Source organism: Ranitomeya imitator, chromosome 2, assembly GCF_032444005.1.
Source record: "Ranitomeya imitator isolate aRanImi1 chromosome 2, aRanImi1.pri, whole genome shotgun sequence".
Lineage (NCBI taxonomy): Eukaryota > Metazoa > Chordata > Amphibia > Anura > Dendrobatidae > Ranitomeya > Ranitomeya imitator.
In genome coordinates, this window is record NC_091283.1 from 236,743,720 (window position 1) to 236,815,808 (window position 72,089).

Sequence of the window (72,089 nt, forward strand, 5' to 3'; positions counted from 1 at the left end):
TAGGCCTTCGATGCCTGTCTGCGGTCACTCCTTCCACTAGGCCTCCACTGACCACACCACTGCTGCCCGTGTACCCCTGGAACCAATTTAAAATTGCCTACAGCCAGCCCAATTTTTTTATTTTAGGCCTTTGATGCCTGTCTGCGGTCCGTTCTTTCTACTACTACTACACTGACCAGGCCACTGCTGCCCGTGTACCCCTGGAACCAATTTAAAATTGCCTACAGCCATGTGTTATTATTTTAGGCCTTCGATGCCTGTCTGCGGTCACTCCTTCCACTAGGCCTCCACTGACCACACCACTGCTGCCCGTGTACCCCTGGAACCATTTTAAAATTGCCTACAGCCATGTGTTATTATTTTAGGCCTTCGATGCCTGACTGCGGTCACTCCTTCCACTAGGCCTCCACTGACCACACCACTGCTGCCCGTGTACCCCTGGAACCAATTTAAAATTGCCTACAGCCATGTGTTATTATTTTAGGCCTTCGATGCCTGTCTGCGGTCACTCCTTCCACTAGGCCTCCACTGACCACACCACTGCTGCCCGTGTACCCCTGGAACCAATTTAAAATTGCCTACAGCCATGTGTTATTATTTTAGGCCTTCGATGCCTGTCTGCGGTCACTCCTTCCACTAGGCCTCCACTGACCACACCACTGCTGCCCATGTACCCCTGGAACCAATTTAAAATTGCCTACAGCCATGTGTTATTATTTTAGGCCTTCGATGCCTGTCTGCGGTCACTCCTTCCACTAGGCCTCCACTGACCACACCACTGCTGCCCGTGTACCCCTGGAACCAATTTAAAATTGCCTACAGCCAGCCCAATTTTTTTATTTTAGGCCTTTGATGCCTGTCTGCGGTCCGTTCTTTCTACTACTACTACACTGACCAGGCCACTGCTGCCCGTGTACCCCTGGAACCAATTTAAAATTGCCTACAGCCATGTGTTATTATTTTAGGCCTTCGATGCCTGTCTGCGGTCACTCCTTCCACTAGGCCTCCACTGACCACACCACTGCTGCCCGTGTACCCCTGGAACCATTTTAAAATTGCCTACAGCCATGTGTTATTATTTTAGGCCTTCGATGCCTGTCTGCGGTCACTCCTTCCACTAGGCCTCCACTGACCACACCACTGCTGCCCGTGTACCCCTGGAACCAATTTAAAATTGCCTACAGCCATGTGTTATTATTTTAGGCCTTCGATGCCTGTCTGCGGTCACTCCTTCCATTAGGCCTCCAATGACCACACCACTGCTGCCCGTGTACCCCTGGAACCAATTTAAAATTGCCTACAGCCATGTGTTATTATTTTAGGCCTTCGATGCCTGTCTGCGGTCACTCCTTCCACTAGGCCTCCACTGACCACACCACTGCTGCCCGTGTACCCCTGGAACCAATTTAAAATTGCCTACAGCCATGTGTTATTATTTTAGGCCTTCGATGCCTGTCTGCGGTCACTCCTTCCACTAGGCCTCCACTGACCACACCACTGCTGCCCGTGTACCCCTGGAACCAATTTAAAATTGCCTACAGCCATGTGTTATTATTTTAGGCCTTCGATGCCTGTCTGCGGTCACTCCTTCCACTAGGCCTCCACTGACCACACCACTGCTGCCCGTGTACCCCTGGAACCAATTTAAAATTGCCTACAGCCATGTGTTATTATTTTAGGCCTTCGATGCCTGTCTGCGGTCACTCCTTCCACTAGGCCTCCACTGACCACACCACTGCTGCCCGTGTACCCCTGGAACCAATTTAAAATTGCCTACAGCCAGCCCAATTTTTTTATTTTAGGCCTTCGATGCCTGTCTGTGGTCACTCCTTCCACTAGGCCTCCACTGACCACACCACTGCTGCCCGTGTACCCCTGGAACCAATTTAAAATTGCCTACAGCCATGTGTTATTATTTTAGGCCTTCGATGCCTGTCTGCGGTCACTCCTTCCACTAGGCCTCCACTGACCACACCACTGCTGCCCGTGTACCCCTGGAACCATTTTAAAATTGCCTACAGCCATGTGTTATTATTTTAGGCCTTCGATGCCTGTCTGCGGTCACTCCTTCCACTAGGCCTCCACTGACCACACCACTGCTGCCCGTGTACCCCTGGAACCAATTTAAAATTGCCTACAGCCATGTGTTATTATTTTAGGCCTTCGATGCCTGTCTGCGGTCACTCCTTCCACTAGGCCTCCACTGACCACACCACTGCTGCCCGTGTACCCCTGGAACCAATTTAAAATTGCCTATAGCCATGTGTTATTATTTTAGGCCTTCGATGCCTGTCTGCGGTCACTCCTTCCACTAGGCCTCCACTGACCACACCACTGCTGCCCGTGTACCCCTGGAACCAATTTAAAATTGCCTACAGCCATGTGTTATTATTTTAGGCCTTCGATGCCTGTCTGCGGTCACTCCTTCCACTAGGCCTCCACTGACCACACCACTGCTGCCCGTGTACCCCTGGAACCAATTTAAAATTGCCTACAGCCATGTGTTATTATTTTAGGCCTTCGATGCCTGTCTGCGGTCACTCCTTCCACTAGGCCTCCACTGACCACACCACTGCTGCCCGTGTACCCCTGGAACCAATTTAAAATTGCCTACAGCCATGTGTTATTATTTTAGGCCTTCGATGCCTGTCTGCGGTCACTCCTTCCACTAGGCCTCCACTGACCACACCACTGCTGCCCGTGTACCCCTGGAACCATTTTAAAATTGCCTACAGCCAGCCCAATTTTTTTATTTTAGGCCTTTGATGCCTGTCTGCGGTCCGTTCTTTCTACTACTACTACACTGACCAGGCCACTGCTGCCCGTGTACCCCTGGAACCAATTTAAAATTGCCTACAGCCATGTGTTATTATTTTAGGCCTTCGATGCCTGTCTGCGGTCACTCCTTCCACTAGGCCTCCACTGACCACACCACTGCTGCCCGTGTACCCCTGGAACCATTTTAAAATTGCCTACAGCCATGTGTTATTATTTTAGGCCTTCGATGCCTGTCTGCGGTCACTCCTTCCACTAGGCCTCCACTGACCACACCACTGCTGCCCGTGTACCCCTGGAACCAATTTAAAATTGCCTACAGCCATGTGTTATTATTTTAGGCCTTCGATGCCTGTCTGCGGTCACTCCTTCCACTAGGCCTCCACTGACCACACCACTGCTGCCCGTGTACCCCTGGAACCAATTTAAAATTGCCTACAGCCATGTGTTATTATTTTAGGCCTTCGATGCCTGTCTGCGGTCACTCCTTCCACTAGGCCTCCACTGACCACACCACTGCTGCCCGTGTACCCCTGGAACCAATTTAAAATTGCCTACAGCCATGTGTTATTATTTTAGGCCTTCGATGCCTGTCTGCGGTCACTCCTTCCACTAGGCCTCCACTGACCACACCACTGCTGCCCGTGTACCCCTGGAACCAATTTAAAATTGCCTACAGCCAGCCCAATTTTTTTATTTTAGGCCTTTGATGCCTGTCTGCGGTCCGTTCTTTCTACTACTACTACACTGACCAGGCCACTGCTGCCCGTGTACCCCTGGAACCAATTTAAAATTGCCTACAGCCATGTGTTATTATTTTAGGCCTTCGATGCCTGTCTGCGGTCACTCCTTCCACTAGGCCTCCACTGACCACACCACTGCTGCCCGTGTACCCCTGGAACCATTTTAAAATTCCCTACAGCCATGTGTTATTATTTTAGGCCTTCGATGCCTGTCTGCGGTCACTCCTTCCACTAGGCCTCCACTGACCACACCACTGCTGCCCGTGTACCCCTGGAACCAATTTAAAATTGCCTACAGCCATGTGTTATTATTTTAGGCCTTCGATGCCTGTCTGCGGTCACTCCTTCCACTAGGCCTCCAATGACCACACCACTGCTGCCCGTGTACCCCTGGAACCAATTTAAAATTGCCTACAGCCATGTGTTATTATTTTAGGCCTTCGATGCCTGTCTGCGGTCACTCCTTCCACTAGGCCTCCACTGACCACACCACTGCTGCCCGTGTACCCCTGGAACCAATTTAAAATTGCCTACAGCCATGTGTTATTATTTTAGGCCTTCGATGCCTGTCTGCGGTCACTCCTTCCACTAGGCCTCCACTGACCACACCACTGCTGCCCGTGTACCCCTGGAACCAATTTAAAATTGCCTACAGCCATGTGTTATTATTTTAGGCCTTCGATGCCTGTCTGCGGTCACTCCTTCCACTAGGCCTCCACTGACCACACCACTGCTGCCCGTGTACCCCTGGAACCAATTTAAAATTGCCTACAGCCATGTGTTATTATTTTAGGCCTTCGATGCCTGTCTGCGGTCACTCCTTACAATATGCCTCCACTGACCACACCACTGCTGCCCGTGTACCCCTGGAACCAATTTAAAATTGCCTACAGCCAGCCCAATTTTTTTATTTTAGGCCTTTGATGCCTGTCTGCGGTCCGTTCTTTCTACTACTACTACACTGACCAGGCCACTGCTGCCCGTGTACCCCTGGAACAAATTTAAAATTGCCTACAGCCATGTGTTATTATTTTAGGCCTTCGATGCCTGTCTGCGGTCACTCCTTCCACTAGGCCTCCACTGACCACACCACTGCTGCCCGTGTACCCCTGGAACCAATTTAAAATTGCCTACAGCCAGCCCAATTTCTTTATATTAGGCCTTCGATGCCTGTCTGCGGTCACTCCTTCCACTAGGCCTCCACTGACCACACCACTGCTGCCCGTGTACCCCTGGAACCAATTTAAAATTGCCTACAGCCATGTGTTATTATTTTAGGCCTTCGATGCCTGTCTGTGGTCACTCCTTCCACTAGGCCTCCACTGACCACACCACTGCTGCCCGTGTACCCCTGGAACCAATTTAAAATTGCCTACAGCCAGCCCAATTTTTTTATTTTAGGCCTTCGATGCCTGTCTGCGGTCCGTTCTTTCTACTACTACTACACTGACCAGGCCACTGCTGCCCGTGTACCCCTGGAACCAATTTAAAATTGCCTACAGCCATGTGTTATTATTTTAGGCCTTCGATGCCTGTCTGCGGTCACTCCTTCCACTAGGCCTCCACTGACCACACCACTGCTGCCCGTGTACCCCTGGAACCAATTTAAAATTGCCTACAGCCATGTGTTATTATTTTAGGCCTTCGATGCCTGTCTGCGGTCACTCCTTCCACTAGGCCTCCACTGACCACACCACAGCTGCCCGTGTACCCCTGGAACCAATTTAAAATTGCTTACAGCCATGTGTTATTATTTTAGGCCTTCGATGCTTGTCTGCGGTCACTCCTTCCACTAGGCCTCCACTGACCACACCACTGCTCCCCGTGTACCCCTGGAACCAATTTAAAATTGCCTACAGCCAGCCCAATTTTTTTATTTTAGGCCTTCGATGCCTGTCTGCGGTCCGTTCTTTCTACTACTACTACACTGACCAGGCCACTGCTGCCCGTGTACCCCTGGAACCAATTTAAAATTGCCTCCAGCCATGTGTTATTATTTTAGGCCTTCGATGCCTGTCTGCGGTCACTCCTTCCACTAGGCCTCCACTGACCACACCACTGCTGCCCGTGTACCCCTGGAACCAATTTAAAATTGCCTACAGCCATGTGTTATTATTTTAGGCCTTCGATGCCTGTCTGCGGTCACTCCTTCCACTAGGCCTCCACTGACCACACCACTGCTGCCCGTGTACCCCTGGAACCAATTTAAAATTGCCTACAGCCATGTGTTATTATTTTAGGCCTTCGATGCCTGTCTGCGGTCACTCCTTCCACTAGGCCTCCACTGACCACACCACTGCTGCCCGTGTACCCCTGGAACCAATTTAAAATTGCCTACAGCCATGTGTTATTATTTTAGGCCTTCGATGCCTGTCTGCGGTCACTCCTTCCACTAGGCCTCCACTGACCACACCACTGCTGCCCGTGTACCCCTGGAACCAATTTAAAATTGCCTACAGCCATGTGTTATTATTTTAGGCCTTCGATGCCTGTCTGCGGTCACTCCTTCCACTAGGCCTCCACTGACCACACCACTGCTGCCCGTGTACCCCTGGAACCAATTTAAAATTGCCTACAGCCATGTGTTATTATTTTAGGCCTTCGATGCCTGTCTGCGGTCACTCCTTCCACTAGGCCTCCACTGACCACACCACTGCTGCCCGTGTACCCCTGGAACCAATTTAAAATTGCCTACAGCCAGCCCAATTTTTTTATTTTAGGCCTTCGATGCCTGTCTGTGGTCACTCCTTCCACTAGGCCTCCACTGACCACACCACTGCTGCCCGTGTACCCCTGGAACCAATTTAAAATTGCCTACAGTCATGTGTTATTATTTTAGGCCTTCGATGCCTGTCTGCGGTCACTCCTTCCACTAGGCCTCCACTGACCACACCACTGCTGCCCGTGTACCCCTGGAACCAATTTAAAATTGCCTACAGCCATGTGTTATTATTTTAGGCCTTCGATGCCTGTCTGCGGTCACTCCTTCCACTAGGCCTCCACTGACCACACCACTGCTGCCCGTGTACCCCTGGAACCAATTTAAAATTGCTTACAGCCATGTGTTATTATTTTAGGCCTTCGATGCCTGTCTGCGGTCACTCCTTCCACTAGGCCTCCACTGACCACACCACTGCTGCCCGTGTACCCCTGGAACCAATTTAAAATTGCCTACAGCCATGTGTTATTATTTTAGGCCTTCGATGCCTGTCTGCGGTCACTCCTTCCACTAGGCCTCCACTGACCACACCACTGCTGCCCGTGTACCCCTGGAACCAATTTAAAATTACCTACAGCCATGTGTTATTATTTTAGGCCTTCGATGCCTGTCTGCGGTCACTCCTTCCACTAGGCCTCCACTGACCACACCACTGCTGCCCGTGTACCCCTGGAACCAATTTAAAATTGCCTACAGCCATGTGTTATTATTTTTGGCCTTCGATGCCTGTCTGCGGTCACTCCTTCCACTAGGCCTCCACTGACCACACCACTGCTGCCCGTGTACCCCTGGAACCAATTTAAAATTGCCTACAGCCATGTGTTATTATTTTAGGCCTTCGATGCCTGTCTGCGGTCACTCCTTCCACTAGGCCTCCACTGACCACACCACTGCTGCCCGTGTACCCCTGGAACCAATTTAAAATTACCTACAGCCATGTGTTATTATTTTAGGCCTTCGATGCCTGTCTGCGGTCACTCCTTCCACTAGGCCTCCACTGACCACACCACTGCTGCCCGTGTACCCCTGGAACCAATTTAAAATTGCCTACAGCCATGTGTTATTATTTTAGGCCTTCGATGCCTGTCTGCGGTCACTCCTTCCACTAGGCCTCCACTGACCACACCACTGCTGCCCGTGTACCCCTGGAACCAATTTAAAATTGCCTACAGCCATGTGTTATTATTTTAGGCCTTCGATGCCTGTCTGCGGTCACTCCTTCCACTAGGCCTCCACTGACCACACCACTGCTGCCCGTGTACCCCTGGAACCAATTTAAAATTGCCTACAGCCATGTGTTATTATTTTAGGCCTTCGATGCCTGTCTGCGGTCACTCCTTCCACTAGGCCTCCACTGACCACACCACTGCTGCCCGTGTACCCCTGGAACCAATTTAAAATTGCCTACAGCCAGCCCAATTTTTTTATTTTAGGCCTTCGATGCCTGTCTGCGGTCCGTTCTTTCTACTACTACTACACTGACCAGGCCACTGCTGCCCGTGTACCCCTGGAACCAATTTAAAATTGCCTACAGCCAGCCCAATTTTTTTATTTTAGGCCTTCGATGCCTGTCTGCGGTCACTCCTTCCACTAGGCCTCCACTGACCACACCACTGCTGCCCGTGTACCCCTGGAACCTATTTATAATTGCACAGAGCATCCTTTTTTTAATAGTAGGCGTACAAAGTCTGTCTGCGGTTCACTATTGAAATTGTCCTCCACTGCCCAGAGCACTGCAGCTTGTGTACCCCTGTAACTTTTTTCTGCTGCAGTGAGCCACATTTTTGGTTTGAGTCCTACTACCTGTGTCTGTCTGCGCCCAGGGCCGTATTTAGAGTTTCTGCTGCCCTAGGCACTTTTAGTGCTGCCTCCCCCTTTGGTGAGTATAACACTATCGGCAGTGACTTTGGCAAAAATCGCTGATGTGAAAGTCGCCTTTTGCAGCAGATCCGACAGTTTTTCCGCATCTGCCGCGTAATGGATCACTTAGGGCAACACTGCGTTCGGCCTCATTCATTCCCTATGGGACTTACAGACATGTGCGGCACTTGCGGTTTTGCCGCCATCCGGCAAATGCGGTACTTGCAGCAATGAGAAAAAACACTACTAGCAGTGTTTTATGTATCATCGTAAGTGCAAAACCGCAATTGCCGCACATGTTCGCAAGTAGCCATCACTACCTGTCCCTGCACCTTGCTAGCTCATCCCTATCCAACCCTCCCTGACCTATAACTACACTATAAAGCTTCAGAAAAGCAATTTATTAACTGACATATTCCTATGATAATGAGGGCTCTAGGCTACGGCGTAGACTGGGACGGGCAGTGTCCGGGTCTCCATCCTCTCTGTGCACACCCCAGTGGCGTATCCAGGGGGGGGCAGCCGGGGCATGTGCCCCGGGCGCAGCCGACAGGGGGGCGCCAGCGGGCCGCCTGATGATGCGGCGGTCCAAGGAGGCTCGGGTGGGACTGCACTTGTCCCGCAGCTGAGCAGAGCCCCTCCACCGCAGAGAGCCGCACACCACAGCTATTGCTTGTGCAGCTCTGTGCTCACAGGACCTGTGATGAGGTCACGGGGGGGGAGGAGTCAGGAGTCACATGATGAAGGGCTTCTGTGTAGTGCAGGGCTCTGCTGATTGTCATGGTGTTCGGTGCTGGACGAGGGTAAGGGTCAGGAGTGGTTTGTGTGGATGTAGCAGAGCCATGTGTGTACTAGGTGTACAGAGCGGAAGCCGTGTCTGCAAGGCGTACGGAGCGGAGCCGTGTCTGTGTACGGAGCGGAGCCGTGTGTGTGTACGGAGCGGAGTTGTGTGTGTGTGTACGGAGCGGAGCCGTGTGTGTACGGAGCGGAGCCATGTTTGTACGGAGCGGAGCCGTGTGTGTTTACGGAGCGGAGCCGTGTGTGTGTACGGAGCGGAGCCGTGTGTGTGTACGGAGCGGAGCCATGTGTGTACGGAGCGGGGCCATGTGTGTACGGAGCAGAGCTGTGTGTGTGTACGGAGCAGAGCCGTGTGTGTGTGTGTGTACGGAGCGGAGCCATGTGTGTACGGAGCGGAGCCATATGTGTACGGAGCAGAGCTGTGTGTGTGTACGGAGCGGAGCCGTGTGTGTGTGTACGGAGCGGAGCCGTGTGTGTACAGAGCGGAGCCGTGTGTGTGTGTACGGAGCGGAGCCGTGTGTGTGTGTACGGAGCGGAGCCGTGTGTGTGTGTACGGAGCGGAGCCGTGTGTGTGTGTACGGAGCGGAGCCGTGTGTGTGTGTACGGAGCGGAGCCGTGTGTGTGTGTACGGAGCGGAGCCGTGTGTGTGTGTGTACGGAGCGGAGCCGTGTGTGTGTGTACGGAGCGGAGCCGTGTGTGTGTGTACGAGGTGTACAGAGCTGAACTGCGTGTGTGCAAGGTGTACATAGCGGAGCCGTGTGTGTACGAGGTGTACATAGCGGAGTCGTGTGTGTACGAGGTGTACGGAGCGGAGCCGTGTGTGCAAGGTGTACGGAGCTGAGCCGTGTGTATACGAGGTGTATGGAGTGGAGCCACGTGTGTACGGAGCGGAGCCGTGTGTGCAAGGTGTACGGAGCTCAGCCACGTGTGTAGGAGTAACTAGGTGTGGCCATTACATTACTGTACTCAGTGTGTGTGTGTGTGTTTGTGCGTGCATGCGTAGCGCTGCGGGTGAATGTGCAGAGACGTAAATGGTTTTGTGTGTGTACGGAGAGGAGAGGCGAGGGCAATGATGGGACTGACGGGGAGAGGGCAATAATTGGGATGGAGGGGGAGGAGGAAATGATGGATGTGGTGGAATGGGCAATAATGAGGGGGGGAAGAAATGATGGAGGTGGTAGAATGGACAAGGATGGTGGTGGTGGAAAGCACACTGATGATATTGGAGGGGGAGAAAATGATGGAGGTGGTGGAATGGGCAAGTATGGTGATGGTGGAAAGGACAATGATGATGGTGGTGGAAAGGGCAAAGATGGAGATGGTGGGGGAAAAGAAAATGATGGATATGGTAGAAAAGGCAAAGGAGGAAATGATGGAGGTGGTGGAATGGGAAATTATGGGGTGGTGGGGGAGAAAGCAATTATAGTGGTGGTGGAGAAAGTAAAGATGGAGGTGGTGAAGAGAGCAATGATGGGGTGGGGTAGAGGAAAATAATTGGCATATATGAGGAAACAGTTCAGGAGAATGGGGGGCATATCTGAGGAAACAGTATGGGGGATGGGTGCAGACAGTATGAGGAGCGAACGGGGGAATGTATGTGGACACAGTATGAGTAGCAATGTGAAAAATGTATGTGGACAGAGTACGGGGAGTGAGGGTGATGGGATGTGTGCAGACACAATATAGGGAGTCAGGTGAGCAGGCAGTATAGAAAGCGAGGGGGTAAATATATGAGGAGACAGTTTGGTGAACAGGAGGGATGTGAGAGGAGACAGTATGAGGAGGGAAGGGAATAGTGTGAGGAGACAGTATGCGGGAGAAAAGTGAGTGGGCACAGAATAGAAACTGAGCAGTAGGGGTGTAGAATGAGGGGACAGTGTAAGGGCACAGCCAGCAGAGGACGGTATACCAAGGAGGGGGGAGTGTAATCAGAGTACAGTACAAATACTGGGCCCTATAGAGGGGGACACAGTGTGAGAGGACAGTGTGAAGAGGGGACCGGTATGGAAAGGAGAGGTTAGAGTGAAGAGTATGTACCATAAGAGGGACAGTGTGGGGGTCATATTTTGGGCAGACAATATAGTGAGGGGCAATTTTTTATTCAGGAGCATTATAATGACACTTGTATCTTTAACCCCTATCTGACCTCGGACGGGATAGTACGTCCGAGGTCAGATCCCCTGCTTTGATGCAGGGCTCCGTGGTGAGCCCGCATCAAAGCCGGGACATGTCAGCTGTTTTGAACAGCTGACATGTGCCCATAATAGGCGCGGGCAGAATCGCGATCTGCCCACACCTATTAACTAGTTAAATGCCGCTGTCAAACGCAGACAGCGGCATTTAACTACCGCTTCCGGCCGGGCGGCCGGAAATGACGTCATCGCCGACCCCCGTCGCATGATCGGGGGTCAGCGATGCGTCTGAATGGTAACCATAGAGGTCCTAGAGACCTCTATGGTTACTGATGACCGGTGGCTGTGAGCGCCATCCTGTGGTCGGCGCTCACAGCACACCTCCATTTCTGCTACATAGCAGCGATCAGCAGATCGCTGCTATGTAGCAGAGCCGATCGCGTTGTGCCTGCTTCTAGCCTCCCATGGAGGCTATTGAAGCATGGCAAAAGTAAAAAAAAAAAGTTAAAAAAAATGTGAAAAAAATAAAAAAAATATAAAAGTTTAAATCACCCCCCTTTCGCCCCAATCAAAATAAATCAATAAAAAAAAAAATCAAATCTACACATATTTGGTATCGCCGCGCTCAGAATCGCCCGATCTATCAATTAAAAAAAAGCAGCAACCTGATCGCTAAACGGCGTAGCGAGAAAAAAATTCAAAACGCCAGAATTACGTTTTTTAGGTCGCCGCGACATTGCATTAAAATGCAATAACGGGCGATCAAAAGAATGTATCTGCACCAAAATGCTATCATTAAAAACGCCAGCATGGCATGCAAAAAATAAGCCCTCAACCGACCCCAGATCACGAAAAATGGAGACGCTACCAGTATCAGAAAATGGCGCAATTTTTTTTTTTTTTTTTTAGCAAAGTTTGGAATTTTTTTTCACCACTTAGATAAAAAATAACCGAGTCATGTTAGGTGTCTATGAACTCGTACTGACCTGGAGAATCATAGTTTCAGGTCAGTTTTAGCATTCAGTGAACCTAGCAAAAAAGCCAAACAAAAAAGAAGTGTGGGATTGCACTTTTTTTGCAATTTTACCGCACTTGGAATTTTTTTCCCGTTTTCTAGTACACGACATGCTAAAACCAATGATGTCGTTCAAAAGTACAACTCGTCCCGCAAAAAATAAGCCCTCACATGGCCAAATTGACAGAAAAATAAATAAGTTATGGCTCTGGGAAGGAGGGGAGTGAAAAACAAACACGGAAAAACGAAAAATCCCAAGGTCATGAAGGGGTTAAGGGCGTCATGTGGAGATTTTCTGCAAAAGAGCGGACAAGATGGAAGTCTGCAGAGACGGCTGTGGATGAGAAAACTCATCATGGGGTCTGGACAAGATGAAGAAAAGAAGTAGAACGACTCCAGAGATGACGACATCTATAAGGTACCTGGATGTAAATGTTATTTGTGTGTTGTGAATTCTGTGGCAGAGCTCCCTCCTGTGGTCACAAGTGGTACTGCGGCTTCTGAGTTTCCTTCCTCAGGTGATGTGGTGAAGTCGTAAGGTGTTGCTCTATTTAACTCCACCTAGTGCTTTGCTCCTGGCCTCCAGTCAATGTTCTAGTGTTGGTCTTGCTTCCTCCTGGATCTTTCCTGTGGCCTGTCTGCTCAGCATAAGCTAAGTCTGCTTGTGTTTATTTTGTTGCTATATTTTCTGTCCAGCTTGCTTTTTGGGTTTTGCTTGCTTGCTGGAAGCTCTGAGACGCAGAGGGAGCACCTCCGTACCGTTAGTCGGTGCGGAGGGTCTTTTTGCCCCTCTGCGTGGTTGTTTGCAGGTTTTTGTGTTGACCGCAAAGCTATCTTTCCTGTCCTCGATCTATTCAGTAAGTCGGGCCTCACTTTGCTAAACCTATTTCATCTCTGTGTTTGTATTTTCATCTTACTCACAGTCATTATATGTGGGGGGCTGCCTTTTCCTTTGGGGAATTTCTCTGAGGCAAGGTAGGCTTATTTTTCTACCTTCAGGGCTAGCTAGTTTCTCAGGCTGTGCCCGAGGCGCCTAGGTCTGTCAGGAGCGCTCCACGGCTACCTTTAGTGTGGTATTATAGGATTAGGGATTGCGGTCAGCAGAGTTCCCACGTCTCAGAGCTCGTCCTATGTTTTGTGGGTTTTGTCAGGTCACTTGTGTGCTCTGAACTTCAAGGTCCATTGTGGTTCTGAATTACCTAATCATAACATTGTGATACTGACTAACTCATGTTTTTATTTATGTTAGGAGCATTAAAGGGGTTGTCCAGGTTTGTAATGAGTCTGCAGTCATTCTTTGTGACTGCAGACTTCTGAATTCTCACAGTGCGCCCTGCACGCTGTCAGGATTCTCTCGTGCTGGTGATTTACATACATGCGGTCACGTGCTGACTAGACATGTGTGGCCTCACTCAATGAAAATGAACTGAGCGAGGCCGGCACGTCTAGTCGGAATGTGGTCAGAAGTATACTAATCACATGCTTTTGCTGACATGACCGTCCACCGGCAAGGGAGAATCCTAAAAGAATTCAGAAGCTGCGATGTCAGGATTCAGCTCTGCAGGTTCCAGTAGTCGTCACATGGACACTTCACTCATATGCGACTTTCAGACTTGTGGTCCTGTGACAACGAGCTTCTCTTCTGCTTCTCTCAGTTTTTCACTGAATATTGAGAGCATTAGGGAGAGGAGCTCGTGGGTACATGACTAAGTGTGAAAATCACATATGTCCTGGGGGAGGCGCCGAAATGAATTCTTGCCCCGGGTGCCAGAAACCCTAGATACGCCTCTGGCACACCCTCAGTCCCTGCCTCACTGCCTGTGCACAGACCTCCCTCCACCGGACCCGGTAATCGCCGCTCGCAGTAGCATACCGGCCGAGGTGTATCTAGGGTTTCTGGCACCCGGGGAAAGAATTCATTTTGGTGCCCCCCCTCCGCCAAGGACATATGTGATTTGCACACTCAGTCATGTGCCCACGAGCTCCTCTCCCTAATGCTCTCAATGTTCAGTGAAAAACTAAGAGAAGCAGAAGAGAAGCTCGTTGTCACAGGACCATAAGAGTATGTGTCCACGTTCAGGATTGCATCAGGATTTGGTCAGGATTTTTCATCAGTATTTGTAAGCCAAAACCAGGAGTGGAACAATTAGGGTCTGTTTCCACGTGCAGGAAACGCTGCGTGTCTGACGCTGCATAGAGCCGCAACGTCAAACACGCAGCGTCCAGATGTTACAGCATAGTGGAGGGGATTTAATGAAATCCCGTCTCCACTATGCGTGGTAACACGCACGCGGCGGCCCTGCGACTCCGGACATGCTGCGCGTCTTTTCAGATCGCAGCATGTCCGTATATCTTGCGGCGACGCTGCGTCGCCGCAAGATATAGCACAGGGCGCTATGGTGGGGAGCGATGATGCCGGATGTGTGCTGTGAACACATCCGGCATCATCGCGTCCCAGAAAGGGGGCGGGGCTTACCGCAGAGTGGTTAAGCCGCTCCGGCGATACCGCCGGCCATCCTGAAAGTGGACACATAGCCTTAGAGGAAAACTATAATAGAAACATATGCACCACTTCTGTATTTATCACCCACTCCTGGTTTTGGCTACAAATACTGATGTAAAATACTGACCAAATCCTGATGCAATCCTGAACGTGGACACATACTCTAAGTCTGAAAATCGCATATGAGTGACGTGTCCATGTGACGACTACTGGAACTTGCAGAGCTGAATCCTGACATCGCAGCTTCTGAATTCTCACAACGCATGCACTGCACACTTTTAGGATTCTCCCTTGCCGGTGGACAGTCATGTCAGCACAAGTATGTGATTTGTATACTTCTGACCACATTCCGACTAGATGTGCCCGGCCTCGCTCAGTTCATTTTCATTGACGGAGGTCACGCATGTCTAGTCAGCACGTGATCGCATTAATGTAAATCCCCAGCATGAGAGAATCCTGACAGCGTGCAGTGTGCACTGTGAGAATTCAGAAGTCTGCAGTCACAAAGAATGACTGCAGACTCATCACAAGCCTGGACATCCCCTTTAAAAGGGACTCTGTCACCTGAATTTGGAGGGAACAATTTTCAGCCATAGGGGCGGGGTTTTCGGGTGTTTGATTCACCCTTTCCTTACCCGCTGGCTGCATGCTGGCTGCAATATTGGATTGAAGCTCATTCTCTGTCCTCCATAGTACACGCCTGCACAAGGCAAGATTGCAGATTGTGCAGGTACAGTATGTACTACGGAGGACAGAGAATGAGCTTCAATCCAATATTGCAGCCAGCATGCAGCCAGCGGGTATGGAAAGGGTGAATCAAACACCCGAAAACCCCACCCCTATGGCTGAAAATTTTTCCCTCCAAATTCAGGTGACAGTGTCCCTTTAAATCTCCTAACATATATAAAAACATGAGAGTTAGCATCACAAATAACATTTACATCCAGGTACCTGATAGATGACGTCGCCTCTGGAGCCGTTCTCCTTTTCTTCATCTTGTCCAGATCCCATGATGAGTTTTTTCTCATCCACAGCCGTCTCTGCAGACTTCCATCTTCGCCGCTCTTTTGCAGAAAGTCTCCACATGACGCCCTTAAAGATACAAGTGTCATTATAATGCTCCCAAATAAAAAATTGCCCCTCACTATATTGTCTGCACAAAGTATGACCCCCACACTGTCCCTCTTATGGTACATCCTCTTCACACTGACCTCTCCTTTCTATACCGGTCCCCTCTTCACACTGTCCTCTCACACTGTGTCCCCCTTATAGGGCCCAGTATTTATACTCCATATTTATACTCCATCCTCCCACACTGCGTTCATGCCTCCCCCATCCTCCCACCCTGCGTTCATGGCTCCCCCATCCTTCTCCCCTGCAAGCATGGCTCCCCCATCCTCCCACTCTGCGTTCATGGCTCCCCATCCTTCTCCCCTGCGTTCATGGCTCCCCCATCCTTCTCCCCTGCGTTCATGGCTCCCCCATCCTCCCACTCTGCGTTCATGGCTCCCCCATCCTCCCACTCTGCGTTCATGGCTCCCCATCCTTCTCCCCTGCGTTCACGGCTCCCCCATCCTTCTCCCCTGCGTTCACGGCTCCCCATCCTTCTCCCCTGCGTTCACGGCTCCCCATCCTTCTCCCCTGCGTGCACGGCTCCCCATCCTTCTCCCCTGCGTGCACGGCTCCCCATCCTTCTCCCCTGTATGCATGGCTCCCCATCCTTCTCCCCTGTAAGCACGGCTCCCCATCCTTCTCCCCTGTGTGCACGGCTCCCCATCCTTCTCCCCTGTGTGCACGGCTCCCCATCCTTCTCCCCTGTGTGCACGGCTCCCCATCCTTCTCCCCTGTGTGCACGGCTCCCCATCCTTCTCCCCTGTGTGCACGGCTCCCCATCCTTCTCCCCTGTGTGCACGGCTCCCCATCCTTCTCCCCTGTGTGCACGGCTCCCCATCCTTCTCCCCTGTGTGCACGGCTCCCCATCCTTCTCCCCTGTGTGCACGGCTCCCCATCCTTCTCCCCTGTGTGCACGGCTCCCCATCCTTCTCCCCAGTGTGCACGGCTCCCCATCCTTCTCCCCTGTATGCACGGCTCCCCATCCTTCTCCCCTGTATGCACGGCTCCCCATCCTTCCCCCCTGTGTGCACGGCACCCCACTTTTTTTCCCTGTCATACTTACCTCTCACCGGCGCGCAGCACAGAACTTCCTGGCATCTCAGCGTCTTCCTTCCTGTCTTCAGCGGTCACATGGTAGCGCTAATTAAGGGTGATGAATATGCGCATATTCATCACCCTTAATGATCGGTACCATGTGACCGCTGAAGACAGGACGCGCTGCAGGCGCTGAGACGCAGTTGCAGCCACCGCTGGAGGAAGGTGAGTATTACGTCTTCAGGGAGGGAGGGAGGGGGGCGGGAAGGAGGGAGGAGGGGGGGGGCGGGAAGGAGGGAGGGAGGAGGGGGGGCGGAAACTTGACCCCGGAGTTTTATAAAAAAAAAAAAAAAAAAAGAAAAAACCTAGCTCAAGGGCGCCCCCCCGCATCCCGCCGCCCTAGGCACGTGCCCTCAAGTGCCTAGTGGCAAATACGGCCCTGTCTGCGCCACTCAATTCAGCTGTGTTCCTTTGAAAAAAGCTGAGAGTCAATAGTCTTGTTTTCAGCCTCTAGGAATTTTAAAACTGCATTGGGTGTACAACTTTGGTAGGGCCTACTAACGGTGTCTGCCTCCCCAAGGTGTTCCCCAGGTTTCCTCTCCATTGCTTCAATCTTCATGCTCTCGTTTAGTAGTTGTTGGAAACTACGCTGCATTAGGCCTACAAATTGGGTATGGGGTGTAGAGAGATGGTGTGTTCCACTCCAAGGTGTTCCCCAGGTTTCCTCTCCATTGCTTCGATCTTCATGCTCTCGTTTAGTAGTTGTTGGAAACTACGCTGCATTAGGCCTACAAATTGGGTATGGGGTGTAGAGAGATGGTGTGTTCCACTCCAAGGTGTTCTCCAGGTTGCCTTTCCTGAACTTCTATCTTCAGGCTCTCATTAAATTGTAGTTAAATGGAATAACTGCATTTGGCGTACTAGTTGGTTTGGGGCCTACTATCGGTGTCTGCCACTCCTTGCTGTTCTCCTGGTTTCCTGTCCTGAAATTCCATTTTCAGGCTCTTGTTAAGTAGTTGTTAATGTTAGACTGCATTTGGCCTACTAGTTGGGTTGGGGCCTACTATCGGTGTCTGCCACTCCTTGCTGTTCTCCTCAACTGAACAAAGCTGGGCCGCCTGTTTACTACGGTTGCCAATTTTGAACTGCATGTCGACTACTTACTGATTTGGGCCTACTCTCTGTGTCAGCCTCTCATTCCAGTTGTCCTCCACTGCAATGCCCCCTGGTTAGTCCTGTGTTACCAATTTTGAACTGCATTTAGCCCACTTTATTCTTTGGGCCTATATCTGTGTTTCCTCCTCATCCTGCCCATTGCCCAGCCAGTGATAGATGAGTCTGCTGGTACATTGACCCATAACGCAAAATTCCCCGTGCACGCTACACAGCAAGATTGTGACCCTGCTGAAAGTCAGGTTCCTCTTCCCGCATACCATACCACCTTACACGGGGACAAAGAGGAAGGTGCAGATGAAAGTGCAGGTTCCTTCATCAGGTGGGGGGAGGAATACTAGTTGGCGACGTCACTGGCACAGGGCCTCTCATAGTATGCAAAAGTGTTGCTGCCGGTGGGAGGCGCCCCCGCGGTGCAAACACACCGCTGTACTTTGAGGGGCCCTGTGCCAGTGCCAATGCCAACGAGTGGGCCCCCCCTGCTTGCTCAGGATCACAGCACTTGCAAAGTTTAAATACTTACCTCTCCCTGCTCCACTGCCGTGACGTGGTCCAGATTTACTGGGCCCACTAATTACTTGAACCAGCCCTACCCCCCACAACTTTAGCCAAATGACCCCCAATTTCAAATGCCTTCCAATTATTATAAGGTAAATTACGATTGACAAGCTTCTTTAACAAGAATGGATGTTTTTGCCATTAAAATGGGCAGTGTAGGTGTTTTCCTGGCCTCCACTCACTGCCGACTATGCTCCCCCATTGACTTGCATTGGGTTTCGTGTTTCGGGCGATACCCGACTTTTCGCGATAATCGGCCGATTCCACTTGACTCGACTTCTAAGATAGTCGGGTTTCGCGAAACACGGCTCGACTCTAAAAAGGTCAAGGTCGCTCAACCCTAGTGTGGGGACCTGGACTCACTTTTATCCTTCTACCAGTCTATTAATACGTCTGTTGATAAATTGACCTTTTCAATACAACATGACCAAAAATCCATTTCCTTTTTAGATACCCTGGTCACTATTAATGATGATAGGTCTTTATCTACTGACCTTTTTGTAAAATCCACGGATAAAAACAGCCTACTTTTTTTCACTAGCTGCCACCCTCGTCACATCAAGCGATCTCTTCCGAGATCACAATATAGCAGTATCAATAGGATCGTGTCAGATCCTTCTTTACGGGCTGTGAGATTGAATGAGATGGCATTGAAGTTCCGGAATCGTGGGTATCCTGACTCATTTTTGGATTTTCCATTGGATAATCCACCTTCAACTACACCACAATCACGAGTTAACAGGATGGCTTTTGTTAATACCTATCACCCATTTATGCCATGTTTCATGGTTTAATTCGTAAACACTGGCCTCTTTTAGGCTTATCTTATCCAGGTATTCCCGAGTTCCAGGTAGCCCCACTTATGTGCCATAAGAAACCTCCCAATCTCCGTAACCTCTTGGTTTCAGCCGATATTGGTAGTTCTAAACTTGTCACAAGACAAACATTTTTAGCTACAGCACGAAAGGGTACATTCCCATGCCTTCATTGCCTTCAATGTTCTAACATTACGAGGGGCGATACGTTCACCCATCCTAGATCTGGTAAGAGGTTTTCAGTCCGCGGCTTTTTTAGCTGCGATTCTACTTATGTGAATTATCTCATTAAGTGTCCGTGCGGTCTCGGATGTGTTGGTGAGACTACCCAACATATCCGAGACCGCATCTCACAACACAAGTCAACTATCCGATGCAAAAAATTGCTCTTACCAATACCAGCCCATTTCATTTCGCATATCCATAGCATTGCACAGCTCCGATACCATTGACAGTATCCCCATAGCCAGAAGAGGCGGTAATATAATCCTTAAACTAAAACAGAGGGAGGCATATTGGATTCATGTGCTCCAGACATTGGAACCACATGGCTTTAATAGAGAGTATGAGACCTTTTATTAATATCATATCATTTTGTGTTATGAAGTAGGTCTGTGAGATCCAACACGGGATCTCTTATTTTTCCATTTATTTTTCCTATTGTCTTTTATTGATATATATTTTTTACGATTGTTATATACTGTGGTTTATCACATGTCCTTTATATTATTGTATTGTACTATACCAGAATTATGTATCTTACTTTAATATTTGCTTTTTGTTCTTTTTTTTTTAGATGTAATCCAGTGGTCCATCACCCTTGGGTGCTATATCATTTTCTACAGGTTTGTGGTGCTATACTTTCTGCTTTTTCATACTGATCTCATCTCGTTTCTTTTTTTGGGGCTCTGCCTCCGTTGTGCTGGCAACACTATTCCAGCTCTATTTAGCGCTTGTTGACTTTATAGCACTTCTGGCGCTCTTGGCAGCGTTTCTTTATCAGTGTTTCTGCAGTTTTCCTCCCTTGCTATGCCTGGCCCTTTTAGTTCTATTCTGTTGCGCAAGCGCATATTATCTTCTTCTTTTCTCTTTATGACATTCAGCGTCATTTTTTTCCCTCCCCGTTTTTTGACCGGCGCCTGCGCTCTTACATGTTTCTCTATCTTCTGCCCCACTTCCGTCGACTAGTCTCTTCTGCGCCTGCGGCTTCACTCTGTTGATATTGGCGCCCTCTTTTTCCGGTGTTCTTGATCCATCTCTGCCCCACTTCCGTCGGCTGTATGCATTTACGCATGCGGCTGTGTGGCTGTTAGTGTCGCCGCTTGGCTCCTCTATTTCCGGGTCATAGGTTAGTCTGTACTTAAATAGAGCGCCTTCCCCTCTCTCCCTCACCTCACTCCCTCAGCGGCAGCGCATAGCGTTCTTTTCCTGTTTATCTCACTTCACATGGTATGTATATGCGGCCCCTGGGTCCTTCCTTTTTCCTTTTGTTTTACTCCTGGCATGTTGTTCATGGCTCCTTTTTGTTTATTGCATCCCCTATAGCTTTGTCCTTTACCATCATACAGGTAACCTCCTTTTCTCTACCTCCATGGGTAGATGGTATTCCACTATTTTGTATGTTCTATACTGATGCGATCACTAGGGGTGTTGGATCTTCTGGCATTTTTGTTTCCTTTTCTTTTCCTTTTTCCCTTGGGATCACTGCAGCAGACGTTGTGCTATGGCACTTTATCCGATATGTACACATATGTTGTAAATTCTATGCGGTGTTTGTACACAGTTTTCCTTTCCCCTCCCCCCCCCCTTTTTTTTCATTTAGGACATGTTCTTACTCCACGGCTACATAGGACTTATGTGATTTAATATGTCCATTCGGCTATGGATTCCCTTTCTGTTATATGCACAACCTGTCTTTATGTTGATTTATATATGTATATATATATGTAATTATTTGTACTCATTTTGGTTTATTAACTTTTAGATAAATGCCTTGATAAAGGCTTTGGCCGAAACGTTGGCGGCATTTTGTATGACTGGTTGTGACTTCAATAAATCTATTTTGTTTCCACTACTCTTGTAGTCCTCGGATTGATCTACATATATATATTATATATTTTCTGAAAACTCTGCTATAATTGGATTACCATCCCCCTGATCTTTTTGTGTGATATATTTTAATCACTGTGATAAAACCTACCTGGAACTGGCACTGCGCCCACCAATTTGGAAGATGGCGGCGCCCATGGAGAAGACGGACGGACACCGGGAGGCTCGGTAAGTATGAGGGGGGGGGAGATCGGAGCACGGGGGGAGCGGACAGGACGACGGAGGTGAGCAGACAGGACGGAGGGGAGCAGAGCACAGGATGGAGGACTAGGGAGATCGGTGGCGGTGGGGCAGATCAGGGTGTCCAGCCATGGCCGATGATATTGCAGCATCGGCCATGGCTGGATTGTAATATTTTACCAGTTGTGAAATATTACAAATCGCTCTGATTTGCAGTTTTACTTTCAACAGCCAATCAGAGCGATTGAAGCCACCCCCTCCCTGAGCTGAAGTACCACTCCCCCTGTCCCTGCAGATCGGGTGAAATTTGAGTTAACCCTTTCACCCGGTCCGCAGGGACGTGATCCCTCCATGACACCACATAGGCGTCACAGGTCAGATTGGCACCGACCTTCATGACGCCTACGTGGTGTCACAGGTCGGGAAGGGGTTAAGAAAGATTTGCACCACTAAACTTGACACATGTGCCAGGCAAGGGATGTGGTCAAACCAGCTAGGCCTAGAGCTGCTACCAGATTTCGCCCATTATCGCACACCACCAGGCCTGGATTTAGGTCCAGCAGCACCAACCACTCATCAGTCTTGTTTATTCCTTGTCCACAGCTCTTGTGCAGTATGGAACTTGTCCCCCAAAATGATGAGTTTGAGAACAGCCTTCTGTCTTTTCCCCCTGGCTGTGTTGGAGTTGCTGGAACGCCTTCCTCCTCTGTCCCAGCTGCCACATTTACCCAGTGTGCAGATAGGGAGATGTAACATCCCTGCCCGTGCTTACTGGTCTACGTATTGGTAGTTATCTGGACCGTGCCACTGATGGCGTTGCACAGCACACACCTGATTTTGGTTGCAACATGTGTGTGCTGGGCAGGGATGGCCAACTTGAAACATTAGTGGTGGATGGGAACCACATACTTTGCAACAGCCACCACCATCAGTTTTTTTAAAATGTTTTTTCTCCATCAGCTGGAATGGCAGCGTTCCAAAGGCCAGGAATTGGTAAATGCTGTTATTGGAGGCGCTCTCAGCCATCCAATCTAACACCGTCTGCACATGTTCTTGCCTCACTATCTATCCAGCGGTGCTCGTGTCTAGGATATGGTGCACAACATCCAGTGGACAGCATGCACCAGAGGAACGCGTTTCATGTAGACACGTAACGGGCACAGATCAACCATGTCACCTCCACCACGACCTTCATTTGATGCTCTCCTCATGTTCCCCCCCCCAACAATAATTCCCAGGACAGAAGAGGCTGAATTAGGGCACACTGAACCATGCTTCATTACTGGCAGCGTGCATCAGGTTGTTACGGCATGCTGCACAAGGGTGGTAAATAAACAGGATACGGTATTTGTCTAAATTTTTCTTTAAAAAAAAAAAAAAGAATTCGTAAAATATTAAAATTTGAGAATCATTAGTGGTTGATACCCTTTTAAAGGAGAAGTGTAACAATGATTGTAGCCGGCGTCTCCTCCGGTCTCTATCAGGCTCGGTATAGGCGGATGCTGATAGCAGTGGATACAGAAAGCGCTGCCACTCATCCAGGAGAACGGGTGATTTGTTCTCGCTTCTCATTGCTGTGCTCGCCCAGGTTTTATTCATCTTACAGGACCATTTCCAGTTTTCCATATTACAGAATTGTATCTTTATAAATGTCGCACTGATGGGCCGTATGGCGTCCAATGTTTTCTGCTCACACCCATCTGATCTCAGTCACATCGCAGCTGAATACAGATCTGCCCGGCCTGATAGAAGAACATTGCTCCGAGGGCAGCCGACATTTACAGGATTGCCCTCAACTGATCGTTATGCTTACAAAAGCGAGATAAAATGTGAAGAGTCACATATTATACAGAACTGGCCATAAATAAGACAAGTGATGCAGAACTATCAATGTGGGAGGGGGAAACAGTTGTGGCCAGAAATATTGCAGCAGTTCATAGATGAGGAGGGTGAGGTTTTATTGTCCTGTGATTTAGGTCTGATCCAGAAGGTCTGAGGGGAACATTCCTTAACTGATGGAGCAAGAAAAATCCATACGACACATTCTTTCCAGCTGTGTCACAGGTCGTCAGAATTTTGTAAACCATTAGTACAAAAAAATAAAAGTGTGAATATTGCCGAACATTCCAGAGATACATTATTCCTCTGGAAAATATGTCACAGCCTGTCCCATCAGTGGTGGCAGCAGAAGTCAGACCCTCCGCAAAAAGCAGCTTATGCCTTTTTAAGAAAAAAAACAAATGGATTTAAAACAAACAAAAAAAAAACACAGCTAGTCCGGCTGTAAGGGCTACATGGCAGTGCGGGTCCGGTCTACTGGTGAGGACGTCCCTACAAATAGTTTCCCCAATAACCTGCAATGTGTGAACTCAGCCTGATACAGATCCACCTGCGTTACCCTCCACTAATACCACCCAGCGCTTAAGAATTATAGAAATGAAAAGTCAACTCATAGCTGTCAAACAAGTTTATTACAAGTCAAATAGTTAGAAATAAAAAAGAGAAATATATAAATATATGCATACATACAACTGAATAATAAAGAGTTTTAGAAATCAAAACAATTAAGACAAGCGCGGGAGACAATATAAATCGAGAAAATGGAGGTTTTGTTTTTTTGTTTTTTAAGTAATTCTACTCATCTATGACATTATCAGACGCCCGCAGTGTCGTCCCTTTGGGTCCTCACATGGATTGTGGGGGCACCGCCATGCCACTTGGTGAAGAGAAGTCCAGTGATGAGATGACATCTGCAGGGAGGTCTCTGCTCCGGGGACACAGGATGGGGAAAAGCCACAATACCAAGAATAAAAAAGAAAAAAATCATGCAGAAAAGTGGATACAAGTAGTGGCTGACACCAGTGGCCACCGGGCTAATACTGACAGCACAGAATAAAGCCCGGGATCTGGAGACATTGTTGTCACGCAGTGTCGCTCCCGGAGGTCATAGGTCAGTCATCAACCTGAGTTCATGTGTGCCCAATAATATTAATGAGAAAATGTTTTATGTAAAAAAAAAAAAAAAAAAACACATAAGTAGTACTATACATCCCTGCACCCCCCACCGCAAGTGACATCACACACTGACCTGCACAGTACGTGACATCAGCCCCCCACACCATGCAGACCCATGCGAGTAACATCAGCCCCACTCTGCAGGTAGACCCCCCTGCACACTGATCCCCCACGCATGCAACATGACCCCCTTCCCAACAGACACCCAGCCCCACTCACAAGAAACATGACCCCCTTCCCACAGAGACCCCCAGCATGCAGTCACCCTTCCCCAGGCAGGCCCCTCCAGCACGCAGTCCCACGCAAGCAACATCTCCCCCTTCTCCCCAGGCAGATCCCCCCCAGCATGCACATGCAGTCCCATGCAAGCCTCACCACCCTTCTCCCCAGGCACCCCCCTCCAGCATGCAGCCCCATGCAAGCAACATCACCCTATTCTCCCAGGCAGACCCCCCTCCAGCATGCACATGCAGCCCCATGCAAGCATCACCCCATTCTCCCCAGGCAGACTCCCACTTACCTGATCTGTGACTATGGAGAATGACCCAAAAATACCCCAAATCCGCCCTGACATCCACAGCTTCCTCCTGTCTGCTCTATGGAGGAAGAAGCGCCGCCCTCTCCGGTCACATGGGCATGACGTCAGCACAGGTCCTGTGCGCACAGAGCAGCCATATATGTGGAGTGCGGCTCTGCAGGTGGAGGTATGTGGAGATTCCCCATTACTGAGCGCGGGGACATTAACCCCTTCTGCACTGAGACTCTTTATAAGAATCATAACGTTGTTGTTCTGTTTCCTGTAATAGATACATACGAGCCAACTATGGAGGACAGGAAGTGAGGGAGCGGATTGTTCTCCTAGTACAGGGACCCTTTCTTGGCCCCACACAGTGTAATGCCCCCATTATGCCCCTGTAAGCAGGGTTCTGCCCCACACCCAGCTGCCTCGGGCACTTTACCATGAGCTGGTACCTCAGATTCTTCCCCGCACCCCTTTCCTTTGTTGGCGCCAAATCTGTTCTGCCTTTGGGGCTCCGGCCTTTATAATATCAGTAACTGCGTCATCAAGGTCTCCTGACCAGGTGCACCCTCTAGACTCTTCCCTCCGGAAACCCTCCCTCTTCCCATTGATGTCACATGGTCCCGTCTGGACGGCAGATAGCAGTCTGTACAAATGCAGCACAGCCCTGAGGAGTCTTTTTATGACTCTCCTTTTTACACCCCTTATGTAATATATATGATGCCGCTCACACAGTATAATGTTCCTACTGTACCGCCATACCCCCACACACAGTGTAATGTTCTCATAGTACCGCCATACCCCCACACAGTATAATGTTCTCATAGTACCGCCATACCCCCACACAGTATAATGTTCTCATAGTACCGCCATACCCCCACACAGTATAATGTTCTCATAGTACCGCCATACCGCCAGACACAATATAATGTTCTCATAGTACCGCCATACCCCCACACAGTATAATGTTCCTACAGTACCGCCATACCCCCACACACTGTATAATGTTCTCATAGTACTGCCATACCCCCACACAGTATAATGTTCTCATAGTACCGCCATACCCCCCCACACAGTATAATGTTCCTACAGTACCGCCATACCCCCACACACAGTATAATGTTCTCATAGTACCGCCATACCCCCACACACAGTATAATGTTCATACAGTACCGTCACACCTCGACACAGTATAATGTTTCCACAGTACTGGCATCTCTCGTAAAAAAGGGATTTTCACACTACCGCCATATCCCCACACAGTATAATGTTCACATAGTACCGCCGTACCCCCCACACAGTATAATGTTCCTACAGTTCCGCCATACCCCCACACAGTATAATGTTCCTACAGTACCGCCATACCCCCACACACAGTATAATGTTCCTACAGTACCGCCATACCCCCACACAGTATAATGTTCTCATAGCACCGCCATACCCCCACACAGTGTAATGTTCTCATAGTACCGCCATACCCCCCCACACAGTATAATGTTCTCATAGTACCGCCATACCCCCACACAGTATAATGTTCTCATAGTACCGCCATACCCCCACACACAGTATAATGTTCTCATAGTACCGCCATACCCCCACACACAGTATAATGTTCTCATAGTACCGTCATACCCCCACACAGTATAATGTTCTCATAGTACCACCATACCCCCACACACAGTATAATGTTCTCATAGTACCGTCATATCCCCCCACACAGTATAATGTTCTCATAGTACCGCCATACCCCCACACACAGTATAATGTTCTCATAGTACCGCCATACCCCCACACACAGTATAATGTTCTCACAGTACCGCCATACCCCCACACACAGTATAATGTTCTCATAGTACTGCCATACACCCACACACAGTATAATGTTCTCATACTACCGCCATACCCCCACACACAGTATAATATTCTCACAGTACCGCCATACCCCCACACACAGTATAATGTTCCTACAGTACCGCCATCCCACCACACAGTATAATGTTCCTACAGTACCGCCATACCCCCACACAGTATAATGTTCTCATAGTACCGCCATACCCCCACACACAGGATAATGTTCCCACAGTACTGGCATCTCTCGTAAAAAAGGTATTTTCACACTCCTGCCATACCCCCACACACAGTATAATGTTCCTACAGTACCGCCATATCCCCACACACAGTATAATGTTCTCATAATACCGCCATACCCCCACACACAGTATAATGTTCCTACAGTACCTTCATCCCACCACACACAGTATAATGTTCTCATAGTACCGCCATACCCCCACACACAGCATAATTTCATAGCACCGCCATACCCCCACACACAGTATAATGTTCTCATAATACCGCCATACCCCCACACACAGTATAATGTTCCTACAGTACCACCATACCCCCACACACAGTGTAATGTTCTCATAGTACCGCCATACCCCCACACACAGTATAATGTTCTCATAGTACCGCCATACCCCCCACATAGTATAATGTTCCTACAGTACCACCATACCCCCACACACAGTATAATGTTCTCATAGTACCGCCATACCCCCACACACAGTATAATGTTCTCATAGTACCGCCATACCCCCACACACAGTATAATGTTCTCATAGTACCGCCATACCCCCCACATAGTATAATGTTGCTACAGTACCGCCAAACCCCCACACACAGTATAATGTTCCTACAGTACTGCCATACCCCCACACAGTATAATGTTCCTACAGTACCGCCATACCCCCACACACAGTATAATGTTCCTACAATACTGCCATACCCCCTACACAGTATAATGTTCTCATAGTACCGCCATACCCCCCACACAGTATAATGTTCTCATAGTACCGCCATACCCCCACAGTATAATGTTCCTACAGTACCGCCATACCCCCACACACATAATGTTATCACAGTACCGCCATACCCCCACACACAGTATAATGTTCCTACAGTACTGCCATACCCCCTACACAGTATAATGTTCTCATAATACCGCCATACCCCCACACAGTATAATGTTCTCATAGTACCGCCATACCCCCACAGTATAATGTTCCTACAGTACCGCCATACCCCCACACACACAATGTTATCACAGTACCGCCATACCCCCACACACAGTATAATGTTCACACAGTACCTCCATCCCACCACACACAGTATAATGTTCTCATAGTACCGCCATACCCCCACACACAGTATAATGTTCTCATAGTACCGCCATACCCCCCATACTGTATAATGTTCTCACTGCACCGCTATACTCCCAAACACAGTATAATGTTCTCACAGTACCGCCATACCCCCACACACAGTATAATGTTCCTCCTTCAGTACCTCTATCACACCACACACAGTATAATCTTCTCATAGTACCGCCATACCCCCACACACAGTATAAAGTTCACACAATACCTTCATCCCACCAGACAGTATTTTGTTCCCACAATAGTGGCTTCCCACAGACACAGGACAATGTTTCCACAGGACTGGCATCCCCCTCACACACATTATAATGTCCCCACAGTACTGCCATCCCCCCACTTTCTAATCTTCCCACAGTACTGCCCCCTACATGCACAATATGGTACCATCCACCTCACTGACTACCTCCGACCACCGACATTTAATTAATAAATACTCACTTAGCCTCATTCTTGGTGCAAATACTAATGAACCCAGGATCTGTGAGATATTTTCCATACAATAGTTGGATAGGCAGGAGTGTATCATCCATAAAGGTAGCCCACTCGGTTGCTATGATGCCTATGAATTGACAGGGCTCGGTGGGGTGTGGTATTGGTCACCCTCTCCTTCCCATCATCACAATTTCAGCGATATCCACATTCCCATGACGGTGATACCGCTGAATAGATTAGTGAATCAGGGAGTGGAAAGCTCCTGATCCACCATTCAGCCTTCACTTCTGAGTCTGAGACTCCGTGCACTGCAGGCACAATGACGTCACTACATCACACCTGTAGTACGAAGCCTCAGTACTCACACCGCACAGACCAGAGCAGCGCTCCTCAGGAACCGGGTTGGCTGAGTAGTGTGTTTTTTTTTTAAATATCAGGAATTGTGGGGGCATCATATTAAGGCTAGTTTCACATTTGCGTTAGAATCCACAGCGTTTAATCTGCATCCGCAAGTGCTGGAAAAAACGCATATAAACGCGGCGTGTTTTAGATGCATGCGGGAACGCATGCGGTTAAAAAAACACCGCGTTTGTACGCGTTTATATGCATTTTTTTCTGCGTTTGCTTTTTTGGTGCGCATGGTGACAAATTTTACAGGAGAAAAATGTAGATAAACAGACACCGCCAATGTGACTACAGAGGGTGTGTATTATGGGATCTCTGAATATAGACTATAGGACTGCTGAAATCTTAACAGTGTGCTACTGTTTCCTGTGTCATGATGGATCTTCGCATGGAGGGCTTTTATTTCAACCTGGATTTAAGCATCAAGCTGTTTCTTGCCTGTGCATTTGCTTGGGAGCAAGACAGAAATCGCGAAAGATGGAGAAGGAGACGGCGTAGGCATTTTTGGAGACACCCCATTATTGAATTACGTGAGAGACGTGGGGCCTATCACACGCTGTAAGGCGAGCTTAATGCCTACCCGGACAAATTCCCGGAATACACAAGGATGTCGCAAGACTCGTTCCGGGATTTGCTTGCTCGTGTTCAAGGAGCCATATGGAGACAGGACACCCAGCTCCGTAGAGCGATTCCACCTGAGGAACATCTGCTGGTTACATTAAGGTACGTAAGAAATGTAAACCAATGTCAGTGCTAATTTTGGGTGTACTAACATGTTTTTTTTTTTGTTTGGTATTTTCCTTTATGTTTTTAGCATAACCACACATTAAATAGAACTGATTGTAATTTTTCTAAATTAATCATTTTCTTCCAGATTTCTGGCAACCGGAGAGAGTTTATCATCCCTCCATTTCCAATACCGGCTTGGAATATCCACCCTCTCGGGAATAGTTGCGGACACCTGCCGGGCTTTGTGGAATGTACTCCGGGATGAGTTTATACCCCTACCCACCTTGGACACGTGGATTGGAATTGCGGAAAAATTCTGGAGTGTGTGTGATTTCCCCAACTGTTTGGGAACGGTGGATGGAAAGCACATCCGCATTATCAAACCAGCCAGAACAGGATCGGAATACTTCAACTATCAAAAAAAAAAATTTCTGTTGTGCTCATGGCAATAGCCGATGCGGACTGTCGCTTCATCGCCGTGGACATTGGAGCTTTTGTCCGTGGCAACGATTCCCAGACTTTCAAGAACTCGGATATGGGCCGCCGTGTGTATGGCAAAAATTTTAATTTTCCACGGCCACAACCTCTCCCCAACACTCAAGGTCCACCGATGCCATTTGTTATGGTTGGGGATGAGGCCTTTCCGATGTGCGAAATCCTACTGAAGCCATATTCCAGTCGTGACTTGAACCACACTAAAAGGATCTTTAACTACAGACTGACCAGGGCACGAAGAACTGTAGAGTGTACCTTTGGGATTCTAGTCTCAAAATGGCGCATTCTTGCATCAGCCATAAATCTAAAAATGGAGACAGTTGATGAGGTGGTCAAAGCCTGTGTGGTTCTGCACAATTACATTATGGCTAAGGAGCGGCCCAACATTGAACTGGATGAACCAGTTGCACACCCACTGCCCGATTACCAGCATCACCCGCTTCGGTCAACAGCTGAAGTTGGCCACATGCGGGACCAATTTGCTACCTTTTTTTATTCGGATTTTGGACATGTGTCATGGCAGGACAATGTTGTGTAAATGTCCTGTTGTTATTTTATCTGTACCAGTTATTTTCTTACATGTTACTAATGTTTCTCGTTAATAAACTTTTTTTGGTTGTCTTGACCGTGTCTCATATGTATTTCCTCTGTAAACCGAGGTTGTCCTCACTCTAGCAGTATTTGGTCTGTATTTATTATCAGTATTTGCAATCCAAAACCAGGAGTGGGTGATGAAGGCTGAAGTGCTAGATATGCTAATATTATACTTTTCCTCTAAGGCCGGCATCACACTCGGCGTCAGACAATACGGTCCGTATTTTACGGCCGTAATACACAGAAATGTTCCCAAAATAGTGATTCGTATCTCCTCCGTAGGCAGGGTGTGGCAGCGTATTTTGCGCATGGCATCCTCCTTATGTAATCCGTATGGCATCCGTACTGCGATATTTTCTCGCAGGCTTGCAAAACCGACATCTAATGGATTTATGGGCTCAAATGTTCGTTAAAACATATATACAGTGTATATATACAGTGGGGCAAAAAAGTATTTAGTCAGTCAGCAATAGTGCAAGTTCCACCACTTAAAAAGATGAGAGGCGTCTGTAATTTACATCATAGGTAGACCTCAACTATAGGAGACAAACTGAGAAAAAAAAAATCCAGAAAATCACATTGTCTGTTTTTTTATCATTTTATTTGCATATTATGGTGGAAAATAAGTATTTGGTCAGAAACAAAATTTCATCTCAATACTTTGTAATATATCATTTGTTGGCAATGACAGAGGTCAAACGTTTTCTGTAAGTCTTCACAAGGTTGCCACACACTGTTGTTGGTATGTTGGCCCATTCCTCCATGCAGATCTCCTCTAGAGCAGTGATGTTTTTGGCTTTTCGCTTGGCAACACGGACTTTCAACTCCCTCCAAAGGTTTTCTATAGGGTTGAGATCTGGAGACTGGCTAGGCCACTCCAGGACCTTGAAATGCTTCTTACGAAGCCACTCCTTCGTTGCGCTGGCGGTGTGCTTTGGATCATTGTCATGTTGAAAGACCCAGCCACGTTTCATCTTCAATGCCCTTGCTGATGGAAGGAGGTTTGCACTCAAAATCTCACGATACATGGCCCCATTCATTCTTTCATGTACCCGGATCAGTCGTCCTGGCCCCTTTGCAGAGAAACAGCCCCAAAGCATGATGTTTCCACCACCATGCTTTACAGTAGGTATGGTGTTTGATGGATGCAACTCAGTATTCTTTTTCCTCCAAACACGACAAGTTGTGTTTCTACCAAACAGTTCCAGTTTGGTTTCATCAGACCATAGGACATTCTCCCAAAACTCCTCTGGATCATCCAAATGCTCTCTAGCAAACTTCAGATGGGCCCGGACATGTACTGGCTTAAGCAGTGGGACACGTCTGGCACTGCAGGATCTGAGTCCATGGTGGCGTAGTGTGTTACTTATGGTAGGCCTTGTTACATTGGTCCCAGCTCTCTGCAGTTCATTCACTAGGTCCCTCCGCGTGGTTCTGGGATTTTTGCTCACCGTTCTTGTGATCATTCTGACCCCACGGGGTGGGATTTTGCGTGGAGCCCCAGATCGAGGGAGATTATCAGTGGTCTTGTATGTCTTCCATTTTCTAATTATTGCTTCCACTGTTGATTTCTTCACTCCAAGCTGGTTGGCTATTGCAGTTTCAGTCTTCCCAGCCTGGTGCAGGGCTACAATTTTGTTTCTGGTGTCCTTTGACAGCTCTTTGGTCTTCACCATAGTGGAGTTTGGAGTCAGACTGTTTGAGGGTGTGCACAGGTGTCTTTTTATACTGATAACAAGTTTAAACAGGTGCCATTACTACAGGTAATGAGTGGAGGAAAGAGGAGACTCTTAAAGAAGAAGTTACAGGTCCGTGAGAGCCAGAAATCTTGATTGTTTGTTTCTGACCAAATACTATATAATATGCAAATAAAATGATAAAAAAACAGACAATGTGATTTTCTGGATTTTTTTTTCTCAGTTTGTCTCCCATAGTTGAGGTCTACCTATGATGTAAATTACAGACGCCTCTCATCTTTTTAAGTGGTGGAACTTGCACTATTGCTGACTGACTAAATACTTTTTTGCCCCACTGTATATATATATATAAATATATATGTCATTGAGACACATATATATATATATATATATATATATATATATATATATATATATATATACACTGTATTTATATTTCATTCAGCGCGAGATATGTGAAAAGCCGGTAATTCAATTGCCGGCTTTTACTTTCTCCTTCACAAACCCGACATGTTATGAGACATGGTTTACATACAGTAAACCATCTCATATCCCCATTTTTTTTTGCATATTCCACACTACTAATGTCTGTAGTGTGTATGTGCAAAATTTGGCCGTTCTAGCTATTAAATTAAAGGGTTAAATGGCGTAAAAAATTGGTGTGGGCTCCCGCGCAATTTTCTCCGCCAGAGTAGTAAAGCCAGTGACTGAGGGCAGATATTAATAGCCTGGAGAGGGTCCACTGTTATTGCCCCCCCCCCTTCCCCGGCTAAAAACATCTGCCCCCCCCCCTTCCCCGGCTAAAAACATCTGCCCCCAGCCACCCCAGAAAAGGCACATCTGGAAGATGCGCCTATTCTGGCACTTGGCCACTCTCTTCCCATTCCCGTGTAGCGGTGGGATATGGGGTAATGAAGGGTTAATGTCACCTTGCTATTGTAAGGTGACATTAAGCCAGATTAATAATGGAGAGGCGTCAATTATGACACCTATCTATTATTAATGCAATAGTAGTAAAGGGTTAAAAAAAACACAAACACATTATTAAAAAGTATTTTAATGAAATAAATGTAGCAATATGTTATATGTTCGTGTGGCCTCTAGGGGTCTCACTACTTTTATGTGTGTTCTATATTCTTTGTTTGGAACTTGTTGGATGTTGTTGTACTCGGAATTCATGTAATGGAGGTTGAGACATGATGTGAATAAAGAGCCTGGAGATACTCACAGAGTGTGATTTATGACAGGATTCATCAAACAGAACATGGTGGCAGCCGGGCACAGAACCTGCAAATTCTTAGAGCTTATATGAGGCTGGAACTGCACAGATCACTGCAACTGTAAGTACAGATTCCCTGACAGTACAGAAAAATGGAGACTGGTCTGAAGCCCCCTCAGAGACTGGATGTCACTTCATGTAATCTGTCCCAGACTTGGATACATTGGAAGGAAGAGTTTACACTGTATGTGGATCTGACTGTGGGCCCCACTGATGACAAACGGAAAGTAAAGCTGTTTTATTACCTAATTGGGGAAAATGGCAGAGAATTAGCCCACACCTTGCTCCCAGACACAGACAACCTCCTCCTAGCAGACATTGTGCAGGCATTTGATAAACACTGTGACCCAAGACAGTGGAAATATATAAGTTTTTCACAAGACATCAGGAGGATGGTGAAAATGTGGACAGATATCTGACAGAGCTGAGGAGACTTGCAGAAACGTGGCTTTGGAGAGATCAGGGACAGTCTAATCAAGGACAGAATGGTGTGTGGCATAAAGGACAGTCATCTCAAAGAAAGATTACTGAGAGAGGAAGGCATGACTTTAGAGAAATGTATGCAAATCTGCAGGGCTGCTGAGCTCACAAAGCACAGCCTGAAGATGATGGCAGGCACCAGTGAGAATGATGATGACAAGGTACATGCAGTATCTATGAAAGGAAAGACAGGACCAGACTACCCTATAAACACTGTCCACTGCAAGTATTGTGGGAAAAGACATGAGAGAGACAAAACCAAGTGTCCAGCATATGGGGAAACCTGCAGGTCATGTGGCAAGAAGAATCATTCCTCTGCTGTCTGCAGGCAAGGAAGAGGCAAACAGTACAGACAGCTCCACACTGTGACACCAGACACTGACAGTGCAGAGGACATTACATGGCTACAAATGCAGTCTACAACAGAGAAAGTCAATGTAGTCGGGCAGTCAGTAGTGAAGGATGCCAAGCAGCTTTATGCAACATTCTTGTTGGATGAGAAGCCCATTAGATTTCAGCTGGATTGTGGAGCAAGCTGCAATGTAATTTCATTTGATCTGCTAAACAAACAGGTTTCTATTGAGCCAACTGACAAGGTACTGGTGATGTACAACAAAAGTGTTCTGAAACCAATGGGGACATGTAAGCTAAAAATACGAAACCCATGTAACAGAAAGAGTTATAGAGTTGAATTTACCGTGTTACGGGGTGGTAACCATGTACCATTACTGGGAGTAAAAGCAGTTCAGGCAATGGACTTAATAAAAGTACAGTCTCAGAACATTATGTCTGTTGAAGTTGCTTAGGATATACAAAATCCAAAACTAAATGCAGAGCACAACTTGGACATGCAGAAAATAAAAGCAGAGTATGCTGATGTATTTGAAGGTGATGGATGCTTTGAAGGTAAATATAGGCTAGAAATTGACAAAGTGCAGCCCACCAGATTACCTACAAGAAGAGTGCCTGTAGCTTTAATGCAACCGCTGAAAGTAGAACTGCAAGATCTACAGAGAAGAGGCATGATAGCACCAGTCCATAAGAGCACAGATTGGATCAGCAGTTTGGTCATAGTGCAGAAACCATCGGGCAAGTTAAGAATATGTATTGATCCTAAGCCACTCAACAAGGCGCTGAAACGAAATTATTACCCAATGCCAACATTAGATGATGTTCTACCAGATTTATCAAAGGCTAAAATATTTTCTGTATGTGATGTAAAAAATGGATTCTGGCATGTGGCCCTGACTGAAGATTCAAGTTTATTGACAACATTTTCTTCACCATTTGGACGCTTTAAATGGCTGAAAATGCCCATGGGACTAAAACCTGCTCCAGAGATATTCCAGCAGAAATTGATGCAGGCTTTGGAAGGACTTACTGGAGTGAAGACAATAGAGGATGATATCCTAGTAGTGGGAGAAGGTGAAAATATGGAATCTGCAATCAAGGATCACGATCAGAAGATGATACAATTTTTGGACAGATGCAGAGAAAAAAACATAAAGCTGAATTTGGACAAATTCAAATTGAAAATGACAGAAGTGGCCTATATTGGTCATCGACTGACTTCAACTGGGGTCAAAGTGGATCCTGAAAAGGTGAGAGCAATACAAGATTTGCCTACCCCTACTGATGTTTCTGGAGTACAACGATTTTTGGGCATGGTGAATTATCTCTCAAAATTTTGCAGACATCTGTCAGACATGTGTGAGCCACTGAGACAGCTAACCCACAAAGATGTGCGCTGGGAATGGACAGAAAGCCAGGAGACTGCTTTCCGAGCAGTAAAAAATGCCATTGCAGATACAGCAACCCTAAAGTATTTCGATCCAGATCGAGAACTGGTGGTACAATGTGATGCTTCGGAAAAAGGCCTTGGAGCCACATTAATGCAGAACAAACAGCCAATTACATTTGCAAGCAGAGCCCTTACAACAACAGAGCAGGGATATGCGCAGATTGAGAAGGAACTACTGGCTGTGGTATTTGGGATGGAGAAGTTTCACCAGTACACCTATGGTCGACGGGTAACAGTGCAGTCGGATCACAAACCATTGGAGAGCATTACAAAGAAACCATTACTAAATGCCCCAAAGAGACTACAGCGCATGCTGTTGCGACTTCAGAAATATGATGTTGACATCGGGTACTGTCCAGGAAGAGACTTACTGATTGCAGATACGCTAAGCAGAGCTTACCTTCCTATCACAAATGATGAGGAGGAAGACATTGAAACCATCAATATGTGTAACTACCTTGCAGTGTCAAAAGAAAAGGTCAAGCAAATCCAGACTTTTACAGAGAAGGATAAAAGTCTCCAGAGTTTAAAGACTGTCATCTTGCAGGGCTGGCCAAAATACAAGCAGCATGCTCCGAGGGAAGTCTCACCATTCTTCCACATAAGAGATGAATTGTCAGTGCAGCAAGGAATCATCTTTAAAGGAGACAGGGCTGTTATACCTGAAGTTCTCAGAGGAGGCATATTGAAGACATTGCACTCTTCTCACTTAGGCATGGAAGGATGCCTACGTCGTGCACGAGAATCAGTTTATTGGCCAGGAATGAATTACCACATAAAAAATTACATAGCACAATGTGAAATATGTGCATCCTGCAATGATAAGCAACCAAAGGAGACATTGCAACCTCATGAAATTCCACATAGGCCTTGGTCAAAAATAGGAACAGACTTGTTCACATGGAATGACAAAGAATATCTGATTACAGTGGACTATTTCTCTAACTTCTGAGAGGTTGATTTGGTGCAGGACACAAGGGCGAGAACAGTGATTAAAAAAACTCAAGGCCCATTTTGCCAGGTATGGCATTCCAGATATCGTTTTCTCTGACAATGCGGCACAGTTTACGTCGGAAGAATTCAAAACTTTCAGTAAGAAATGGGAATTTGAACACCAGACATCTTCTCCAAGATATCCTCAGAGTAATGGGAAAGCAGAGTCAGCAGTAAAAACAGCCAAAAGACTCATGCAGAAAGCAAACCAGGCGGGTGCTGATGTATATCTGTCTATACTGGATCATAGAAACACACCCACCCAAGGCCTAGACAGCAGTCCGGCACAGAGGCTCATGAGTAGGCGTACAAAGACACTAGTACCAACTGCGTGTCATCTGTTAGAGCCAAAGCTGCTGGGAAACATCGAAGCTAAATTACAGAAGAATCAAGCTAGGCAAGCTTTCTATTACAATAAATCTGCAAAGGATCTGCCTGAGCTCCAGAGAAATGACAACATTCGGCTGCAGCCAAGCACCACATTTGACAAACACTGGCAAAAGGCAAAGGTTGTCCAGAAACTGTGACCTCGGTCTTACGAAATTCTAACAGACGACGGAAGAAGACTAAGGAGGAATCGAAGATATTTGAGGAAAACGCAAGAAAGAGATGATTCATGGCCTTTTGAACAGTATCCACACACCCAAGACAACTAGGCAGCAAGTACAAGTCAGGCACCAACAGTGACAGCTGACCATCAGGGTGAGGACTCTGGCCAGAGACAGACAATATCAGAAGAACTACCAGATGTACCAGATGTAGAAAGTGACACATCTTATATTACCAGAGCTGGACGTACTAGGTTAATTTCTAACTTTGTCATAGTATACATTAGTTTAGTATCTTTTATTGTTCCTCTAGTTAAAAGAGAAAGGATGTAGCAATATGTTATATGTTCATGTGGCCTCTAGGGGTCTCACTACTTTTATGTGTGTTCTATATTCTTTGTTTGGAACTTGTTGGATGTTGTTGTACTCGGAATTCATGTAATGGAGGTTGAGACATGATGTGAATAAAGAGCCTGGAGATACTCACAGAGTGTGATTTATGACAGGATTCATCAAACAGAACAATAAACACAAAGGTTGTTGTAATATTTTATTGTACTCTCAATCCACCTGAAGACCCTCGCTCTGTAACAAAGAAAAAATAATAAACCAACATATACATACCTTCCGAAGATCTGTAACGTCCCACGATGTAAATCCATCTGAAGGGGTTAAAATATTTTACAGCCAGGAGCTCTGTTAATGCAGCGGTGCTCGTGGCTGTAAAACCCCGGGGAATGAAGGTAAAGTAGGTCAATGACCTATATTTACCTTCGTTTGCGGTGATGCGCCCTCTGCTGGATGTCCCTCGAGCGTGGGAACTTTCCTGGAAAGCTCCCAGGCTCGAGTTCATATGAGGACAACCAGCAGAGGGCGCATCACCGCGAATGAAGGTAAATATAGGTCATTGACCTACTTTACCTTCATTCCCCAGGGTTTTACAGCCACGAGCACCGCTGCATTAGCAGAGCTCCTGGCTGTAAAATATTTTAACCCCTTCAGATGGATTTACATCGTGGGACGTTACAGATCTTCGGAAGGTATGTATATTGTTGGTTTATTATTTTTTCTTTGTTACAGAGCAAGGGTCTTCAGGTGGATTGAGAGTACAATAAAATATTACATCAACCTTTCTGTTTATTTCATTAAAATACTTTTTAATAATGTGTTTGTGTTTCTTTAACCCTTTACTACTATTGGATTAATAATGGATAGGTGTCATAATTGACGCCTCTCCATTATTAATCTGGCTTACAATAGCAAGGTGACATTAACCATTCATTACCCCATATCCCACCGCTACACGGGAGTGGGAAGAGAGTGGCCAAGTGCCAGAATAGGCGCATCTTCCAGATGTGCCTTTTCTGGGGTGGCTGGGGGCAGATGTTTTTAGCCGGGGGGGGGGGGGGCAATAACCGTGGACCCTCTCTAGGCTATTAATATCTGCCCTCAGTCACTGGCTTTACTACGCTGGCGGAGAAAATTGCGCGGGAGCCCACGCCAATTTTTTCCGCCATTTAACCCTTTAATTTAATAGCTAGAACGGCCAAATTTTGCACATACACACTACTAACATTAGTAGTGTGGAATATGCAAAAAAAAATGGGGATATGAGATGGTTTACTGTATGTAAACCATGTCTCATATCATGTCGAGTTTAGGAAGGAGATAGCAAAAGCCGGCAATTGAATTACCGGCTTTAAAGCTATCTAGCGCTGTATGAAATATTAATATATATACATATATGTGTCTCACTGACATATATATATATACATATATATATATATACCTATTCTATGTGTACACATTTATTCTACCTATTCTATTGTAAGCCGTCAGTGTGATTTTACTGTACACCGCGCTGAATTGACGGCTTTTTTCTTTAACACCGCTGCGTATTTCTCGCAAGTCACACTGCAGGTCCGTGTGTAATCCGTATTTTTTTGGCTTCCATAGACTTTCATTGGTGATTTTTTTGCGCAATACGGTGACAAACGCAGCATGCTGCGATTTTCTACGGCCGTAGAAGACCGTATAATACGGATCAGTAAAATACGGCAGATAGGAGCTGGGGCATAGAGAATAATTGGGCCGTGTGTAATGCGTTTTTTACGGACGTATTTTATGCGCTCATACGTCCGTAAAACTCGCTAGTGTGACGCCGGCCTCATAGTTCCACTCCTTGTTTTGGCTTACAAATACTAATATAAAATAGTGACCACATACTGCTAGTGTGACGGCAGCCATGTGGTTTTAGTGATAAGGTTGTTGACGTCATTGCGTCCTGATTCTGTTCTGCTATGCAGTATCCATTGGACACAGATTGAAGAGACAATGGCTGTCAGATAAAACAGATCTATACTCATCAAGTCAGGTGTCCAATAATGAATTCATGATGCACATATAACAACCCCATGAATTCACTATTTCTGACACATGTGCAGGTGAGCATAGATATGCCGTGTATGACCGTCATCGTCCCTTGAGTTTGTGTGAAATAGATTATGTACACAGAAGAGAAAAAGGAGGCTATACAATGCACTTATCTACTCACCAGGTCAGGCGTCCCAACTAATGAGTTTTTGGATACCTGACCTGTATAGTTTTGCATGGTATTGCCGCCATTTTCTCTTCAGTCTGCAACACTAGTCACAGACTAAGCAGAATGAAGAGATTAAGGAGAAAATACAAGTATACATTTTTTGGTCCACCTCATAGCTCTATACTAAAGACACACAAAGTCTTGTACTTGCTAACTACTGGAGCTATGATGTGGCCAAAAAAAAAAGTGTGTAACAAAGTTTTTTATTTGGCGCACGGTGTGTGTTGCCGGCGACGAAAGACACAATAAACCAAACATAATTGGGGCAAAAAACCTTGTATTCATTTTTTAACAACCAAAATATTTAACTGCGTCTACTTGGGTTAGAGTGATGTAAACGCGGGGTGTGAAGCTGTGAGTTCTGGCTAACTGTTGACGATGCAGAGGTGGCAGGAGAAGGGGCAATGAAACTTGTGGGGTCTGGTAGTTCGGGGATAGGGCTTGACACATGAGAGGCTTGAGACGCACGGGAAGGGTGAGAGAAACCTGACATTACAGACACACTGGGAGGTGAAGAGAAAGGAATACTAAGAGTCCGCTGTTGTTTTTTTTTCCTTTCTGGGTTTGCCGGGTTCTGGGAAGCCTCGGTGAGCTCATATGTCATGGCATGGTTGTGGTGGGTGACCTGTCAGGGTCCGGCTGCACTGTGTGAGAGTCCATAGTGCTCATAGAGCGTGGAGCCATGCCAGAGTCCATAGTGCTCGGAGAGCGTGCAGCCATGCCAGAGTCCATAGTGCTCGTAGAGCGTGCAGCCATGCCAGAGTCCATAGTGCTCGTAGAGTATGCAGCCATGCCAGAGTCCATAGCGCTTGTAGAGTGGAAGGCCATGCCAGGGTCCTGCTGCATCATGGTGGTGGCGGTACGGAAGGCCGTGCCTGGGTGGGGTGTCCAACAGCACTCGGCATGGTGGTGGTGCTGTACTGGTGTCCGGCAGTGCTAGGAATAGAGGTGGCCGTGCAGTGGTATGCAGCAGAGGTCAGCATTAAGGTTAATCGTGACAGTGAAGGCACAGGTGGATACGCCGCCACTCTCTGCTGAAAATACCGACTCTGCTGCATAGCCTGCACGTAAGCAGCATTGCAGGCCTGCATGACACTCAGCTGGAGATCAGGAGTAAGGTGTTCCGACATGCCCTGCTCAATTTGGTTAAAAAAATGATGTGCTGGCCTCTGGAGGTCGGCTTTTACTTGGTCAAGGCTTTTTTTGACCTCCTGGATACGTGTATTCATGTGGCTAAGTGAAATATCTATTCGGTCACCCAAAGCCTTGAGTCCTTCATGAAAAACCGAGCTCAAGTGCAAAAACTCGGGCATGAGGGACCTGTCTGATGCCCTCTGCCGCTGCCGGGAGGAGCCCCCCAAAAAAGGGGCAGTGGCAGAGGACTGGGAAAGGGGAACACCTGATGGACCAGCTTCCTGGTCTCCAGTTAGTGTGACAGGCCCACTTGCAGCGCTGCTGGATGGCTGGGATGGGTCCGTGGCTGTCTGATTAAGGACCGCTCCAGAACCTGGGCCAACAGTGCTACTCCATGTGCTGTGAAAAAAAGGAAAAAGAAAATTAATACCAAAAATTAACCAGACGCAAAATCTTGTGGAATAGAAACGTACAGATTATCGCAATACAACACAAACTAATGCATGGGAGAAATACTTACGTTCTCTGGGCAAGGACCGGTCTTAAAAATGCCAGAGTGCGATGGTATTTGTATTTTCTGATCCTTGCTCCTGTACCACTGGGAACACGGCTCTCTTGACGCAGGTCCTTGTTGAAGTGGTCCTTCATTGAACCCCAACGTGTTTTGACTCTGGCCACTGTTGAAAAAACAAAACATAATGGTTAGACAATGGACTTTTGGCCGTGCTCACACAACTGTGTGTGATGAGAGAAACTCCTGAGAGTTTCTCTCATCACACAGTTGTGTGAGCACGGCCAAGGTCTCTGCTGCTTCACACTGCATTGCAATACTTACCAAAAGCATTTCGGACCTGAGTCGGGGCGTTGTCTCAGCCATCCCACATCTCTTTGGCCACCTTATTCCATAGGCGCAGCATCGTCACGTTGTCCGAGTGCTGTGGAACCCGGGTGTCCCACAACGGGACTCGCTCCTGGACCAGGGAGATGAGGAGGTCATTTTCTATGAGGTCTTCATCCCATTCTGGAACCTAAAAATTAAATAAAGACATTAATGTTGGATCCATTAACATAAGGAAAAGAAAGAAAACAGAGGCTGAGAAATGGCATGCATAAGGAAAGTCAAGATACAAAAGGATTCCAGAAGAAAAATGTAAAGAAATAGAAATGTAAAGAAAGGAAGATTCAAGAATACTAAAGTGAGGATACAATAAAATGTTAGCCCTGTATATGTACACGCTGCCGCCTTGCCACCCGATCGTGACTCCGCTGCTCCTGCCCAGTCTCTGCCGCAGTAGAAGTGCTCTAAAAAAATGAAAAACAAAAAATTGTCATACGTGTAGATGTGACAGTGAATACTTACCAATCTGTGGAGGTGAGTACTCACTTCACTGACATGTTCTACTTCAGAAGGCCCAGGATGTTGCTCCTCATCAGAAGAAGAAGACATTCTGATGCATGCATTCAGAAAGAAATGGCAGAAATTAGGACATGCAGAGACAGAAAATAGAAAATAAAGGCATTGGCTAGGATATGCTCACATTGTTCAGAGGCTTGTTTGCTCCAAGGTGCTGTGGTCTGTCTGCTCTGCTTGGCTGTCTGCTTAGTAGTGACCTGCAAATGTCCACACCCTCCCTTTATCACCTTGTATGTGGAGGGTGGCTTATCAGTGTCTAGACATGTTTTTCTCTGGTGCAACGCATGCGTTCACGAACGCAAGCAAACACGTGCTTGTGAACGCATGCGTTCATATAGACAGCAATGCATTTTTTTGGCGCATTCCTTACGCAATCGACCGCATACGTTTCCAGGCGGCAAATTGACGCCTCTAAAAATTACTACATGTAGCATTTCCGCGACAAACCGCAGACGACGAAACAACGCATGCGTCATCAAACGTGAACAATCGCAGACGCATGCGTTTCTAATGTTAAATATAGAAATACACAACGCATACAGATATTTGCGGAAGAAACGCTGCAGACACAACCGCAAATGTGAAACCTGCCTTATACTAACGGCCCCATACACATGACATAAAGGTTGGCTGAACGGTCATTTGGCAGACGCCCATCTCTCCCGACTCCCCCATACACACAAATATTCCAGCTTTCCTGGGATCTGTATGAGAGAGTCGCCTCCAGACTCCTCTAGCGGAGGATTATCTACAGGAAGAACAAATGGATTATCCTCTGAAATTCAGGATGTCAGACCCTTCTCTGCCCTGACATCATCTGTCGGGAGGCCCCCAAATACATTATATAGTCGCCCAAACCCCGAAATCAGTGCTTTCATGGAACTTTAGTCTAATGTGTATGGGGACAGTAAAAGGTAACTTATTGGACGCTGCCTCTGGCCCGGCCTAATAGACGTTCATACATTGCAGCCCAGACCCCATTATTAGGCATGTAAGTATCGTAATAACTAGGCCGCCCCATACTATCCAGTACTTGGGGGCGGGGGGCATTCAGCCAAACTCTGTCACCTTCTTAGATGCCATGTTTGCTTTTCACAGCAGCAAGTGGTTAAACTACCAGGGTTTTAGTTGAAGCCTCATCTGTGCCGTCCCTGCGGTGCACTTTTATGTTCTGCTGCACAAAAAGATTAATTTATTTTTAATAAATGTTTAACATGTTAAAAATTATAAAATGTGTCTTCTGCTTTTCCATGTTTTTTTCCTTTTTACAAGAATTGTTGGAGCCAATTTTCTGTAGAAACATTTTAATATCTGCTTTTTCTGGTGTTTTTCTTGTAATATGGGAAAGCCTAAGGCCAGAAATAAACCCCATAAATCACTGTACATTGTTGTGAACTCTGCTCTTGGGTTCCCTACAGTGGTTGTTGGTGGGAATGCAGTTGTCTCTGACTCGCAGTCCTGGCCAGATGTATCGGATAATTACAATTCTGACTGGGATATTTAGGTGTGCAGGATCCTTTAGCCCTTGCCAGTTGACAATGTTTCTTTGGAAGTGTTGGATCTCTGCCTGGCCTCTCCTGCTTATCTGCCAGTTCAGCAAAGATAAGTGTCTGTTTCTTTTCCTGTGGCACACATGCAGTGTGCTTATTTTCAGTACTTTTGGTTTGTTTTTCTTTTGTCCAGATTAGACTGTGTCTGTGTTTTCTCAGTCTGGTTGGTTTAACTGGAGTTGCAGATATACGCTCCTACATCTTTAGTTAGATGTAGGAAGTTTTTTATATATTCTGCTGTGGATTTTTTGAAGGGTTTTAATACTGACCGCACAGAACTCTGTCCTATTCTGTCCTATCCAGCTAGAGTGGCCTCCTGTGCTAAATCCTGTTTTTTATGCCTGTGTATGTTTTTTCCTCTCCAACTCACCGCCAATATTTGTGGGGGGCTGTCTATCCTTTGGGGATTTTCTCTGAGGCAAGATAGTATTCCATTTTCCATCTTTAGGGGTATTTAGTCCTCCGGCTGTGACGAGGTGTCTAGGTGTGTTAGGTACACTCCACGGCTACTTCTAGTTGCGATGTTAAGTTCAGGGTTGCCGTCAATATAGTGGCCACTTTCTCCAGTGAAAGTTCTCATGCAGCTCCAAGGTCACCGGATCATAACAGTACAACTGGCCAACAATGAGTTAAATGCATCTCAGAAGAAGGGAAGGAAGCTCTTGAGCCATTTTTTTTTTCTCCAGTCTGTTTTGTGTTCTCTTCCCTCTTAATATCTGGGTGGCTAAGGAGCCTGGTGCAAGCATGAATGTTCAGGAATTAGCTTCTCGTGTAGACCAGCTTGCAGCTAGGGTGCAAGGTATTTCTGATTATATTGTTCAGACTCCTGCTTTAGAACCGAAGATTCCTACTCCTGATTTGTTTTCTGGTGACAGGTCTAAATTTTTGAGTTTTAAAAACAACTGTAAACGGTTTTTTGACCTGAGACCTCGATCCCCTGGTGATTACATTCAGCAGGTAAAAATCGTAATCTCCCTGCTGCGTGGCGACCCGCAGGATTGGGCGTTTTCCCTGGAATCTGGGAATCCGGCTTTGCTTAATATTGACTCCTTTTTTCAGGCTTTAGGACTATTATATGATGAACCTAATTCTGTGGATCAAGCTGAGAAGACCTTGTTGGCCCTGTCTCAGGGTCAAGAGGTGGCAGAATTGTATTGTCAGAAATTCAGAAAATGGTCTGTATTGACTAAATGGAATAATGATGCTTTGGTGGCAATTTTCAGAAGGGGGCTTTCTGAATCCGTTAAAGATGGTATGTTGGGGTTTCCCACGCCTTCCGGTTTGAGTGATTCTATGTCTCTGGCCATTCAGATTGACCGACGCCTGCGGGAGCGCAGAACTGTGCGCGCTGTGGCGTTATCCTCAGAGTAAATTTCTGAGCCTATGCAATGTGATAGAATTCTGTCTAGAACGGAACGACAAGGTTTCAGACGTCAAAATAGGTTGTGTTATTGTGGCGACGCTTCTCATGTCATTTCTGTCTGCCCTAAGCGGACAAAGAGGATCGCCAGTTTAATTACCATCAGTACTGTACAACCTAAATTTCTGTTGTCTGTGTCCTTGATCTGCTCATTGTCATCATTTTCTGTCATGGCGTTTGTGGATTCAGGCGCCGCCTTGAATTTAATGGATTTTGAGTTTGCCATGCGTTGTGGTTTTCCCTTGCAGCCTTTGCAGAACCCTATTCCTTTGAGGGGCATTGATGCTACACCCTTGAGTAGAAATAAGCCCCAGTTTTGGACACAGGTAACCATGCGCATTGCGCTAGCCCATCAGGAAGATTGTCGATTTCTGGTGTTGCATAACTTGCATGATGTTATCGTGCTGGGTTTTCCATGGTTGCAGGTACATAATCCTGTGTTGGACTGGAAGTTCATGTCTGTGACTAGTTGGGGTTGTCAGGGGGTTCATAATGATGTTCCTTTGATGTCAATCTCCTCTTCTTCACCTTCTGAGATTCCAGAGTTTTTGTCTGATTTTCAGGATGTATTCGATGAGCCCAAGTCCAGTTTTCTTCCACCGCACAGGGACTGTGATTGTGCTATTGACTTGATTCCAGGCTGTAAGTTTCCTAAGGGTCGACATTTTAATCTATCTGTGCCTGAATATACCGCCATGCGGAGCTATATTAAGGAGTCTTTGGCGAAAGGGCATATTCGGCCATCTTCTTCACCGTTGGGAGCGGGGTTCTTTTTTGTTGCTAAAAAAGATGGTTCCTTGAGACCCTGTATAGATTATCGCCTTTTGAATAAAATCACGGTCAAGTTTCAATACGCTTTAGACTTTGCTTTCCGATTTGTTTGCTAGGATTAAGGGAGCTAGTTGGTTTACCAAGATTGACCTTCGAGGGGCATATAATCTTGTTCGTATTAAGCAGGGTGATGAATGGAAAACTGCGTTTAACACGCCCGAAGGCCATTTTGAATACCTTGTGATGCCATTCGGACTCTCTAATGCTCCATCTGTTTTTCAGTCCTTCATGCATGATATCTTCCGGACTTATCTTGATAAATTCTTGATTGTATATTTGGACGATATTTTGATTTTTTTCCGATGATTGGGAGTCTCATGTGCAACAGGTCAGGATGGTATTTCAGATCCTTCGTGACAATGCCCTGTTTGTGAAAGGGTCTACGTGTCTCTTTGGGGTGCAGAAAGTCTTTTTTTTGGGCTTTATTTTTTCTCCTTCGTCTATAGAGATGGATCCGGTTAAGGTTCACGCCATTCATGATTGTATTCAGCCCACATCCGTGAAGAGCCTTCAGAAATTTTTAGGTTTTGCAAATTTTTATCGCCGTTTCATTGCTAATTTTTCCAGCGTGGTTATACCCTTGACCGATTTGACGAAGAAGGGCGCTGATGTGGCGAATTGGTCCTCTGCGGCTGTCTCTGCCTTTCAGGAGCTTAAACGTCGATTTACTTCTGCTCCAATGTTGCGCCAACCAGATGTTTCTCTTCCGTTTCAGGTTGAGGTTGAGGCTTCTGAGATTGGGGCAGGGGCCGTTTTGTCTGAGAGGGATCCTGTTGGTTCCTTAATGAAACCGTGTGCCTTCTTTTCCCGTAAGTTTTCGCCTGCTGAACGCAATTATGATGTCGGCAATCGGGAGTTGTTGGCTATGAAGTGGGCGTTTTAGGAGTGGCAACATTGGCTTGAGGGAGCTAAGCACCGTATTGTGGTCTTGACCGATCATAAGAATTTGATTTACCTCGAGTCTGCTAAACGGCTGAATCCTAGACAGGCTCGATGGTCCTTGTTTTTTTCCCGTTTTGATTTCGTGGTCTCGTACCTTCTGGGTTCTAAGAATATTAAGGCTGATGCCCTCTCTAGGAGTTTTTTGCCTGATTCTCCTGAGGTCTTAGAGCCGGTCGGTATTCTGAAAGAGGGGGTGGTCCTTTCTGCCATTTCCCCTGATTTACGACGGGTTCTTCAGGAATTTCAGGTTGACAAACCTGACCGCTGTCCTGTGGGGAAATTGTTTGTTCCTGACAGATGGACTAGTAGAGTGATTTCTGAGGTTCACTGTTCCATGTTGGCCGGTCATCCTGGCATTTTTGGTACCATAGATTTGGTTGGTAGGTCCTTTTGGTGGCCTTCATTGTCACGTGATGTGCGTTCTTTTGCAGTCCTGTGGGACTTGTGCGCGGGCCAAGCCTTGTTGCTCCCATGCTAGTGGGTTGCTTTTGCCATTGCCAGTCCCTGAGAGGCCCTGGACGCATATTTCGATGGATTTTATTTCTGATCTTCCGGTCTCCCAGAAGATGTCTGTTATCTGGGTTGTTTGTGACCGGTTCTCTAAGATGGTTCATTTGGTGCCCTTACCTAAATTGCCTTCCTCTTCTGATTTGGTTCCGTTGTTCTTTCAGCATGTGGTTCGTTTGCATGGTATTCCGGAGAATATTGTTTCCGACAGAGGTTCCCAGTTTGTTTCTAGGTTTTGGCGGGCCTTTTGTGCTAGGCTGGGCATTGATTTGTCTTTTTCTTGTGCATTTCATCCTCAGACAAATGGCCAGACCGAGCGTACTAATCAGACCTTGGAGACTTATTTGAGATGCTTTGTGTCTGCTGATCAGGATGATTGAGTGGCCTTCTTGCCATTGGCCGAGTTTGCCTTAATAATCGGGCTAGTTCTGCTACCTTGGTTTCGCCTTTCTTTTGTAATTTTGGTTTTCATCCTCGTTTTTCTTCTGGACAGGTTGAGCCTTCTGACTGTCCTGGTGTGGATTCTGTGGTGGACAGGTTGCAGCAGATTTGGGCTCATGTGGTGGACAAGTTGGTGTTGTCTCAAGAGGAGGCTCAACGTTTTGCTAATCATCGTCGGTGTGTTGGTTCCCGGCTTCGGGTTGGGGATCTGGTCTGGTTGTCTTCCTGTCATGTTCCTATGAAGGTTTCTTCTCCTAAGTTTAAACCTCAGTTTATTGGTCCTTATAGGATTTCTGAGATTATTAATCCGGTGTCTTTTCGACTGGTGCTTCCGGCCTCTTTTGCTATCCATAATGTCTTCCATAGATCTTTGTTGCGGAAATATGTGGAGCCCGTTGTGCCCTCTGCTGATCCTCCGGCCCCTGTGTTGGTTGATGGGGAGTTGGAATATGTTGTTGAGAAGATTTTGGATTCCCGTTTTTTGAGGTGGAAGCTTCAGTACCTGGTCAAATGGAAGGGTTATGGCCAGGAGGATAATTCTTGGGTTTTTGCCTCTGATGTCCATGCTGCTGGTCCGTGCCTTTCATCTGGCTCGTCCTGGGGGCCCTGGTGAGGGTTCGGTGACCCCTCCTCAAGGGGGGGGTACTGTTGTGAATTCTGCTCTTGGGTTCCCTCCAGTGGTTGTTGGTGGGAATGCAGTTGTCTCTGACTCGCAGTCCTGGCCAGGTGTATCGGATAATTACAATTCTGACTGGAATATTTAGGTGTGCAGGATCCTTTAGCCCTTGCCAGTTGACAATGTTTCTTTGGAAGTGTTGGATCTCTGCCTGGCCTCTCCTGCTTATCTGCCAGTTCAGCAAAGATAAGTGTCTGTTTCTTTTCCTGTGGCACACATGCAGTGTGCTTATTTTCAGTACTGTTGGTTTGTTTTTCTTTTGTCCAGATTAGACTGTGTCTGTGTTTTCTCAGTCTGGTTGGTTTCACTGGAGTTGCAGATATACGGTCCTACATCTTTAGTTAGATGTAGGAAGTTTTTTGTATATTCTGCTGTGAATTTTTTGAAGGGTTTTAATACTGACCGCACAGAACTCTGTCCTATTCTGTCCTATCTAGCTAGAGTGGCCTCCTGTGCTAAATCCTGTTTTTTCTGCCTGTGTATGTTTTTTCCTCTCCGACTCACCGCCAATATTTGTGGGGGGCTGTCTATCCTTTGGGGATTTTCTCTGAGGCAAGATAGTATTCCGATTTCCATCTTTAGGGGTATTTAGTCCTCCGGCTGTGACGAGGTGTCTAGGTGTTTTAGGTACACTCCACGGCTACTTCTAGTTGCGGTGTTAAGTTCAAGATTGCGGTCAGTATAGTGGCCACTTTCTCCAGTGAAAGTTCTCATGCAGCTCCAAGGTCACCGGATCATAACAGTTCATGGAGACTTTGGGATCAGATCATTTCTGTCCGAATTGATTGTGGAAGCAAAAAATCTTTTCTAAAAGCCTCAAACTTCTGTGTGTGAATCAGAGCTGAGATCTAACGTGACAGAAGATTACAGTGTGGGGAAGACGGGAACCTTCATATAGACGGCCGGTGGTGATGGAGTCAGTGACCGACTCTGGCCAAATACGTTTCTAGAGCCATAGTAGAAGATGAAGATGTGGTCCTCATCATGAAGTACCGTATTTTTCGCTTCGTAAGACGCACTTTTCTCCCCCCAAAAATTTGGGGGAAATGGGGGTGCGTCTTAAAATGCGGATATCCCGCTTACCTGTACTGTTGCAGGCTGGGATGAGGGGTGTGCGCCACCGCTGCCCAAGATGTCTGCCGCTGGCCAGCGTGATGCTGGCATCTCCGGTGCTGCAAGGGGCTCTGCAAAAATGTTGTGACATGCCAGAGCCCCCGGCAGTTCGTCCATGCTTTCCTGTGCGGTGGACTTCAGGAAAATGGCCGCTGTGAGGCGGCGCAAGTGCAGATGGAGATCTCGGGACCAAGATCTTGAGAGATGAGATCTCAGCGCTTAAATCTCATCTCCCGAGATCTTGGTCCCGGCGGCCATTTTCCCAAAGTCCACTGCACAGGAGAGCATGGACAAACTGCCGGGGGGCTCTGGCCTTTCACAAAATGTCGGCAGAGCCTCCTCGCAGCACTGGAGACGCTAGCATCACTGGAGAAACCCCCACAGCACAGGACACCAGCACACCCCCTCATCCTAGCCTGCAGCAACGCTCCACTCCTGCCTCCTCCAGGAGCGATCGTGGGACCCTGCTTCACCGCAGCCACTGCCCCCTGGTAAGCAATAAGATGCATGGATTATAAGAAGCACCACCATTTTATTAAAAAAAGTTTTTTCCTATTTTTCTCCTCAAAATGTGGGGGCGTCTCATAATCCGGAGCATCTTACAAAGCAAAAAATACGGTAGTTATTTCTTATGTCGCGTGTAATGAATATCTCCTGCAGTATTGCTAATGCCGATTCCAGGGTCGGTAAATGAGACGAGAATTAGCGTTATGGAAGATGAGTCTATGAGAAACGTATTCAGCTGCCGACTCCGAGGAAGAAACTGCTTGTTGTCTGTGGCCTAAATATATAGGATTTATTAGTAGATGTAAAGAAGGAAACTAAATACTGTAAAATAATAAATCTCCTCATACTGTATGTTTCCCTATTATCTCCAGTAATTGTATTATTACACAGGATTCTTATGATATTACATCGGCTCATCTTCTCATTCAGGTCTCTACAATATCGGATCCTCTCAGTGAAGATCTTCTACAAAAGAAACATTTCCTGATTTACCCATCAAAGATGGATATGGACAGAGACAAGATGGCAGAGAGGATATTACACCTCACCCTAGAGATCCTCTTCCAGCTTACTGGAGAGGTGAGAGATTCTGATGACGTCACATTACATCATTCTTATCTATGGGAATAACAGAAGGACAGAACTGGAGAGGTGAGGACTCTGGAAATGTCTGTAGTGAGATTAATTACTATGTCTCTCCATAACCAGGATTACACAGTGGTGAAGAAGACCTCTAGTGATCGCTGTCAGGACCCTGTGTCTGAGGGATGGGGAAGACCCCTGAGCCCAATCACGGGGCCTCCACCTCACCCCCTGATCCATGAGGACATCAATGACCAGAAGATCCTAGAACTCTCCTACAAGATGATTGAGCTGCTGACTGGAGAGGTGACAGTGCTGGGACATTATACAGTAACACTATGAAGGGATCGGGGGATGACGGTATCATTGTATGTGTCAGGTTCCTATAAGGTGTCAGGATGTCGCTGTCTATTTCTCCATGGAGGAGTGGGAGTATTTAGAAGGACACAGAGATCTCTACAAGAACGTCATAATGGAGGTTCCCCAGCCCCTCACATCTCCAGGTAATAGACAGGACTAAATACACACGGCCTATAATTATCTGTATGTAAAGAATGAATTCACTCCCTGTATGTGTTTCCTCCAGATCTATCCAGTAAGAGGACAACACCAGAGAGATGTCCCCGTCCTCTTCTTCCACAGGACTGTAACCAAGAAGATCCCAATGCTCCTCAGGATCATCAGGTAGATGGAGAGGTGTCAGGAGATCTCCCCTCTGATGTGTAGACGCCGGTGAAGGTCTTGTGCTCAGTCTTGTTTTATCCACCAGTATTATATGTTTTATACTTGTGTAATGAGAGCGGTGGAGATGGCAGGATTAGAGCTGATCATAGATGTGACTTCTCCATCTGTCGGTGACTTTTATAATATTTATTTCAGGGTGAAGATCTGACCCATATTAATACTGCAGAGACATATGTGAGGGGTGATGAGCGGTGTAAAGAGGAGATTCCCACATATGACTACCCAGGTGAGTACTAACCACTAAATGCAGAGAAGTCACAGATTCTTCTCAGTCACCGGCTGTGGCTGCTTTATCGGTGGTGTAGTCCGGCCGTATTACCATGATCACCATTTTGCCTCTAAACCACAACATTTTCCTCCACCCAAAACTGTTCAAATAACTTTGGTCATTGAAAGCCCTTTTCTATAGAACTTACAATCTGGTAGATCCACCTACCCCCTGGGTTTAGGAGACGCTGTTACCTGCCCAGATCTGTGACCTATAAAGCCAAATGACAACGTACGTAGAATGTGTTGACAAGATAGAAAATCACTTGAAGAAAAATATTATGAAAGCGGAGGGTAATGATGCTGTTGGCTTCCTAGAACCCTGAGATCTTATCGGATGAATCTCCCTTCTCTCCCTTCTGTGCTGCTGAATGTGATCATATGGTCCCTACAAGACCAGGTCCCGTCTTTCTGGCCAAACTTTTATGAGCGACAACATTAAATGTGCAGTGAGGCCAAGTGTGAATTTCTGTACAATAACAGAGTTTCCCTTTATCCGGACTTTTCAATTTCTATTAAAACCGACTAACTTCCAGGAGGATTGTGATAATCTACATAAACACATCACACCGGTGCCATGATATATCTCTGAGCTGTGCGTGGCTGATGGGTGTAATATACATTTATTCCCGCCTGCTTGAGATGTGTTGGCTCCAGCCCTGGTTTTATGGATTCACTCCACCTCATAAATTACATTGTTTTTGATCCTAAGAAATTCAGATTACTGCACAATCTCTCCTGAAATGGGGAGCAATATTATTTCCTCTAATCTTCTGGTCAGGATTCATAGTAGCTCCAATGGTCCACCATAAATGAATGCAACTCTCGTTGCTTAATCTGTATTTGTAGTTTTCAGTAAATAAGATTCTCGTGCTCTGAGGCGGGGCTGTTGGTGGGGCTTTATGTGGTGCTCTGGGGCGGGGCTGTGGGCGGGGCTTTGTGTTGCTTTGGGGCGGGGCTGTATGTGGTGCTCTGATGACATATTCATCCGTATTGGCGTATGACAGGTCACTGATCCCTCACTGACTTGCCCACCATTTTTACATAATGCATATAATAGTGTTGATATTATTGTTGATAATGCCTATAATATTGTGGCTATTGGGAGACTTAGAAAAAAAATTACATCCACCAAATTGACATCAGCGGCGCCTGTCCAGTAGCATCTATCTCTTATGGGACGCTACCTTATGGGAGACGCCAACTTATACCGGGAGGCCGAGCACCTATTACACATAAAAGAAAGGGGTGAGATCGTACCATGCTAATGTGATATCAGGCTTGAGGAGCTTGAATTGATCATGAATAGATTACATATGTCGCAAATGATTGAAACATAACATTGTCTATATACACCTGGGATTCCTCCCCTGGATGGGAATGGCATTTGAATATCCCACAATATGTGTATATAATTGAGCAGGTTTCATCATGACTATGTTTTCTCGGCCTTCATGCTGTTAAGTTCACACGCTGATTTGAATGTACATTTTGGTTTTGAATACGCTTTTTTGTTTGGAGAGCGGAAGGTGACACCACACATGGATGTGCGGTATCCCAGTATTTGGGTATCTGACTATAATTGGTTATGGACCATGTGTATGGACCATAGGAAGGTGATATAAAAAACACTTCTTTCCCGCATATGAGTGTATATTGGTGTATTTATCTGTGAAGCAAGACAGTACAAGTATACCGTGTCTGCCCGGAGACAACAAACCAATACAGACGCATCAGCTATTATCTAACATACCCGATTGTGTCTATGAGAGTGGGTGAAAACCCCCCTTTTTTTTTTACATTTTTTTTCTATTTTTGTATCACTTGGTGATGGTATCACGATAGTTTGTCCTTTTTTATATAAACTACTAAAAGCTAAGTTTTAGTCCATTTGCTGAATGTCTAGTAGCTGTAAATCATTGAGCTACATGTGATGAAACTAAATCTCCAAGCACTAACAAATACTCAGAGACCACCCGAGTGTGCTCTGGAAAACCTGAGCAACCACTATAGTCGCTCATCAGTGCCCAGCACATAATGCCCAGATTGTGCTCCAGGAGACACACACCGAAAATTAAGTGGATTCTTCTCACTATAATATTGGTAAATAAAGGGATCCTAAATGTTGTTTGAGCACACTGCAAGACTCAGAAGTGAGAGCGGATTTTACTGGATTGGTTTATAGAAACTCTTGCTTTTCCACAGCCTTTGAGCCACTAATAGTGTGGGAACCTCTGTTTTTCCATTGAAAGAGGATGGACCTACTGTAAGTGGGGACTTGTTTTTTGTGAGATGAGAACTGGTATTATTTTCGCCTACATAACATTGATTAGTTTCTTTTTATTCAATATTTGGGTGGCAGAATGAACAAATAGCTGAACACCACGCACTACTGGCTCATCCAACAAGGTTTTCTATTAGACTGTGAACAGTCATTGTCTTGGTAAATAATTAAAGTTTTTTACATAGCTTGCCAGTTTAATGGACAGTTTAAGTAGAAATGTTAAAAAATATAAAACTCAAGGATATTTTATTAAAAATAATTGTTTTCTTATCTTAGCAGATGACTGTACCAGGAGATCAGAGGGACAGCTGACATCTTCAATTTTTAAATCTGATGATCTTGAGATCCTACAAGAAACAACTGAAGTGAATGCTATTACTTCAGATATATCATCATCCATTCACAGCAAAGATCTGTCATCTGATCCTATGAAACAGGTCCCATCTTCTGATTCATTACTGACTACTAAGGAAAATCAAAGTCACAAAAGAGGCATTCAAAAACAAACTGCTCCTAAAGCAAAGAAGTCATTTTCATGTTCAGAATGTGGGAAATGTTTTAACCAGGCATGGCATCTTGTTAGACACCAAATAACTCACACAGGGGAGAAGCCTTTTTCATGTTCAGAATGTGGGAAATGTTTTAAATGGAAATCAGATTTGGTTAATCACCATAGAACTCACACAGGGGAGAAGCCTTTTTCCTGTTCAGAATGTGGCAAATGTTTTAAAAGAAAAGTGCATCTTGTTAGTCACCAGAGAACTCACACAGGGGAGAAGCCTTTTTCCTGTTCAGAATGTGGGAAATGTTTTACCCTCAAAGAGAATCTTGTTAGACACCAAATATCTCACAAAGGGGAGAAGCCTTTTTCATGTTCAGAATGTGAGAAAAGTTTTAAACGGAAAGGGAGTCTTGTTATACACCAAATAACTCACGCTGGAGAGAAGCCTTTTTCATGTTCAGAATGTGGGAAATGTTTTAACCAGAAAGGGCATCTTGTTAGTCACCAGAGAACTCACACAGGGGAGAAGCTTTTTTCATGTTCAGAATGTGGGAAATGTTTTAAATGGAAATCAGATTTGGTTAATCACCATAGAACTCACACAGGGGAGAAGCCTTTTTCCTGTTCAGAATGTGGCAAATGTTTTAAAAGAAAAGTGCATCTTGTTAGTCACCAGAGAACTCACACAGGGGAGAAGCCTTTTTCCTGTTCAGAATGTGGGAAATGTTTTACACACAATGAGAATCTTGTTAGACACCAAATATCTCACACAGGGGAGAAGCCTTTTTCATGTTCAGAATGTGGGAAACATTTTAACCAGAAAGCGAGTCTTGTTACACACCAAATAACTCACACAGGGGAGAAGCCTTTTTCCTGTTCAGAATGTGGGAAATGTTTTGCCCACAAAGGGAGTCTTGTTAGACACCAAATATCTCACACAGGGGAGAAGCCTTTTTCATGTTCAGAATGTGGGAAACATTTTAACCAGAAAGGGAGTCTTGTTACACACCAAAGAACTCACACAGGGTTGAAGCCTTTTTCCTGTTCAGAATGTGGGAAATGTTTTAACCAAAAATCAGATTTGGTTAATCACCAAAGAACTCACACAGGAGAGAAGCCTTTTTCCTGTTCAGAATGTGGGAAATGTTTTAAAAGAAAAGTGCTTCTTGTTAGACATCAGAGCAGTCACACAGAGAAGCCTTTTACATTTTCTTAATGTGGGAAATATTTTACTTGGAAATCAACTGTTAATAAACATCAGAGACATCACATAGGGAAGAAGCCTTTTTTATGTTCACAATGTTGGAATAGTTTTAACCAAAATTGAATCTTCTTAAATGGGTTGTCTCTTGTCATTTCTCATGTTTGCTGACAAAAGGATACAACTAAACTTTATTTATTCCAAATGTAAAACTATGCCCATAATTCACCCCCTGAAGGTTATTCAGTTGGTGACTAATAGAAAAAACATGTACCCCACAGTTGAGTATATAGGGTGAGGTGACGTATACACACTCTCTCCAAGCCTCTCATTTCTATGGGTTTCATCATCCTCACCAAAGGCGACTCATCAGGAGACAATGTAATATTGACTTATATTCAAGCGAGACTAGACAAAAAAAATATCATGTCATCCAAAACAGTCAGAAAACCAGCCACATATTGGCAGATCCCAGACCACAAACTATATACTTTGTAAGTTTATAAGCAACTCCAGTGTCAGGAATAGATAGTATGTGACAATACAGTATAATTCTTGTGTTTTTCTCCTATAGGGACTGCCCTAGTTTGGTATTGTAACAGCTGTTAATTAGTAGTACAGACTAGGGTTGAGCGACTTTTACTTTTATAGGATCGGGTCGGGTTTCACGAAACCCGACTTTTTCAAAAGTCGGGTCGAGTGAAATCGGCCGATCCTATAAAAAAGTCGGGGTCGGGGTCGGCCGAAACTCGAAACCCAATGCAGTGCATTGGGTTTCCAATGGTTCCCAGGGTCTGAAGGAGAGGAAACTCTCCTTCAGGCCCTGCGATCCATATTTAAGTGTAAAATAAAGAATTAAAATAAAAAATATCGCTATACTCACCCTCGGACGCGCCCTGGTACTAACCGGGAACCTTCCTTCCTTCGAATCAGCGCTTGCAGGACCTTGCGGTGACGTCGCGGCTTGTGATTGGTCGCGCGACCGCCCATGTGACCGCTCGCGCGACCAATCACAATCATATTCCTATTAGGTATATACTCACCCTCGGACGCGCCCTGCTTCTTTCCGGCAGCCTTCCTTCCTAAGAATCAGCGCTTGCAGGACCTTGCGGTGACGTCGCGGCTTGTGATTGGTCGCGCGACCAATCACAAGCTGCAACGTCACCGCAAGGTCCTGCAAGCGCTGATTCGAAGGAAGGAAGGTTCCCGGTTAGTACCAGGGCGCGTCCGAAGGTGAGTATAGCGATATTTTTTATTTTAATTCTTTATTTTACACTTAAATATGGATTCCAATACCGATTTCCGATATTGCAAACATATCGGAACTCGGGATCGGAATTCCGATACCAGATTCAGAAGATCGCCGACTTCATGGCCGACCCCACACAGGGGTCGGGTCGGGTTTCATGAAACCCGACTTTGCCAAAAGTCGGCGACTTCTGAAAATGGCCGACCCGTTTCGCTCAACCCTAGTACAGACAAATCGTCCTAGACTAAACTCAGTTTTCAGACGACCCAATATGTACCACTCAGGGAAAACTTACCTGCTGCAAAGATCAATAGCAGCTTCTAACTAATGGCCATGCTGCGGTCTGTCTAGGAATGAGTGCAATATCGTTATAAAGACTAGGGATGTGTGCAGTCATAATGTCTGGAAGATCTGTGCCATTATTTAGTATGAATATGGAGATTATGTCTGAAAGTTAAGTGTTCCCTGAGCGGTATATACTGTATTGTCACATACTATCTATTCCTGACACTGGAGTGGCGTATAAACTTACAAATTATATAGTTTGAGGTCTGGGGTCTGCCAATATGTGGCTAGTTTTCTGATTATTTCTGATAACATGATACATGATTTTAGGATTTTCTTCGTCTAGTCCCGCTTGAATATAGTTCAGTATTAAATAGTCTCTTCGTGAATAAATCCAATGAATATTAATTTCTCCCAAGTAACGTCACACGTGACTGCCGGCAGCAGCAGGAAGCTGGTGGCTGACACTGCGCACTACTGAAGAGAAATGAATACTCACTGCTCTCTGTGCGCACAGTCCCAGCGAGTACCCCGGCAGTTGTGCTCTGCTTGTGACGTCCCTGCCATGTGCTGCTTACGAGCATAAAGCAGCTGCTGGCATCAGAGCAGGACGCTGCGAGGGAGCGCCGGGTAAGTAAGTGTAATTTTTTTTTTATGTTTTCTGTTGGGGCCATGCAGACCAGGACCGGTATGGGGGCCAATCATACCAGAATAGGGATGGGCTCTGCATACTAGGATGAGATGTGGGCCCTGCATACCAGGATAGGGATGGGGCCAATGCATACTAGGATAAGGATGAGGGTGATCATTCCTGCCAGGTAGGGACGAGGGGGCCATGTGTATCAGGATATGGATAAGGGATCCATGTATACCAGGATAAGGGTGAGGGAGCCATGTGTATCAGGATGTTGGTGAGGAGACCATATATACCAGGATAGGGGATATTAAGTACAGAATTAACCACGTTTTTTGCCTCTTATTTTTTGCCTAATTTTTCGCAGTGAACTCATTGCTCATGTTGGCCTTGTCACAATAATGTATAAAATGGCGTATGATTTTCCCTTGTTATAACACACGCTGCATGTGGCCCTCCCTCGCAGCCCCTGCACTAGGGGATATCTGTCTGGCTCCTGTAACCTTACACTCTCTCCTCACTCCTTCCTTTCCCCCCTTCCTCTAGGAATGTGTTTGTCTCCAAACACACGGGCTTGCTGTATGTAGGGGAGATATTACAGAAGCCGTAATGCGACGCCAGTGTGTGATAGGAATATGACAGTTACATAATTGAAAGTGCTTCGCTACAGCGCCTCTTTCTGAATTCTAGCTCCCAAGGAACCCGAGAAATGGATTTCTCCTGAACAGAGTGGAATAGCTAGTCCGAGTTCGGAATCATTAGAAAGCTAATTTCCATATAAGATGACTGATGTGCCGTTACTCTGCTAGGTTCTCCAGGCAAGTCATGATAATGATAACTTTTGCTAGCAAATCTGCAGCTCTGAGGAAAGGGGAGGGCGAGGGTAACAACCCCCTTTAGTGATGTCACAGCCTACAAGTATAAGTTACTGCCAGTCAGTCCAGCCTTCAGTCTTACCTGAGAAGCTGTTGCACCAAGACCCTCTGATGCATTGGAATGTCTGGCTCCTCCCACCAGCATGGTTAGCTAGGATGATCTAAGTATCATGTGAGTGTTTATCTTCTTTAATCCCTGTTTTTTTTGTAATTGCTTGTATATACCTTCATTGTCTCATATTGCAAAATCTTTATATACCTTTTGTAAACACTGCCTACCTTTTCGGAGTATAATGTCTTCAAAGGGAGATTTGTAGTTAAAGTTCTGCGCTGCCGCTAAGATGAATTTCAGGAGAGTATAGTTGATTCAAAGTGGTTTTATTCTACGCGTTTCAGGTATTTCCTGATGAAGAGGGCATGAGACCCCTGAAATGCATAGAATAAAACCACTGTGAATCAACTATACTCTCCTGAAATTCATCTTTGAAGACATTATTTTCTCTGGTCGGTGAAGACCTGGGGATCTGCAGCAGCCGCTATCTATATGCTCTAATCTCATCCTAACCAGGTGAGCAAATTTGGTGTATATTCTCCTCTGTGTAACGTGGATAAGACCCTATTGCGCTCTTTGTCTCCCCATTGTTTTGCAATAGTTACCTTTTCGGAGTAAAATATAAAATGTATTAGTTTCGTCTTCTCCATGTTCTATAGCTAATTTTCATGTGCCTGAAGTTAATTACGTACCTAATTTGGGTTGGCTTCGAACCCCTCTATTGAGGAATCTGAGCTGGTGGCAGCGAAGTGTGTTTTGGGCTAGTTGGGTAAAGCTTGCAGCGACGGAACAGTATTTTATAAGCTATTGTCTGGCTGTGGCCTGAGCAGTTATAATTCCCTCGCTGCAGCATGCCTGCTAGCCAGTCCACAGTGAAGCGGCCCATTCGGCAACTAATTATCCTAAGTGTAGTTCCCTGACTGACCTGAGGGTAAGGGGGCGCCGGAGTGCTGCAAGTTCCGAAGCAGAACTGGAAAGCAGGATATACGTAAATCCCTGCAGTTCGTGACATATTGTAGCAGCAGTGGGATATCTAAAATAAGCCCCTGCGGTAAATTGATAGGTCAATAGCCTTGTTTGTTTTCATCACATTGCAGCAGTGGTGCGATAACTAAGATAAGCCCCCCTGCACATGTGATAGCCGTGTGCTGGCCAAAGGTCACCCCCTTTTCATAACAGGCCTCATTAAAATAAAAACTGATACTCCGCTGGCGTGCCGGCTCAACTTCAGCTGTGTCGAGACTCACTGTCCCGGGGCTTATGTGAGGTTGTTACATCACAGGAGCCCTGCACCTCATCAGCGACAGCTTCACTGCTCCATCTTTCGGACGTATTGATCATGACCAGGAATCCTGGGCCGCGGCTGCTCTCTGACTGCCTCATGGTGCTTGATTTGTCCGAAGGTGGGGACAGTGACGTCAGCGCTGACTGGGCACAGGGCTCACATGATTAAAAACCTCAGCAGAGCCCCAAGCACCAGCACCAGTGAAACGGCGCCACCATGGGAGGTTTGTAAGAGGATTTTTATTTTAACAGGACCGAACATGAGGAATGAGAAGGGCTTGTCCAACTAGTTGTCAACCTTTTTAAACATCAAAAATCCCACACAGGAAAAATCCATTATCATACCTAGTGTCTGAGAAATGAATTACAAGAAAATTGTATTTTGTTGACCGTCAAAAAGATGGGGAGAACTTATATATATTATTGACAAATTGTACAAAAACATGATGCGTGCAGCGTGCGTTCAAGGTGAGAATATTATATGGGAGTTTTATAGGATAAACCAAATACCAGCAGAAAATAAACGACCCAAAACAAACATTTATCAGTAAAAATAACTATTAGGTAAAGTATAAAAGAATTGTCATTTCCCAATACCCAGCGCATCTCCATTTTTCACGATCTTCGGTTGGGTGCAAGCTTATTTTTTGCGTGCCGAGCTGACGTTTTTAATGATACCATTTTGGTGCAGATACATTCTTTTGATCGCTCGTTATTGCATTTTAATGCAATGTTGCGGTGACCAAAAAAAACCTTAATTTTGGCATTTTTATTTTTTTTTCTCGCTACGCTATTGGGTTATTTTTTTTATATTGATAGATCAAGCAATTCTGAATGCAGCGATACCAAATATGTGGATGTTTGATTTTTTTATTGTTTTTTTTTGAATGGGGCTAAAGGGGGTGATCTGAACTTATATTTTTTATTTTTTAAATATTTTTAAAACATTTTTTGTTTACTTTTGGCATTGTGAAGACATACATCATTGTATCTTAATTAACCAGATGACTTTTTTTAGCAAACGAAGAATACTAGAATGTTATCTGTATGTTGGCTTTCAAATTAAGTGTTGATTTCTAGTTGGTCAAGAAAACAGACTTTTGTTTGTGTAGACCGGTAATATTGACTTTTATTGTGGCTTATCCTTGATTACTAGTGATGTTTGCTGATATGCTAATTACGCATTGTGTTATTGTGCCAGTTTGTTGACTTCTAAACCAGAGAAGCAAAAACTAAGCAAATAGTTTAAATAACCAAGTAATGCTACTTGATCTCGTCTGCATTCTTACCCTATATGTAAATACTGTAAAATAGGTTACATGCCTCTGTATAAAGAGACTGAGAAACAGAAACAGCCAGAGAGATTCTGCCAAGACATCCATACATCTCAAAAGGACTAGAGACAGCACAACAGCCATTTTACATCATGGCTCCATTACGAGGGACACAAATCTATCATTCTATAGGAAACAACCTAGGGGTTTTCAGCCTCTGTTGGAAGAATACAGATCTGCTCCATTGACTATCGCTGAACCATGGATACATTTGGAGAAGCCAGGCTATGATCCTCAGATCAACTGGCCTTGTACCTTATATGGACTCAATAGACTGTCATCTTCCTACACTTGTTACCTCCTCTCTGTGTGCATGCCACAGGTAGAGTAACCGACTCTGGAATATGAAGCCAGGTTGTGATCCTCGGATCAATTGGCCTTGTATGGACTGGCATCTTCCTACGCTTGACGTTACCTCCTCTCTGTGTGTGTGCCACAGGTGAGGTAGTGTCCCTGGAAGATCTGTGGAACAGCTGCTATTATCCAGGTGAGTCAGCCGAAGTGTAAGACTGTAATGTGCACCATCTTGGGTACTGTGCTGGGACTGTTCTGTTATCTGCCTGTTTTGTGGTTCAATAAAGCTATTCCATACGGTTTTACCCTCACCCTGTGTTGCCTGAGTAGCGTTTTGCCTATGTTAAAAGAGCGGGAGTTCGACGAGACTATCCCTGGTTCCTGCGTTTTTGGCTAGTGGGCGGCGCTCATAGCAATCTGGCAGTGACAACCATAGACTTCTGCTTGAGACCTCTGGTTGTCATGCCAACCCATCAGTGACCCACGATCATGTGACGGGGTCACTGATGGGCGGGATATCCGGTGCGCTTGCTGACATGTGCCAGAAAAGATGTGGCTCAGTGCTGGAGCCCACATCAAAGGAAAGGAGTCCGACATCAGTGTACATTTAGGCCTGATGATGGAAAGGGGTTAAAGGGGATTGTTTTTACAGACACAGAAGTGGTAATCAATCATGTATACATATACAGTACAGACCAAAAGTTTGGACACACCTTCTCTTTTAAAGATTTTTCTGTATTTTTATTACTATGAAAATTGTAAATTCACACTGAAGGCATAAAAACTATGAATTAACGCATGTGGAATTATATACTTAACAAAAAAGTGTGAAACAACTGAAATTATGTCTTATATTCTAGGTTCTTCAAAGTAGCCACCTTTTGCTTTGATGACTGCTTTGCACACTCTTGGCATTCTTTTGATGAGCTTCAAGAGGTAGTCACCGGAAATGGTTTTCACTTCACAGGTGTGCCCTGTCAGGTTTAATAAGTGGGATTTCTTGTCTTATAAATGGGGTTGGGACCATCAGTTTCGTTGTGCAGAAGTCTGGTGGATACACAGCTGATAGTCCTACAAAATAGACTGTTAGAATTTGTATTATGGCAAGAAAAAAGCAGCTAAGTAAAGAAAAACGAGTGGCTATCATTACAGTAAGAAATTAAGGTCAGTCAGTCCGAAAAATTGGGAAAACTTTGAAAGTGTCCCCAAGTGTAGTGGCAAAAGCCATCAAGCGCTACAAAGACACTGGCTGACATGAGGACCGCCCCAGGAAAGGAAGACCAAGAGTCACCTTTGCTTCTGAGGATAAGTGTATCCGAGTCACCAGCCTTAGAAATCACAGGTTAACAGCAGCTCAGATTAGAGACCAAGGTTCTCTTTCAACATGCTCCAATTAGGCCTCAGCCTACACTCTGCTTCTCCTGCATTCCTTGGGCTCCAACACCACCAGTTGCTGCTTGGAAGTGCTGTCTGCACAGTCAACACTTGCTGCCGTGTTATTGGGGTTCAGTAACGCCAGCTGCTCCCCTGCTGTGTGTGCGGCAATACCTCTAGTCTGCTCCTCCTGCAATCCCTGGGCTTCAACATCGCCAGTTGCTGCTTGGAAGTGCTGTCTGCACAGTCAACAGTTGCTCCTCTGTTATTGGGGTTCAGTAACGCCAGCTGCTCCCCTGCTGTGTGTGCGGAAATTGCTCCTGCTCCCTCCAAACTCACACAACTTCAGAAATTAAACTTGCTCCAATTAGGCTTCGGCCTACAATATTTTTTCTGTAATCCCTGGGCTTCAACACCGCCAGTTACTGCCCGGAAGTGCTGTCTGCACAGTCAACAGTTGCTCCTCTGTTATTGGGGTTCAGTAACGCCAGCTGCTCCCCTGCTGTGTTTGCGGCAATACCTCCAGTTTGCTCCTCCTGCAATCCCTGGGCTTCAACACTGCCATTTGCTGCTCAGAAGTGCTGTCTGCACAGTCAACAATTGATCCTCTGTTATTGGGGTTCAGTAACGCCAGCTGCTCCCCTGCTGTGTGTGGCAATACCTCCAGTCTGCTCCTCCTGCAATCCCTGGGCTTCAACATTGCCAGTTGCTGCTCGGAAGTGCTGTCTGCACAGTCAACAGTTGCTCCTCTGTTATTGGGGTTCAGTAATGCCAGCTGCTCCCTTGCTGTGTGTGCGGAAATTGCTCCTGCTCCCTCCAAACTCACACAATTTCAGAAATTAAACTTGCTCCAATTAGGCTTCGGCCTACACTATATTTTTTCTGTAATCCCTGGGCTTCAACACCGCCAGTTGCTGCCCGGAAGTGCTGTCTGCACAGAGAAAAACACTCGCTCCTGTGTCAGTGGGCTTCAGTAACATCAGCTGCTCCCCTGCTGTGTGTCCGGCAATTGCTCCTCCTACTTCCACAGTCAAATTACATCAGATATTAAACTTGCTCCAATTAGGCCTCAGCCTACAGCCTGATTGACCCTGGGCTCCGACACCGCCAGTTGCTGCCGGGAAGTGCTGTCTGCAGAGAGAAAAGCACTAGCTCCTGTGTTAGTGGGGTTCAGTAACGCTAGCTGCTCTCCTGCTGTATATATGGCAATGTGTCCTGCTACCTCCACACTAACACTACAACAGAAATTATTAAAGGGAACCGGTCCCCCCCAGGCATTTGCAACTGAACGAGCCACCTTGTGCAGCAGTAATGCTGCACAAGGAAAAGGTGGCTCTTTTGCTTATGCTCCTTGCACACGCTGAACTTAACACTTATAAAATGTGTCCCCTCATACCGTGAAACCGTCCCGGAGGTGGGACTTTCCTTCATAATGAGATGCAACACAGCCGTCATTGCTCCCCCCTTGGCACCGGGCGCCACCTCCTCAGCGTTGTTTGAATCTGTCCCGGAGCCTTCGCTGTTATGTTAAACCTTGGGCATGCGCACTGAGCGCTGCCCGTCTTCTGACATCATTTGGTGTCAGGCTGACTGCACCTGTGCGGCCGCGCTGACCAAGATCCCGCCTCGCAGTGTCTTCTGATTTATTCACACTGCGGGGCTGGGATTCCAGGGCATGCGCAATGCATATCTTCACCTCAGGCTCTCACTCATCTTCCTCCGCCTTCTTCAGACTGTACGCCGTCAGCTGATCCCAAATCGCATGTCACAGCCGTGACGCCGCACAGTATGAAGGCGGAAGGAGATGAGTGAGAGGCGAAGATATGCACTTCGCATGCCCAGGAATCCCAGCCCCGCAGTGTGAATAAATCAAAAGGCACTGCGAGGCGGGATCTCGGTCAGCGCTGCCGCACAGGCGCAGTCAGCCTGACACCAAATGATGTCAGAAGACGGGCAGCGCTCAGTGCGCATGCCCAAGGTTTAACATAACAGCGCAGGCTCTGTGACAGATTCAAACAACGCTGAGGAGGCGGCGCCAAAGGGGTAGGAATGACGGCTGTGTTGCGTCTCATTACGAAGGAAAGTCCCACCTCCGGGACGGTTTCACGGTATGAGGAGACACATTTTAAAAGTGTTTAGTTATGCGTTTGCAAGGAGCATAAATAAAAGAGCCACCTTTTCCTTGTGCGGCATTAGTGCTGCACAAGGTGGCTCTTTCAGTTACAAACGCCTAAGGGGATTAAAGGTTCCCTTTCAACTTGCTCCCATTAGGCCTCAGCTTACACTCTGCTTCTCCTGCATTCCCTGGGCTCCAACACTGGAAGTTGCTGCTCGGAAGTGCTGTCTGCCCAGTCAACACTTGCTGCTGTGTTATTGGGGTTCAGTAACGCCAGCTGCTCCCCTGCTGTGTGTGCGGCAATACCTCCAGTCTGCTCCTCCTGCAATACCTGGGCTTCAACACTGCCAGTTGCTCCTCAGAAATGCTGTCTGCACAGTCAACAGTTGCTCCTCGGTTATTGGGGTTCAGTAACACCAGCTGCTCCCCTGCCGTGTGTGCGGCAATACCTCCAGTCTGCTCCTCCTGCAATCCCTGGGCTTCAACACTGCCAGTTGCTGCTTGCAAGTGCTGTCTGCACAGTCAACAGTTGCTCCTCTGTTATTGGGGTTCAGTAACATCAGCTGCTCCCCTGCTGTGTGTCCGGCAATTGCTCCTGCTACCTCCACAGTCAAATTACATGAGATATTAAACTTGCTCCAATTAGGCCTCGGCCTACAGCCTTATTAACCCTGGGCTCTAACACAGCCAGTTGCTGCCGTGAAGTACTGTCTGCACAGAGAAAAACACTAGCTCCTGTGTTAGTGGGGTTCTGTATCGCCAGGTGCTCCCCTGCTGTATATATGGCAATGTGTCATGCTACGTCCACGTTAACACAACAGAAATTAAAGGGAACCTGTCCCCCCCAGGCATTTGTAACTGAACGAGCCACCTTGTGCAGCAGCAGAGGCGTAGCTAGGGTTTTGGTCCAGGGGGGCGAAGCTTCTGAGTCGGCCCCTAACCAAGTAACCTTGAGTACAACTCGATGACGCCCCCTAATAGTGGAGGAGAACCTCAGCAAACGACCGCGCTGTTACTGAAGATAATCCCTATATAACGACCAAGGTGGATATTACCGCCATATGGTCAGTTGTAGATACCAGTCCTACAGAGCATATAAGAGATCACAGCACAGTTACAGATAATGACTTACCGTTGACGTTCTTTATGGTGGAATCGTCACTTTTCCCGTCTTTTCCATCTGGCCCAGACCAACATGACAACTTCTATCAGCTACAACTTGTCTGCAGAGAAAACAACAAAGACACGTTTCACTTCTCATATTCCAGCCATCACCATGTATTCCCAACCTGCACAAACCCCTCATCCTGCTGCTACCCCAATACTGAGCCCCTGCTGCCATGTGTCCCTATTACTTCCCCTGATACCCCAATACTGAGCCGCCGCTGCTGCCATATGTGTCCCTATTACTGCCCAATACCCCAATACTGAGCCGCTGCTGCCGTATGTGTCCCTATTACTGCACCTGATACCCAAAACTGAGACGTTGCTGCCATGTGTCCCTATTACTGCCCCTAATACCGCAATACTGAGCCGCTGCTGCCGTATGTGTCCCTATTACTGCACCTCTTACCCCAAAACTGAACCGCTGCTGCCATGTGTCCCTATTACTGCCCCTAATACCCCAATACTGAGCCGCTGCTGCCGTATGTGTCCCTATTACTGCACCTGATACCCCAAAACTGAGCCGCTGCTGCCATATGTGTCCTTATTACTGCCCCTGATACCCCAATACTGAGCCGCTGCTGCCGTATGTGTCCCTATTACTGCACCTGATATCCCAAGACAGAGCTGCTGGTGCTGTATGTGTCCCTATTACTGCACTTCATACCCCAATACTGAGCCGCTGCTGCCGTATGTGTTCCTATTACTGCACCCGATACCCCAATACTGAGCCACTGCTGCCGTATGTGTCCCTGTCACAATTCACACCGTGACCGTCACCCCCCACATCACAGATCGGGGTGACTTTCGGCCAACAGACAGCTATGACATGTGCAGGGGGCTTATCTTAGTTATCCCCCCACTCCACAATGTGATGAAAAAACACACACAATGCTATTGATCTCTTAGTTTACAGCAGGGACATATTTTAGGTATCCCACTGCGCTGTAATATACCACAAACTGCAAGGATTTATATATATCCCGCTTACAGTTCCACTTGAAACTTGCAGCTCTCTGGCGCCCCTCTTACACTCAGGTCAGATTAGGTACTGCACCTGGGGTAATTCGTCGTCAGAAAGGCTGCCTGCTATGTACTGGCTATTGTGCACGCTGCAGCGAGGCGATTTAACTACTCCCACTCAGGCAGGAACAATAATTATCAACGCCGCAGTCGCTACAACGACTCCCAAAGGCACAGCACACGGTATGCTGCCACCAGCTTCGATTAAACAAGTCCAAAGCTAACCCAAAACAGTAGCGTAATCCCCTTCAGAAGACTTAGGGTACGTGTTAGAGCAGAAGAACGATTCTAGTATATTAAATATTATACTCCATAAAAGATTTTAAGGCAGTGTTTATAAAAAGGCATATAAAGATGTTACAAAAGAGACAATTGAAAATATGTACAAGGTAATTATAAAATAAAATGGAATAAAGAAGAAAGGTAAAACTCACATGTTCTCAGTTCATATCAGGCAAAACCATGCTGGTGGGCGGAACTAACCAAATGTCCCAATGCATAGTATGGCTCCAGTCCTCAGGCAAAAAAATTCAGACTGCAGGCTGGGTTAAGTGTGGCTTATATACTTCAACCTCGTGACCTCACAAAAGGGGTTGAGTTACCATCGCCCTCCCCTTTCCTCAGCTGTAAGTTTTCTCCAACTATTCTTATGATTGTCATATTTTCGCTGGAGAATCTGGCAGAGTCATAACACACCCCTCATCCATCTTGTATTAAGATTTGCTCTCTACAGATACTAAATTCGGGCTAGTAGTTACACTCCGTTCCCAAGAAATCTGTATTTTGTTACCTGGTGGAATTAGAGGCTAGTGCTTATAGGGGCAGATAAATCCGTCGATGGAGATTCACAATATATCCTTATTATTTTTCTAGCCCCACTCGGTGGCCCAATATCTTACTATAACAGAACAAAGAGCCGCATGTCAGACCAGTTACAGCTGGAGGGTGGTTTGGACTGCCACAGCGTGATAGACCTTCCTGGCTTGGGGGAAGGGTATAGCATTGGAAGAAAGCTCTATTCACACCTTTAAACAAAGAGCCAGAGAAAGAAGGGGGGGTTAATCCACAGCATGGGCTAATAGGCAAGCTACAAAATCATAACATTTCATACAATATTGTGACACCTCCCCCTTTTGGTGTGCGCTAAGGAGGTAGAACCCCACGGTATGCCTCCATGCGCACCTCAGTAGGTTCACCCTGGTGGGACAGTCCATCTGCATTCCCATGCTCCCTGCCCGTTTTGTGTTCAATGGTGAAGTCAAACTGCTGAAGGGCAAGGCTCCAGCGTAGCAACCTGCCGTTGGTTCCACACATGGCGTTTAGCCAGCGCAGAGGGTTGTGGTCGGTCACCACGGTGAAGGTGCGACCATACAAGTAGGGCTGCAAGTGCTGCAGGGCCCAGACTATGGCCAGGCACTCCTTCTCAATGGTGGAGTAGGCCACTTCTCTCGGCAAAAGTTTCCGGCTCAGGTATAACACGGGGTGCTCTTGGTCCTCCGAGTCAACCTGGCTGAGCACATCACCGAGGCCAAACTCGCTGGTGTCAGTCTGTACCAAGAACGGTCGACTGCTGTCGACTGCTTTCAACACAGGGGCGTTGCACAATGCTGTTTTCAACGCCTGGAAGGCCCACTCACAGCCATCGGTCCAGTTGACGATGTGTGATAGCTGCTTCCTGGTGAGGTCCGTCAAGGGTTTTGCGAGGCTACTATAGTGCTGTACGGAGTGCCTATGGTACCCTGCAGGGCTCAGGAAGGACATCACCTGTTTCTTGGTCCTGGGAGTGGGCCTGTTCACGATCGCCTCCCCTTTCTCAGGCTCGGGCTTTAGGGTGCCTCCGCCTACCCGGTGCCCCATGTAGTGGACCTCCCTCTTGCCCATCTGGCACTTTCCCGGCTTGATAGTCAATCCTGCTTGGTGAATTTGCCTGAGTACCTCCCCAAGATGCTACAGGTGTTCATCCCAGGAGGAACTGAAGATGGCAATGTCATCCAAGAATGCCGCGGCGTACTCCTCCAGTCCCTGAAGCAGGAGGTTGACCATCCGCTGGAAAGTGGCAGAGGCATTCTTCATGCTGAAGGGCATGACTGGACTCGTACAGTCCAAAGGGTGTTATAAAGGCAGACTTCTGCGCCTCGGGGCTCAGGGGAATCTGCCAGTATTATCGACTCAGATCCATTATTGTCAGGTATTTTGCGCCAGCTAACTTCTCAAGCAGCTCTTCGATGCACGGCATTGGGTGCGCGTCAGAGGCTGTGATGGCGTTGAGCCCCCTGTAGTCCACGCAGAACCGGGTGGTCCGGTCCTTCTTTGGCACAAGAACTACAGGTGAGGCCCACGCGCTCTTTGACCGTCGAATCACTCCCAGCTGTAACATCTCATCGATCTCCTGGCGCATAGCCTGCTGCACCCGGTCGGAGATTCGATAAGGTGTTCGTCGTAGTGGGGCATGATTCCCGGTGTCCACCTCGTAGACTGCTAACTCAGTCCTTCCAGGTCGGTTGGAGAAAACGGCCCGGAAGGGTTCCAGTGTTGTTTGCAACCGCAACCGCTGGGGTTCGGTTAGTGAGGCGATTACCTCCACATCCTCGATGGACCCACCGGCCTTGGCTTGGGCCAGCATGTCCAGGAGGGTGTCTTCCTCCCCGTCTTCGGGCAAGCTGCAGACCGGTAGGACGAAAGGTTCACGTTCGTGATGAGCCTTCATCATGTTGACGTGAAAGGCCTTTCGCCTACCCCGAGCGTGGTCAAGCGTGACCACGTAGGTGACCGTGTTAAGCTGTTGGTGGACGACGTACGGGCCCTCCCAGGCTGCCTGAAGCTTATCCTTTGGTACGGGGACCAGCACCCTCACCTTTTGACCCACGTGGTAGGTCTGCTCCCGGGCGTTCTGGTTGTACCAGTGCTTCTGGTCAGCCTGAGCCTGCGTCATGTTGTCATGCACCAACTGCATCAAGGTCGGCATCTTGTCACGGAAGCGCATGACATACTCCACTATAGACACTTCAGAAGGGTTCAGTTCCTCTTCCCAGGATTTTCTTACCAACCCAAGGGGTCCCCGGACTCGCCTGCCGTACAGGAGCTCGAAGGGGGAGAACCCCGTCGAGGCCTGCGGAACCTCGGTAAGCGAATAACAGGTGTGGGAGGTACCGCTTCCAGTCACGCCCTTGGGTCTCAACCAGCATGCGTAGCATCTGTTTGAGGGTACCATTGAAGCGTTCACACAAGCCATTGGTCTGTGTGTGATACGCACTCGATACCAGGTGCTTCACCTGCATTCTCTTACAGAGAGCCTCCATTAGGCGAGACATAAATTGGGTCCCTTGATCAGTAAGCATTTCCCTGGGATATCCTACACGTGAAAAGATGGCCAACAGGGCATCTGCCACCTTATCTGCCCTAGTTGATGACAGAGCTACTGCCTCTGGGTACCGGGTAGCGTAGTCTACCACAGTAAGGATGTATTGCTTTCCAGAGCTGCTGGAGAGGGCCAGCGGGCCACAATGTCCACCACGATCCTCTGGAAAGGCTCCTCTATCACTGGTAAAGGGATCAGGGGAGCCTTAAGAGCAGGCCCCGCCTTCCCCACTCTTTGACAAGTGATACAGGCGCGGCAGTAGTTTGACACATCTGTCCCCATCTTAGGCCAATAGAAGTGTGGAGACAGCCGGGCCTTAGTTTTGCTGATCCCCAAGTGTCCAGCTAGCGGGATCTCATGGGCAATCCGTAACAACTCACCCCGGAATTGCTACGGGACGACCAGCTGTCTTTCCCTCAACCACTCCTTTTGTGATTTTCCGGGTACTGTCTTCCGGTACAACCTTCCTCGTTCCCAGAACACCCTGTCCTTATCAGTCACGGAGGTGGGCGTCTCGGCGAGTTGTCTCAAACTCTCTAGGCTCGCATCTGCGTGCAGAGCGGCCTGAAACTCCTGGCTAGGGGAAGCTAGAAGCGATG

At 46.8% G+C, this 72,089-nt stretch overlaps 1 protein-coding gene across 1 annotated transcript; it reads left to right on the forward strand.

The window, feature by feature from the left end:
• The first annotated feature begins 25,076 nt into the window (after positions 1-25,076).
• On the forward strand, positions 25,077-56,857 carry LOC138662818 (oocyte zinc finger protein XlCOF6-like). Its single transcript, XM_069748779.1, has 7 exons — positions 25,077-25,247; positions 51,298-51,447; positions 51,577-51,756; positions 51,830-51,953; positions 52,037-52,134; positions 52,330-52,420; positions 55,022-56,857. Exons 1-7 carry the CDS (start codon positions 25,077-25,079, stop codon positions 56,461-56,463), a joined length of 2,256 nt encoding a protein of 751 aa, XP_069604880.1. The 3' UTR covers positions 56,464-56,857.
• Positions 56,858-72,089: the final 15,232 nt, after the last annotated feature.

Coding starts and splice junctions, on each gene's coding strand:
- LOC138662818 (XM_069748779.1), top strand. CDS start 25,077: ATGGAGAATGACCCAAAAATACCCCAAATCCGCCCTGACATCCACAGC. Junction 25,248..51,297: donor GTGCGGCTCTGCAGGTGGAG/GTATGTGGAGAT, acceptor CTTCTCATTCAG/GTCTCTACAATATCGGATCC. Junction 52,135..52,329: donor ATGCTCCTCAGGATCATCAG/GTAGATGGAGAG, acceptor TATTTATTTCAG/GGTGAAGATCTGACCCATAT.